Genomic DNA, 72,089 nt, shown 5'->3' on the forward strand with positions numbered 1-72,089 from the left:
GAAATAGATAAAGATGGAATCTATCTCAATGGTACTGAAGAGCATCACTAAGGGTGGAACAGCCTGATTGGTGACCACACCAGGACCAGAGGCACTGGACTGGCAGGAAGTCATCAGTGAGAACTCTGGCTCCTGAGTCAGACAGCTCTTGCACCGCTCAGTCCTTGCACCAGAACTTTAATGAGGCCAGTTCTTTAGTAAATCTGAAGACTCCCATAGGGAGAAAAATCCGATGTTGGTCTGCCAGCCCATAGATCTCAGCGGGCTGATGTCATGGATCCAACAAACAACAAAAAGTCTCCAGTTATCTCAAACAGGAGTTCACATACTTAACTATTAGAACCTAGGAACTTGACTATTAATTATTAATAATCTACTATAGTTTCGAAATTAATTGTCCAGTCAATACAGAGCAAAAATATCTGTGCTCTCAAGTAACATGATCAAATGGTTGGAGCTGAATGAACCAAGAAATTCAACTCAGAAATATCTCAAGGGATCATGCAAAAGATTTCATGTGTACCAGGTGCTTCAGAGAATGCTAAGAGGTATAAAAGTCACCTCTTCATTTGAAGCTCAACTTTCAGTCCAAGTGAAAAGGTGAAACATATCTTCACTGTCATCTCTGGCACCTAAAAATTATAGGATTGAGTTGTTCTTGCCTACTCCCTTACATTTTCTTACACTAATATTTCATTTCAATCCCAAGAGGATGTAGAGTGCTGGTAATGAATTAAGAGACTGAGTTCAATTACGCTCACTTGCCTGGACAAGTCACTTACTTAGGTTCTGGCATGGACATGACCAATAAAAATTTTTAATGAAGAAATGAATAAACCCTTCTGAACTCTTGGCTTCCTCTGTAAAATGAAAAATATCTACCTCATCTACTGAGAATTGTTTTCTAATGAGATAATGTACATGAAAGCTCTGCATAAATGGGAGAGCATAAACAATTAACAGTATAAAGACTTCATGAGTAGCCTCTGCTCATTAGTGAGTAACATAAGGAATGTCTGCCTCTCACTAGGGTCTTCAGACTCAACCCACAGAGTCACCCAGTAAGGAAGAAGTCAGAGCTCATTGCTGACTGCATTGCAATCAAGACCTATGCAATGAGAATGTCTTTGCCTTATCACTTTTTTGCCTGGGTACATGAACATGTGTGACCCACTTCTCTACTCCATCTTCCTAATTGTGTCTGCAATATGTAGAGTGTAACATACTTCACTCAGCACAAACTTAAAAAGTATCTCAATGTCACTCCATATACCAAACTAAATTACATGAATCACATTATTAGTTATTATAGGATTTATGTCCATTTACATTTTAATTACACAGAAATATTTTAGAACAATAGCACACTCATTGAGTTGCAACTTTGCCAAGAGAATTTCTTAATAAAGGAAGAGTGTCCTTTTAAAAATACTTTAATAGAATTAAGAGAATGTGCACTCATTCAATTTATAAAATTATGTCGCTGAAAATCTGCCATGTGCAAGGCACTTTCTTGGGTGCTGAGAACTGATGCAGGGTGCCTGTGCTGGGTACTTGGTACTGAGTGCTGAAACTGGTGTTGGATGCCAGTGCTGATGTGAATGCTGATACAAATGTTGGTACTTATGTGAGGTGCTGAATAATAGTGCCAGATACTGGCACTGGTGCTGGAAGAGGGAATGATATTTCTATTTCTCAGAGATATTTTACTGTAAAAACACTCAAGTAAATTATCATTATAATAAATGGCTTGATGGTCTTAGTATTTTGGGATAAAATACTACTGCTAATGATAATCAAGATAAACAGCTTCTAGATTGAACCCAGAAGAACAAGAATGAATTTTAAAGATAGAAAAAAAGTCAAAATCAAATGAATAGCAAATGTGTTGGAGTGGGATATAAAATTTCAAGTATGTAGTGGATAGTGGAGTGTGTAATTAAAATAGAGTCTGCATTAGGCACATGTCGGAGATAAGGGTAGGACATGAGTCCCAGAGTGAGTGACATGCTAAGAATAGAGTTGTCATACTGACAACAGAGGCTTGAAGAGTTTCAGGAGTGGAGAGATCCAAATAACTTGAGAGCCCCCAATAGCAGGTAGGGATTAGGGAGGACTACAGCAGAGTCTCCTTGCCAATTCCTCTCTCACCATATAATACCATCTCTTCTGTTTCAATTTAAATGTCACTGTCTAAACAAAAAGTCACTGCCTTTGGACACTTCCCTTGAACCCCACAACTGGGTCTCTGCCTACAACCCACTTTAAGAGCACTCTGACCCTCCCTTTTTTACAACTTTTGATTCATACTATGACTCATCATACTTGAGATTGTGCTTGGTGCTTCCATTCTCTGTTGGGCCCCATGGCCAGTCCATGGCAAGTGTCTCAGCCTGTCATACACATTTAAAGATATTCAAGAAATATTTTCTGAGTATGTGAAATGAATGAAAGAGTGGTCTGATGAAAAGATAATGTGAATCTTAATAAAGTCATTTTTAAAAGAATGGAGAATAGAGATACAAGATAAATCACAGGAAAAACCCCAAGTGGAGTGAATGCTGAGTGTAGAGAGAAGAGCAAGGAAGTGTCATGAAATTTGAGCAAGTGACTGGGAGAAACCCTTGACACAGAACTTGAAAGGATAGGGAAATGCTCGACTTTTTTTTTACAGCATTTACTTATCATTATGCTTCACCTTTCTCCATTTCCTCCCCTTGCTTCATTTAGCTTGGTAAATTAAAAACTCTGAAGTTTTTACTCTCTTCCTGTTCTCCAGCTCTGTTAGAAAACCAATAGACAAGGATCACAGTAAGTTAAACTCTGCTGCCCATTTGTTACAAGGTACAATTTGTGCTATTCCAGTAGGCAAATGATCACTGCCAAATTTGTATGTAATGACTTGTTGGAAGAGAATTGCAATTTGATGCCACCAAATACATGAGTATTAGTTATGGAGTAATTGATGTTAAGCTGATTTTCTGACACCAGCTGAAACAGAAACAGGTCAAATACGTGATCCATGTCATCAACTTTAAGACAATTGTTGATCTTTCTTGTTGCTGTAAGATTAAACAGCTGATTCTCCTCATAGCTGTGCAAAAAAAATTGTTAAAGATTGTTTTTGAAATGGTATGATACTATCTTTTTTCATCAGTTGAGAGAGACGTGTTCAGCATTCTTGAGTATCTTAGCCAGAGCTTTGTTCCAAAAGCTTAAGAAGACAAAATAGTTTTGGCTTTAGGTCAAAGTCTTACTGTTGAATCCAGACGGTCCTGTCTACTAAAATTGTATCAGATTCAGCAAATAACCCAGCTTAACTCTCAGGTCTTTTTTTGAATGAGGATATAACCATTTAGTAGATGAATAACTGGGTCCAAATTCTCCGGATAGCGGATTGAAACACCCATACCTGCAGTGTAGGATATAAAGCTAACAGAGAAGTTGCAACATGAATGATCTTGGAGTCTTGCTTGATTGCTTTCTGTTCTTTACTGATTTATTATTAAAATTAATAAGCCTGAAACCCCTTATCTGGCCATAAAAATATAAATGATAAATGAATCAATATGTTGGTATATTCCAGAGAAAACTTTGCCATAAAAGTAGGAATGACAGGCAATAAAGGAGGCTAAAATCCAAATGCAACCTAGAGATTTGGCTTAGCAGTACAGCACATGCCTTGCAGTGTAAGGTTGCATTTGATCCAGGCACAGACTCCACTTATGGAGTAAGATCCCATGAGCACTGCTGTCTGTGATCACTGGTGCCAACACGTAGTATGCTATCTTCAGCATACCAGTATCACATGCACAACCCTAGTCATGACAAGGGGGGGAGTAAAGGGGGGAGTCAACAAAAAATTAAATGAATGAATAATATTCAAAAGGCTGGAGGCTAATGTTTTTTCAGGAGGGCCATTCTCACCCATTCACTCACTTACTCATTCAACACAGGAGGGGCCTGAAACATAATGAGTGTTAATCTATTTTTTAATGAATCAATGAGAAACTCATTATAGGGTGCCATGCAATGAAGATCATATTTATTAAGAGGACAAACAGATTAAATATTTTAATTTGTTTGTAAGTAAATTATAATGTTAATTATATTATACTAAGTTAATTAATGCATAACACTAAGCTAAAGGACCAAAGGGCTTTTTCTTTTTTAATTAAAATTGAGGTAACATGGTTACAATAGTGTTACATTATTACTCTTGTGTATAAAGTCACTGCACCTTTCCTTTGCCATCTCCATCTCCTCCTGCCCCCAGTACTATCACTCTAACACTAACACTGATGATCTCCGTTCTGAAGACAAAGCTATTGTTATCATTAGATGCTGATCAGTCCCCTGCTTTGTTTTCCTATACATCACAACTGAATGCAATCATCTATCATTTGTCCTCCCTCTGACTTATTTTGCTGAACTTGAAGTGCAAGATTCACTTCCTAATAGGTAAGTAGTATTCCATACTGCATGTACCACAATTTCCTTAGCCACTATCCAGTGAAATTTTAAAACTTACTACTATTTTGGCCCCAGCCATAGTACAGTGAGTTGGCACTTGCCTTGCAAACAACCAACCCAGGTTTGATCCCAGCACCACATATGGTCCTTGAGCCCACCTGAGTGATACCTGAGTGCCAAGCCAGGAGCAAGCCCTGAGAACCACCAGGTGTGGCAAAAAAGATTACTACAAATTTCCTTTTTAAAGTAAATCCCTCAATAACATATTGAGGGATTATGACTTATAACACTTTTAACAGTAGTTTCAAGCATACATCATTCCAACACCACACCTACCACCAAGGTACCCACTTCCCTCCCTCCAAGTTCCTAAAGTCCCCTCCCATTCCACCACAACCTCTGCTCTTCAACCCTTTACTATGAACTTAGTCTTGTGGATCAACTCTCCAGTTCTCTTGTCTTTTTTTTAAGAAATATTTTATTGAATCACCGTGAAAAAAAGAAAGAAAGAAAAATTACAAAGCTTTCAGGTTTAAGTCACAGTCAAATACTGATTAACTACACTGCTGGTGGGAATGCTGACTGGTTCAGCCTTTTTGGAAAACAGTATGGGCAATTCTCAAAAAATGAGAAATTGAGCTCCCATTTGACCCAGCTATACCAGTTTTGGGAATATATCCTGGAGAGGCAAAAGAGTAAAGTAGAAATGACATCTGCTCTTGTATGTTCATTGCTGCACTGTTTACAATAGCCAAAATCTGGAAAAAAAAACTCGAGTGCCCAAGAACAGATGACTGGTTAAAGAAACTTTGGTACATCTACACAATGGAATACTATGAAGCTGTTAGAAAAGATGAAGTCATGAAATTTGCATATAAGTGGATCAACATGGAAAGTATCATGTTAAGTGAAATGAGTCAGAAAAAGAGGGAAGACATAGAAAGATTGCACTCATCTGTGGAATATAAAGTAACAGAATAGGAGAGTAACACCCAAGAATAGTAGAGATAAGGACCAGTAGGTTTACTCCATGGCTTGAAAGCTGGCTTCAAATGCTGGAGGAAAAGGCAGCTCAGATAGAGAAGGGAACACGAAGTAAAGACTTTGGAGGATTAGCTCGAGTTAGGAGATGAAAACCTAATGTAGACTATAGATCGAACACAATGGCCACTCAATGTCTCTAGTGCAAACTACAACACCCAAAAGGAAAGAGAGAACAAAAAGGAATGCCCTACCACGGAGGCGGTGTGTGTCTGGGGGGGAGAAAATGGGGGTGCTGGGAGGGTACTTGGATCATTGGTGGTGGAGAATGGGCACTGGTGGAGGGATGGGTACTTGATCATTGTATGACTGAAATGCAAGCATGAAAGTTTATAAATCTGTAACTGTACCCCATGGTGATCCACTAATAAATTTTTTTAACTTTAAAAAAAATTGAAAGATATTTATTTACAATAGAGTGAATGATAAGTTTTCATGTATACAACATTCAAATACCACACTCTCCATCAGAGTGCCTGCTTTCCTCATCACTATCCCCAGGTCCCCCTACAGCACCCTGACTCCCTACCCTTGGTCAGGTCAGTTCTGGAAAATAGTTCTTATGGTCTGTTTCTTTTGATCATTTATTTCCATACCATGCTTTTCATAATGCACATAGGAGAGAGGTCATTCTGTATCTGTCCCTCTCCTTCCAGCTGATTTTAGACCTGTGTTGACCAACTTTTTGAATCATGTTTCTTGAATGTGAGTGCAAAATAAATCTCTTGTTAAATTTAAAACAAAAAAAAATACTGATTAAACCCCCATCCCTTTCACCAGTGCACATGTTCCACCATCAAGAACCCCAATACACCCCCCTCCCATCCCACCCCCCATCTAAGTAGCTAATGATATTCCCTTTATTCTCTATAAACTTTGAGTACATTCCATATTTCCATACAGAACTCACTATTATTGATTGGAAATTTTTCCCCAACAATCAGGCCTGCTGAATAGGCATCATCTAATAATTTCTCTTAATTGCTGAGAGTGAAGACTTTGAGTCTGCGGCCGCAATAGCGGCCACGTGGTTTTGGGTTTCTAATATTTTAGCTCAGTTCACAGTCAAAATGGATGGCTGCAAGAATCCGCTCTGGTGCCAAAATGGGTTAGGAGACCTCAGGATCACAGTCTTTAGGCGCGGAGTGTCTGTTTCTTGTGCCGAGGCTCCGGGTCATCTCTGGGCGAAAGGCCTCTCTTGTCTTTTGATACTACAATTTCACTTTAGAACTGCTTGAGGTTTACAGAAAGAATGAACAGAAAATATAAAGAGTTCTCATATATCTGCTTTCCTATATAGTATTCCTTATTTTAATATTCTGTACTTGAGTGATATATTTATTATATATCTTAATGAACCAACATTGACACACTATCACTTAAAATCCTTATATTAGGCTTAGTTTCTGATGATATGCGTTCTATAGATCTGAGAAGTGTATAATGAAAATAACACACCAGACATAATAGTTTCACAGCTCTAAAAGTCCCATGTGGAAAAAAATAATAAAATGAAAGGAAAGCCCCTATGCTTCATTTATTCATTCCTTCTACACCCAAAATTCTAGCAATCACTGATCTTTACTGTGTCCACTGTTCTCCCTTTCCAGCATATCCAAGTTGGAATCATGGAGTATGTAGCTTTTCCAGATTGTCTTCTTTCTTTATGCATTTTCATTTAATATTCTTCCAGAACTTCTAATTATCTGTAATTTATTTCCTTTTAGTGCTGAATAATATTTTGTGGCCTAGATTTACCAGAATTCCATCAGTTCTTCAGCTGAAGGATATATTGACAGCGACCCATTTTTCTGGGGGCATAAACTTTCGACTTCTTTGGATAAGTACCAAGGAGTATAATTGTGGGGTCTCTAGTAAGGTTGTTTGGTTATGTAAACAATTGTTGTGTGTTGCATCTCTGCCAACATTGAGGGTTCCCCTGACACCACACCTTTGCCACTATTGGTATTGTCAGTGTTCCAGATATTTGATCAGTCAATATGTTGTCCCTTGAAAAATATTTGAGCGGGGAGGAGGCACACCCAGTGATGCTCAGGGTTTACTCCTGGCTCTGGATCAAGGATCACTGCCAGTGGTGCTTAGGGGATATATGTGGTGCTGAGGATCAAACCCAGGTCAGCCACATGCAAGGCAAACACCTTACCCATGTACTACTACTGACCTCAATATATTGTGATACCTTATTAACATTTTTAATTTTAATTTTTCTGGTGTCACACAATGTGTACCATCTTCATATTTTCTCTTTCATGCATATTCATTGTCTAATTTCTCTATGGAATGTCAAACCCACTGGTTCTCAGGGCTTACTCAGCCTCAATCTTCTTTGGTAAGGTGTCTTGTTCAGATATTTTGCCTGTTTTTTGAACTATTTTTTTTCTTTTGAGTTTTAAGTTCTTTGCATATTTATGGTATAAGTCCTTATCATAAAGTGTTGTGCACACATTTTTTCCCAATCTCTGATGTCTTTTAACTCTTAGCTGTCTCTCAAAGAACATATGCCTTTGATTTAATAAAGTTCAACTTGTCCATTTTTCTATTTATAGATTATGCTTTTGACTCTGCATCTAAAAAGTCATTGTAAGATCTAGGGCTACCAAAACCTGTCATGTGAAAGTGCTAAAGGTTTGGATTTTACATTTAGTTTTATTATGCGCTTTCATGATAATTTTTAAGAATATTGTATGGTTTGCATTTAGATTGTCTGCATATATATATATGTCCACTTGTTTAGCACAAATGACTGAATTTCCTGTATTTTCTCAGTGAATTACCTATGTTTCATTATCAAAAACCTGTTTACTATATTTGTCTGAGTTTGCTTCTGGCCTCTCTATTCTATCATCAATACTTGTTGTGGAACAGTTTTACCCCAACATGCACGGACACATTGCGCACTGGGTTGGGATAGACGTGGAGCAAAGGATAATGGGCGCTCAGAGAAACACCCTCTGGGAGCAGCCAATGACTCCTCACCTTATCATTAAATGCACACATACTTTATAGAGGGTCTTGGCTTACGAGAAGGTACAATCACGTGAAATTCAGCATTATTGGCTTATCACCTTTCCTACTCTGCTTTGCTCCAGTCAAATCCCACTCAAGGCTAGATGTTGCAGTTAGGATGACCAGCTAAGCATACGTGACAGTTTCTGTGTCTTGGGCTCATGTGACTGGGAGGTCGAGTGAAGCTCAAGACCGAACACCTGGTGCTGACACCCTGTTCTTGCCATCTTTGCCCAGATACTCCCTTCTGCAAGGCCTCCCTTCTGGGCCACCTTGCAAGGTCAGGCATTATCTGCTCCAGTGCCCATCGCCATACTCCACAAATATTGTACTGTCCATAATAATTCTTGAAGTTAGACAGTGTCAGACTTCCAACCATACTATTTTCAAGCATTGTAATATCTATTCTAATTTTTGCCTTTATCTTTATTCTAAAATATAAGCTGATATGAGCTTTAGAAGTAGCTTGTTTATACCTCCACAAAATAATTTGCTGAGATTTTGACAGATCTTCTTAAATCTTAAGAATAAGTTGCAAAAAAACTGACAACAATGTTTTAACTGAATATTTTATATTTGTCATGCCTCTTACAATTTATTTTGAACCCTTTTTTAAGGCAAGAGAGATAGTACAGGGATTCAGTTACTTGTCTTTCTTGTGGCTAAGCCCAGTTTAATCCCCAACACTGCACAGTGACCCCTGAGCAGAGTCAGGAGTAAGCCCTGAACAATACAGAGTGTGATCCCAAAGCCAATCAGACAAACAAACAAAAGCCCCAGACAAAAATGGCCAAGACCATCTTGAAGATATCCATGAACATTCTCTTTGGAAAAGAAAAAAAACCTACAGATCAGATGTCAAATTAACCACAAATATGCCCTTTTGACATAATAGACTTCTTATACTGAGTTTTTCCCTGACCATTTCCCAAGATCTAAATTCATGATATGACATTTTTAGCATAAAGTATTATTACTGATTAGAATTTTCTGAACCAGGATTTAAAATTATTACAGAACTCTATCACAATTTTATGTTAAGTTGAGGGCATAAAGTTAGATGTTAAGGAATATTACATACTTAATTTATAATGTGGCATGAGTAAAATTGACATTATGAAAATAAACTTAAATTATATTCAAAACATAATCACTTCCAACTCTCCCTGAGCTTTCCCCAGGGAGAATTTCCTTTCTTTCTCTCTTTCTTTTTTTTTATATTTATTATTATTATATTTTTTATTGAATCACTATGTTGAAAGTTACAAAGCTTTCAGGCTTAAGTCTCAGTTACACAATGCTCGAACACCCATCCCTCCACCAGTGCATGTATTCCACCACCAAGAACCACAGAAAACCTCCCACCCACCCACCCTGCCCCCCACTTCTTTGTTGTTGTTGTTGTTGTTGTTGTTTGGTTTTTTTTTTGGTCACACCCGGCAATGCACAGGGGTTACTCCTGACTCTTCACTCAGGAATTATCCCTGGCGGTGCTCAGGGGACCATATGGGATGCTGGGATTAGAACCCGGGTCGGCCGCGTGCAAGGCAAACGCCCTACCGCTGTGCTATCGCTCCAGCCCCTGTTGTTTTAAATTCTTTAGTCTATTCTATTCTATTCTATTCTATTCTATTCTATTCTATTCTATTCTATTCTATTCTATTCTATTCTATTCTATTCTATTCTATTGAGGAAATTCTCACTGAGAGCCAGAAGAAAATCAAGCAACAAACTCTGAAGCTTGGGAGGTCTTGGGTTTGTTATGCTGGTGGACCCAGCAAAGCTGAGCTTCAAAGACTGGGTCCATTTTATAGAATATCTAATGGGGGTGGGGCATTTTCAGGCAGCTGACCAGAGCAGAAATTTCCAAACATGTTATTTTGCAAAGTTCTGAACACATTCTGTGGTCATGAAGAAAGGAGAATTATCTCAAAGACATCTCAAGCACATTCCATGGTTAAGTCATGTTGCTCCTTGGTAGTTCCTGTTCTCTGGTGTGGATAGGGGTCTAATTTCCTCATCAGTCACAGTGTCTCTGAGCACATCAGGGGAGGGAGTCTTCATTTAGTCCCCCCTATGCTCCAGCACCCCCAGGGCCCCTGCACAGCTGCTTCTGCTGCTCCTCATTCAGGAGCTGTAGCTAAGGCTATTCATTTGTGGGAAATGTAGGAAAGAGGTGAACATAGCATCTTTGCACACCTACCACCATGTTTTCTGGAATCCCTTACCAAGCTTCTTTCAAGGGCTCTGAGGATTACTATGGCAGGGGGTGGTGGTGATGTTACACCAACTCAACCTGAGCTGCTCCTCACTAAGTGGCCAGATAGGATTCATACCAGTGTCAAGTCTGCTTCTACTCATTTCACTCCCACAAACCCTCCCTACCTCCTCATATCCTCCAAATGTCCAGAACTGAAGAGCCACTTAGGGTGTGGATTATGATTATGGAAACATAATCCAGGTACTCATGGGGCAGCATCTGCTTTGTGCAGATACTATGCCTGGTTCCGTGAAAATGCAAAACAAATTCAAAGTTCAAACTGTTGAGAATGGCTTTCATAATTTGCAATCTGCCCGTTTAATGTTACAAAAATGCCAATTTTTTTTTCTGTATACAAAGCAATAAAATTTTAAAAATCAACCACAGAGAAGAAAGCTAGAGAAACTTTAATGTATGCAAATTAATGTAATACTATATTGGTAAAAAGAAAAATTAAAATCATGATAATGGACTCACAAATAACTCTTGGAAGCCACAGTGACGTCTTCAGATCCACATCAGGCTGAACCTCATTTCTGGGGCACCAGGATGGGGGCAGTGAGCCCAGCACCGGCCCCAATAGAGTCCTGACAGCCGAAAACCTCCAGAAACCAATCTCCACCATGCTCATCACAGATCTCCACAGGCTCAGAATAAGCCCCTCATGCATGAGAATGAATCTGCTGAAAAACTCAGATATGCATCTTTTGTGATTAAAATCTCCAGGCTCTCTTGGAGTTGGGAATGGGCAACCTCCACCCATTTCCCTGTCTTTCAGGGAGCCTGGTGGTCACACCCATGAACTGTCTCCAGCACAATATAGGTTCATTAATATAAGTTCATGATCCAGAGACTCACAAGTAAATCTCGGAAGAGAGAAACAAGCTGCAGTCATCTCCAGTTGTATCACTCTATTAAAAGTTTAGAATCCCTGGAGCAACATCTCAAACTCTGCTCCATTGATGTACCAAGAGTAGCACACCACATTTGATGGGGTTAAAGTAGAAGGCAATCATAACCATGCTTCCAACCTTGCAACAGACTATTTCACTTGGGGTGTCCCAGAGGTGGGCAGGTGAGATCCCCTCCCAGACCCAAGGAACCCAGCCCTGGAAGCCAAAATCTTCCAGAACTCAACCGCCACCATGCTCACAGCTGCTCTCTACAAGCTCCAGCTGAGCCTCATCCACAAGTGAATCTTTTCTTGGACTGCTCGGCTGCAAATGCACATTTGATGGAATTCAAAGTAGGAGGCAACCAACCTTAGAGGAAAATATTATATTATTTCAGTTTTTCTTTGAGGCAGAGATTGGGGTTCAAGATAGAAACACCCAAAATATGCTGGGAGGAGGGTGTAATGGTGGTGGGATTGGTGCTTGAATATTAAATATAATCAAATATTGTGAACTACTTTATAAATTTTTTTTAAATTTAAAAAGGTAGAAAGCAATTGATCTTGATCCAAAAATAAGTAAGTATTAGCACACAAGGCTCAACATGTAATGACCTGTTAGTAATCTCTTATATAAGGGCTTAGTGACTCTAGTGTGAAATACAATCTTCACATATTTTCCTCTAAGAAAAATTTTGGGATCATTTTTAATGCATTATTCATAACAAGCCATACAGAACAAATTATTTAGGATCTGCATTTTGGTCAGACTTGGGTGATGTCCACCATTCAAAATAATGGTGGTGGGAAGGTGTTATGGTGGTGGGATTGGTGTTGGAATATTGAATATAATGAATTATTGTGAATAACTTTATAAAAATAAAATAAAATTTGGGAAAAAATAAATTTAAAAAACATGTCACTAATATAATAGATATTGATGCTTAAAAAGTACTTGACAAGATCAGGGATGCATTTGTAATTTTTAATTCAATTATTTTGGGGTTTTGCAACCATGCTTGGTGGTGCTTAGGGTTTACTTCTGCTCTCTCTGGGTAGGGCTCCAGGGACCATATGTGGTGCTGGGGACCAAATCCGGTGGGTCACATGCAAGATAATTGACTACCAGCTATACTATCTTCTTGTCTGAACTTTTAAATTCAATTATTATGGTGATAGAAGATAATATACCTGCATAATTAAAACCATTTTCTATACAACTGCTGATATCACACTCAATGGTGAAAATCTAAATAGTTTTTTTTTAAAAAAAAAAAAACAGAGATCATACAGGGCCCTGTTTCTACTGCTATTGAATTTAGTATTAAAAGTTTTACCATGGGCCTTGCAAGTGAGTCATTTTACCCTGCAAAGAGATGCACCTAGCTCACGAATTTGCTTTGGGGCGGACTGAGAGAAGCTAGGTCCCATGCCTTGAGCCCAAAGCAGAGGGCAGGAGAAGGCTCACATCCAAGGCTAGTAGAGGCGTGCACACAGTAGGGCAGCAAGTCTACCCAAAAGGCTTCCGCAGACCGCCCATTCAAGACCAGCCCAGCACTTGGGTTGTTTCCATATTTTGGCTATTGTGAACAGTGCTGCAATGAATATATAGGTACAGATGTCATTTCTACTGTGCTTTTTTGCATCCTCTGGATATATTCCCAGAAGTGGTATTGTGGGGTTATATGGAAGCTCAATGTCTTATATTGAAGGACTGTCCATATTGTTTTCCAGAAAGGCTGGACCAGTAACCATTCCCACCAACACTGAAGGAGCATCCATTTTTCCCCACATCCACGCCAGCACTGTTTGGTTTTGTTTTTTTGAATGTGTGCCAGTCTCTGTAGTGTGAGATGATATCTCATTGTTGTTTTGATTTACATCTCCCTGATGGCTAGCGATGTGGAGCATTTTTTCATGTGCCTTTTGGCCAGTTGTATTTCTTTTTTGAGGAAACTTCTGTTTATTTCTTCTCCCCATTTTTTGATGGGGGTGGAGGTTTTTTTCTTATACAATTCTACAAGTATCTTGTGTATCCTAGATATTAATCCCTTATCAGATGGGTATTGGGTAAATATTCTTTCCCATTCTGTGGGATCTTTCTGTATTTTGGTCACTTTCTTTTGAAGTGCAAGTACCCTAAAACAGGTGACTGGTTAAAGAAACTTTGGTACATCTACACAATGGAATACTATGCAGCTGTTAGGAGAGATGAAGTCATGAAATTTGCTTATAAATGGATAAACATGGAGAGTATTATGCTAAGTGAAATAAGTCAGAAAGAGAGGGACAGACATAGAGGGACTGCACTCATTTGTGGAGTATAAAATAACACATGAGGCTGACACCCATGGACAGTAGATACAAGGGCCAGGGGGATTGCCCCATAGCTGGAAGCGTGCTTCATGAGCAGACGGGAGAAGGCAGATGGAATAGAGAAGGGATCACTAAGAAAATGATGGCTGGAGGAACCAGTTGGGATGGGAGATGTATGCCGAAAGTAGATAATGGACCAAACATGATAATCTCTCAGTGTCTGTGTTGCAAGCCATAATCCCCAGAAGTAGAGAGAGAGTATGGGGAATATTGTCTGCCATAGAGGCAGGGGGAGGGTGGGAAAGGGGGGGTGGTATACCCGGGATATTGGTGGTGGGGAATGTGCACTGGTGGAGGGATGGGTGTTTGATCATTGTGAGATTGTAACACAAACATGAAAGCTTGTAACTAGCTCACGATGATTCAATTAAAAAATAAATAAATTTAAAAAAAAAAAAGATCAGCCCAGCCCCGAGAGTGACTGGAGCGCCTGTGCAAGGCCGATGTTGTAGTCTAGGGTACTCTGTCCAGCCACCTAAGAGAGAAGGCGCCACTCCTGACGCCAGTGCAGTGGGAGGGTGTGTGTCCCACCCTGTGTGGGCTGTTCGGAGCCGCTGCCACACACCTGCTCCCGCAGCAGGGCAAAGATGAGCTGTGGAGCTGGGCCCAGCTGCTGCTGGACTTGCGCCCCGCCAGTCCTGCCCGCTTTCTCCGCGCCCAGTGGGCAGGGGGCGCGACCTGGACAGGGGCTGGACGGGGCCTAGACGGCGCCGCGGGCAGCCGAGAGGCCACACCGCGTCCGAGAACTCTGACCAGTAACACCACACCCGCCTCGCCTCGGTCACTAATTAATCGGGTCCAGGTCGCTCTTGCGGGAGCCAGGGCCGGACGGGAGGGGCCGTACCCTCAGAGCGCGGGCACCTTGCGGGGCTCGGCGGGGGGCGAGGCCGGGTGCGCGCCCCCCTCAGCCGGCCGTGCGCTCTGACCGTGCGCCCTGGACAAAGCGGGTCCCGCATTCCACGGGAGGTGGCCCCGCGCCCTGGGACTCGCGCGGCCCGCTGCGGGGGGCGTCAGGCAGGGGCTGGGAAGGGCGGTTAGAAGCATCCAGCCCACCCGGCGCGGAGGCAGCGGCGTCCGACCTCGCCGAGATCCCGACCCCGCACCTCACTGTGCTCCCTGGCCGCGCCTCGAGCCCGGAGCCCAAACTTGGACCCCAGCCCCCAGCCGCAGCGAAGGCCAGTAGGTGAGTGGTCCCCGCGCCCCGAATTCCCCGAGGCCCGGGCGCCTCCCTTCCTCGCGTTGCCCCTGCCGGCCCGATTGGTCCTCTGAGGGCCCGGGGGCGGGGCGGGGCGGGTGTCCCCCTGCGGAGCTCCCTCTGAGGAGAGTGGGACGGGGCCCGAGTGCCCCAGACGGTCCCCTAGACGGCAGGTCCTCCGCGGGCTCCTACGTGCGAGGGCGGCGGGACCCGGGCTGGGTCCTGTCGCGACACGGGGGCTTCTCTCTCTTGTGTCCGCGCGGATTTGGGAGCGCGGGGAGCCAGTCAAGAAAGGGTGTGTAGGCTCGGGCCAGCCCAGCCTCTCGGCTCACGTCCCGGGTAGGAACTTGTGACACGCAGGTGGTAACCGAGTGGACAATAGTAATTAGTTGTCATCGGCGACACGCCTCACTTAAAAGGTGGAAGCACCAGAAGGCGGCTCCTCTGCGGTGAAGACCTGCTCAGCTGTCACTGCAGCCTGCGCTTGGGCAGCGCTGGCCTCGCTCCCTCCCTCCTCCCTCCCTCCCACCCAGAGACTAGGACCACCCGAGGTGAGTGTGAGCCCGGGGCTGAGCGGGACTCCCGAGGGGCTCAGGGTCTGCGGCTCACCAGAAAATCCTGCCCCAGGCCTTAAGGAGGATCCTTGCCGGTTAGAGCCTGTACGAGTTTGACCAAGAAGCTCTGAGCTCTCCCACTACGTAAGTAGATGATGTGGTGCTTGTGTTTTCTTGCCCAGTTAGAATCTAACCCGTGTTCTAGAAGAAAATGTCCTGCCTCCATGCAGTTTCCTTAGAGTTGCAGAATGTGATTCAAAACTGCTCCTGGTCAGAGCTTTGTCTGTTCTTTGGAGCAGGCATTGCTCTAGGGGGCAGTGGGGGGTGGGAGGACTGCTGTCAAATCTGCCAAGGAAGGGAGAAGAGGTGATGGAGAGCGGACACAAAAACTCTGTGACAGAACCCAAGGAAGGAGCTTGCAAAGGCTATCTGTGGCCAAACCCAGAAAGACTCAGCCCAGCTGTATCATCGATAATTAGACTAAAAACTAATCATGACATATGGTTGCTTCATCCTATTTTTCTTTCTTTTCCTCTGAATTATGAATGTTAAGAATAAATTACTATAGACAAATCACTTGCTATACATAGAAAGGAAATTCTGCAAATCCTAGCTCTGCATCTTTCAATCCAATTATTCCAGGTGCTGTGAAGATTTGTGTAGTTAAATGGAAGAAAAGTGGGGGATGATTATCTCCATCCAGGCTCTCATTCTCTGAAGGCATAGTCTGTCAGTGCTTGACTACCATGTGTCAAGGCTTCGATATACTTGAGAATGGAACTGGTCCCAGAGGACCTTTTCTCTTTTTATTCTCCAGTCATTGAGGAAAAACACAGGTTTGCTTGAATCAATAAAAATAGCTTAATGGAAATGTTTTAACTCTGGGTACTTAAAGTAAGAAATGCATGCAATTCTGCACATTATTTTTTTTATATTTAAACTTTATGAAAATTTTCTAAAGTATAGAAATCCTCAATCCAGTTTCATTTGTCAGTTTTTTGAAAGTAAAAAAGTCATTAGGTTTTTCAATGCTCTAGCAAACAAAGCAAGGGAATGGGCAGCATCAATGAAACAGACCCTCGGACTTTGACTACAGAACTGAGGTTACCAAGCCATGGGGAGTAAGGCAGTGTACTAGGAGTGAAGCCATTTGATAGTGGAAGTGCATAATTTTGTACAACAAAAGTTACCATGATTGCAATTTTCAAAAATTAACATTATTGTACCTTAAAAACTATTGTGTAGCTTAACACTATTGTAATTTATAAGTTAACATTACATGTAACTTATAAAAGTTAACAGCATTTTGTGCATTATATTACCACTATTGTAATTTACCTATGTTAACACTATTGTAACTTCCAAAGGTTAACAGTGTTATATGTTATCACTATTGCAATTTACATAAATTAACATTATTGTAATTTATAAAGGTTAACAGCATTGTGTAAGTTACTGTGTAAGTTACACTATTAAAATTTACATAGTTAACACAGTTGTAACTTAGTGAACAGTGCTATAACTTACAAAGGTTAACATCATTTTATGTTACCACCATTATAATTTACATGAGTTAACACTATTGTAACTTCCAAAGGTTAACAGTATTGTGTAAGTTACACTATAGCAACTTACATAGTGTTATATAAGTTACCAGAATTGTAATTTACAAAAGTTAATGCTATTGTAACTTATATAAGCTAACACTATTGTACCTTGATTTCTAGGGACAAAAAACTTAGATTCTTGATTAAAGGGAAAGTTTTACCTCTTTTTTTTTAACTTAACTCCCTATACTTCCCAGCCCCCCCCCCTTTTTTTAAAAACTTAGAGAATGGTCTTGGGATTTGAGGTCTAATATTGTCCACATATAAAGAATCCACATATAAGGATTTTGATTTGATTTCATTGTATTTAAGTTGGCAGTATCAGAAAATGTCAGTATCCAAATTTCCCTGTGAAATGAAACTACACAAACATCATTAAATACTTCCATGGGGAAAAGAAACATGCTGCTTCTGCTATTTTTTTTTCTGAACAGGTAGTTTTCTGTCCAGAAGCTGGCAAAGATTTATTCATGTCATGTTGTACAACACTGACCTCAGACATTCAAATGATGTCCCTGAAGAAACTCTGAGAGGCCTGGAGGAGTACCTTTGCCCTGTACTCAGTGCTAAGCTATGAGTAGTGTGACTCCTCAGCAGGGGTGTGAAGTTCCTTTTGACATTGTTGCCTTTTATCAAGATTAATCTCCTATCTCTGCTTGTGTGGAAATTGTTAGGAGTTCTATCAAGTTTTCATTGATTGGCTAAAAGACTGTTTGAAGGTCTATCAACTATTCACTGATTGACTAAAAGACCAACAATAATGGACTAAAACTATCTAAAAAGATATTTTCCACCTCTTGGTGTATATTAAAGAAATAACCATATAGTTATTAGGGCCTTCATTTTAGTTCTGAAATCAGAAAAATGAAAGTAGCGGTGTTAAGGGAAAGTTATGACTAAATTCTTAAGTAGGAAGTATTACTTTAATCAGAAAAATTATGTTGCAATTTTTAGATAGACCTAATTTACTGGGATTGCAAATTAAAATAACAGTATCTTCATACATTGTGTCTGTCATCACAGGTAGAGCCATTTTTTTGGTTTTTTTTTTGAGCTAATATTCAGATTGGACCATCTGTACAACATTGAAGTTATTCACTGTGATTAAATATGCCACAAATCCAACACAATAACCACATTCAATGTTCTGAAGAAGACAGAAACTGAACCTTTCCTCCTTAACTTAAAACTGTTTTTGACTTAGAAGGATGATAATCATATACTTTAAACCTCTCTGTGTCATATTACTATTTGAATGTTACTATTTGAACTTTTTATTGAAAAAGTGGCTCACTTTAGCTGAAACCTGCTTCAGGACTAAAAAAGACACTTTATTTACTAATTATTCAAGCCTATTACATTTGTTATGATTATGAAAGGTTATCAAATCAATTTTTGAATAGCTAAAATAGTATTTATTTCTGTAAGTTACTAATTATTCACTTAAGTAAGTTATAAGAATAGTAAGGGTACATAATACTGTTAACCTTTGTAATTTACTTGTAACTTACAATAATGTTAACCTGTTAACCTATGTAAGTTATAGTTGTGGTAACACAATGCTATCAACCTTTGTAAGTTATAAGAATTAATTTACATGAGTATCTAGTGGTAACCTGTAAATTTCAACAGTGGGAACTTCTATGATACTGTTAACCTTTGTAAGTTACAACAATGTTCACTGTATCGCTGTCATCCAGTTGTTCATGGGATTTACTGATTGGGCACCAGTAACAATGTTAACTTATGTAAATTACAATAATGGCCTTTTTGCAGGACTGAAGTCTTTTTTCCCCCCCACAAAGGCAGGCAGTCCTGCTGAAGGTAATGGTCAGGAGAAGCAAATGGCTCATTCATAAAACTCTGTATGCCGGTCAGCTTCCACTTGCTGGAGCCAGGCTTGTACTCTGTGCCAGGGAGTGTGAGGCCTCCTACCTCTGTCCTCTCTCCTAACTCTTCAGAACTAAGCACTCCTCTGCCTTTCACCCTCAAAAGCATAAGGGGCAGGACAGAGAACAAAGTCCTGGTCAGCCCCTCTGGAGTCAGACACTAGCAGCAGAAGGAAGGAGACTCTTACTTGGGGACATTAGTTCATGCCCCTGAGCACCTGGCACAGTCAAGGCCAGGGCTGGACAGAGGACTTGAAACCATCCTGCCATTCTAGTCTCTGCTGTGACAACTAGCAGAGCCTTTCGACTCTTGCAGGAATAAACTGGCAAGCAAGTGCTTTGGTTTACCTTTTTTAACCTGATAAATTACCCTGAGTGACTAGCATGATGGACATATGTGTCCACAGGTTATATCACGGGTTTTTCATAGTGAACAAGTCATCTCATTTCTCTTTCTTAAAGGCACAAGTAAATTGCTAGGTTTGAATCCCATAATTCTAAAATTGATTATTTTCTCTTCAGCTTTGGTATTAATTTGGAGACCTAGAAAAGTCAAAATCAATAAGTAAACCAACTATGTACACGTAGAGCACACATGCCAACATTCTTGTGAACATTTCACCTCAGCTACAATAAGTTAAAATAATAGAGCAAAATACTAAATAAAGAAAAGAAAAATATAAATTAACTGCCATCATAATTGTCCTGTTTTTCAAGGCCCACAAGCCTTAAGATGTATGGGTCCTGCTTCTAGGAAGCTGAAATCAGAGTCAAGTGCAGAAATTGAGGTTCCCAACTTTTTCCTGTGATCTCAGTCCTGTAGATCCACTCATCTTGGATCTTCCTTTGGCACTGGGGCTGTTTCTGCATCCTAGATGGCAGGATTGCAAAGTTGCGATCAGCCAGGCAGGTGCTAAGGATCTCCAAAAGGGAACTTACTTCACGTCTAGTCCATCTTTTCATCCCCTCTCTTCACCTCACCCATTGCTTGTAAACTGGGTTTTGTAATCTAAGGCCAAGATTTCTTGTCATCATTCAATACTGTCTATTGTCTTGTCTCTCAGTAGATAACAAGTGAATGAGATCATGTTATATTTGCCCTTCTCCCTCTGCTTTATTTTGTTTAACATGATCCCTTCCAGTTCCATCTATTTTTCAGCAAACCACATGATTGTATCTTCTCTTACAGCTGAAGAGTATACCACTGTGTACACAAACCACTTCTTCTTTATCTGTTCATCTGTCCTTGGACATTTTACTTTCCATATCCTGGTTATTGTACTATATGCTTAGATGAACATAAATGTACTTGTCACCTGTCACTTGTCATCCCATTGATCCTCGATTTGCTCGAGCAGGTGCCAGTATTGTCTCCATTTGTCCCTGTCTCGTGCTAGTGTAGCCCAATGATAGAGTACCCCACCCGCATGGCAGAGCCTGGCAAGCTACCCGTGGCGTATTCAATATCCCAACAACAGGTGTACATGTCTCTTTAAATTAATGTTTTTGTGTTTTGGGGTAGATGAGTGGAATAATTAGGTCATGTGGAGTTTTATTCCTATGTTTTTGAGAAATCTCCATATTGTTTCCCATAGAGGCTGAACAAGATGGCATTCCCACCAATCATGGAGGATTCTTTTCTCACCACATCTCTGCCAAAACTGGTGGTTTCCAATTTTTTTTTTTATCGGCTATTCTCACTGGTGTGAGATGATATCCCAATGTTGTTTTGATTTGCAATGAACACTTGTTCATAATGTCTGCCTCTCATCCGTGCATCTTATTCAGGAAAGTGTCTGTTCAATTTCCTCCCCCCATTCTTTTGATGCGTTTGGTGTTTTGTTGGTGTTTTGTTGAGCTCTGTGTGTGCTTTATATACCTTGGATATTAACTCTTTAACTGATGTCATCACTTTGAAAGAATTAATTTATTATTGTTTTTCCATATGATGGAATTTCAGAGTGTTAATTTATATCTCTGTAAGTGTAAAATATCACTCCCACCACCCAAAGGGCCCTCTGTTTATTTTTCCCACCCTGTTCTTCCTTCCATGTGGTGACCTACATGGTTTCCATGTATGTAAGTTATTCTGTTTCTGCCAGTTGTTCATATCCACACAAGAAGGAAATCATCCAAGAGTTACTTTTCACTTCCTTATTTATTTTAGTTGGCATAATCATCTCAAGTTCCATTTGGTCTCCAAAAACACAATTTCATTATTTTTTAAAGGAAATCAATAATCCACTGAATTGACAGCTTCATTGAGTATATTGAGCTTCTTTGTTGTGTCACGTATCCATCTTCTTTATCCAGTCAACTATCGTTGGGCATTTAGGTGGATACCATATTTTTGCTATTATGAACAATGCTGCTGAGAATATAGGGATGCAGATATTCCTTATAATTTGCCATGTTTTTCACCTCTTGTATAAATGTCCATGATCAGTATCACTAGATCTTATGAATTTCCATTTTAAGTTTTCCATAGGAGCTAAACCCAGGGACACTGGAGGCAGGAGGGGCATGGCCACTCCTTGCCAGTTCTGGCTTGAGAGTACAGGTTTGGCTCAGGTCCAGTGTGCCAGACACCAAAGTTATGGATTAGTCCTACCATTGGATACCAGTCCTTAGGCAATACGAGAATCACATCCTTTCTTCTTCCACAAACACTGATGCCCCAAGTCTCCCAACCATCTCCAACTAAAATCACAGCTGCTCCTCTGAGCACCTTTCCAGGCTCTACTCCTACTCACGACTCCAGACAGATCCCTCTTGATTAGCCCCATCTTTTCTTCAGAGAGGAATGAACACAGCACTTCAGCTGCATATTTTATTCAGGGGGCAGCATCTCTTTTCTCCATAATGCCTGATCTTGGGTTGGTTTTCAGCAGGCTCATTGAGTGACATGAACATCTTCATATACACATTCTTTTCACAGCGTACTGAAATTCCTTAAGCCAAATGTTAAGCTATATGTGCTAAATGAACTGTGAAAATACAAATAAATTGCTGTGTATATAAGACATCAATAAATAGATTTTGAGATTAAGATAGCCCCTGAGGGACACTGATAGTGAACCTCCATACTACCATACAGCAACATGAAGAAACAGTGCAAATCTCCACCATGAGGAGTTGATGAAGAAAAGAGCCGAGAAGCCTCCACAGGGAATACCCACAAATACAATCTCTCCGATAAAGAATTCAGAGATGAAATGCTGAGGATGTTCAATAAACTCAAAGAAATGGTGGAACAGGCATCCAGTAAATTAAAGGAGGACATAAAAGAAATAGTGGGACGAATAGCCAATAAAATACAGGAAGAAATGAGAGCAGAATAAGAAAGTAACAAACAGAAATGCAACTAATAAAGGATTTGGTAGATGAAATTAAAAACTCTGTGGATGCTCTCAACAGTAGAATGACAACAGCCAAAGACAGAATCAGTGAGATTAAAGATGAGCTGCAGAAAGCATACTGGTAACAACATACAATGGGGAAAAATCTCAAAATAACTCTAGCATGAATCAGAGACCTAGGGGATGAACTCAAGAGGAATAACATAAGAATCATCAGTACCAGAATAACAGGGAAGCAACCCTAATGCAGTAGCAAATCATTAAAGATATCATTGCTGAGAAGTTCCAAGGAGCCCAAAGGACACCAACTAAAAGTCCCCAATAAAAAGACTCCAAGACACATAATAATCAGAATGAAAAATACACAGATAGAGACACAATACTGCAAGCAGCAAAGCCAAAAAAGGAAATCACATACAAAGGAGCATCTCTTAGATTTACAGCAGACTTATCAGAGGAAACCGTCATGTTTGAAGACAATGGTGAGATACAGTGAAAAAAAATCAATGAAATGAATGCCTCACCAAGAATACTTTATCTGGCTAAATTCTCACTCAAACTTGAAAGACTGATACACTATTTTATGGATAAACAACAGCTCAGGAAATTCATGGACTCAAAACCAATCTTAAAGAAGGATTAAAGGGGTACTGTAAGACAAGACAAACCTCTACAAGCACAACAAACCTCTACAGAAAGATGGCACAAAACCCCATGACAATAATCTCTCTCAATGTTAATGGTCTAAATGCACCAATTAGGAGACACAGAATGGCAAAATGGATTGAAAAACTGAACCCAACATTCTACTTCCTAAAAGAAACACATCTGAACAGTCAGAGCAAACACTGACTCAAAGTCAAAGGATGGAAAATAATTCTTCAAGCAAACAACTCTCTCAAAAAAATCTGGGGTGGCCATACTAGTATCCAACAACATAAATTTCAGGCTGAAAAAAATTAGAAGGGACAGCGAAGGTCATTTTCTAAAAAGAAAGGGATATGTACAGCAGGAAGAAATCACACTCCTAAACATATACGCACAAAATGAGCTAAATACTTAAAATAACTGCTAATAGACTTCAAAGAGGACATTGGAAGCAACACAATAGTAGCTGGAGACTTCAACACTGCTTTATCATTTCTGGACAGAGCAACAAGACTAAAACTCACCCAGGAAGTACTGGCTTTGAAGGAAGAAATAGTAGAGAGAGAGCTAATAGATGTATATAGGGCTTTCCATCCCCCCAAAATTTGAATACACATTCCTCTCCAGTGCACACAGAACATTTTCCAAAATAGACCACATGCTGAGCCACAAAACATACCTCAACAGAATCAGGAAGGTAGAAATTGTATCAACTATTTTTTCAGACCATGATGCACTGAAGATAGAAGTTAATCACACATAGATGCAGAGAATCAAAACAAACACCTGGAAATTAAACAACTCGATGTTGAACAATGAGTGGGTCAGATAGGAAATCAAGGAAAAAATCAAAAGATACCTAGAAAAAAATGAGAATGAAGATACAAGCTACCAGAACTTGTGGGACAGAGATAAAGCAGTGTTAAGGAGAAAATTTATAACTCTGCTCAGAAAAGAAGAAAGGGCCCAAATAAATAACTTTACTTCACAGCTTAAAATCTTAGGAAAAGACCAATAAAAGGAGCCCAAACCAGGCAGGAGAAAAGAAATAATAAAACTTAGAGCAGAAATTAATGACATGGAAACCCATCAAACAATCTGAAAGATCAATGAAACTGACAGCTGGTTCCTGAAAAAAATAACAAGATTGATAAGCCACTAGCAAGACTCACAAAGAAATAGAAAGAAACCTAATAAACCAAATCAGAAATGAAAAGGGGAACATCACAAAAGAAATCAATGAAGTTCAGAAGATCATCAGATATTACTTTGAAAGACTATATGCCATGAAAAAAAAGAACCTAGAAGAAATGGATAAATTCCTGGATTCCTATAACCTCTCAAGGCTGAGCCAAGAAGATTTGAATAAACCTATTACTGTCAAAGAAATTGAAATGGTAATCAAAAGTCCTCCCTAAAACAAAAGCCCAGGTTCAGATGGATTCACTAGTGAATTCTTCCAAACATTTAAAGAGGACCTATTGCTAGTTCTTTTCAAGCTTTTCCAGGAAACTGAAGAAGCAGAAACACTCGCAAACAGTTTCTAATGAGGCACATAACACCCTAATACCAAAAGCAAACAGAGACACTACAAAAAAAGAAAATTACAGGCCGATATCCCTGATGAATATGGATGCAAAGATCCTCAACAAAATATTAGCAAATAGAATCCAACAACTCTTCAAAAGGATCATACACCACGACCAGGTGAGATTCATCCGGGGATACAAAGATGGTTTAACATTAGCAAGTCAATCAACATAATCCATCATATTAATAAAAGAAAAGATAAAATGATGTGATCATATCAATAGATGCAGAGAAAGCATTTGACAAGATCCAGCACCCATTTATGATGAAAACTCTCACCAAAATGGAAATTGAAGGAACTTTCATCAATATAGTCAAAGCCATCTACCACAAGCCCACAGCTAGCATTATCCTCAATGGGGAAAAAACTAAGAGCCTTCTCTCTAAGTTCAGAGATAAAACAAGGATGCTCACTCTCACTACTTGTATTCAATATAGTACTGGAAGTACTTGCCATAGGAGTTAGGAAAAAAAAAGATATTAAAGGCATCCAGATAGGAAAGGAAGAAATCAAGCTCTCACTATTTGCAGATCACTGTAACTGTATCACTGTATCACTGTCATCCTGTTGTTCGTTGTTCATAGATTTACTCGAGCAGACACCCAGTAATGTCTCTATTCCTCCCAGCCCTGAGATCTTAGCAGCCCCTCCTTACTCATCATTCCCAATGATTGGAGGCTCTTTCAGGGTATGAGAATGAGACCCTATCTCAGGGGAATGAGACCTATCGTTACTGTTTTCGGCATATCGAAAATGCCATGGGTAGCTTGCCAAGCTCTGCCCGTGCAGGTGGAATACTCTCGGGAGCTTGCCAGGCTCTCCAAAAGAGATAGATAGATAGATAGATAGATAGATAGATAGATAGATAGATAGATAGATAGATAGATAGATATTACTAGATAGATATTACTAGATAGATTACTATATAGATATATATTATATATTACTATGATTTGTTGCCTACTGTCTGAACTCCATCAAATATGGCGTGGAAAATGGGTAGGAATTGTCTTATAATGCGTTGCGCAGCCACAAAGCATCTGGAAAGAGGCCTTGAGCATGGCAGCAGTTGGGTAGTGGAGGTCAGCTACCGGGGCTGGGTCCCTTGGGGCAGAAAGGATTCTCACCCACCCCCTTTGGGGTGCCCCGAGTGAAAACAGCCTGGCTCAGAGTCCCAGATCACATGATCTATTTAGAGAACCCTAAAGCCTCTACCACGAAGCTCCTAGAAACAATAGACTTGTATAGTAAAGCCACAGGCTGTAAAATCAATACCCAAAAGCCCATGGCTTTCCTACATATATGTAAATAATGAGAGAAGAGAAAGTTATATGGAAAAAAGCATTCCCATTCACAATCATGCCTCAGAAAATCAAGTACCTTGGAATCAGCTTAACTGAGGCGGTATAGGACCTGTACAAAGAAAACTACAAAACGCTACCTCAAGAAATTAAAGAGGACATGAGGAAATGAAAACACATCCCCTGATCATGGGTTGGGAGAATTAACATTGTCAAAATGTCAATACTCCTCGAAGCATTAAATCTATAAACAGCATCTATAAACAGATTCAATGCAATCCCTATAAAGGTACCCATGACATTCTTCAAAGAAATTGATCAAACACTCCTGAATTCATGTGGAACAACAAGCCCCACGAATAGCTAAAGCAATTCTTGCGGGGAGGGGGGAAAAGATGGGAAACATCACCTTCCCCAGCCTCAAACTGTGCTACAAAGCGGTAATAATTAAAACAGCATGGTATTGGAACAGAGACAGATCAGCAGACCAATGAAACAGGGTTGACTATCCTTACACACACCTTCAAATATATGATCATCTAATCTTTGATAAGGGAGCAAGAAATATAAAGTGGAGTAAGGAAAGCCTCTTCAACAAATAGGCTGACAAAACTGGACAGCTACATGCAAAAAAAAATGGGCTCACACCTCTACCTAACACCATGCACAAAAGTCAGATCAAAATGGATTAAAGACCTCAACATCAGACCAGAATCCATTAGGTACACTGAAGACAAGGTCTGCAAAACCCTCCATGACATTGAAGCTAAAGGTATCTTCAAAGATGAAATGCCACTGACCAAGCAAGTGGAAACAGAGATAACAAATGGTACTGTCTTACACTAAAGAAGCTTCTGCACCTCAAATGAAACAGTGACCTGAATATAAAGACAGTTTACCAAATAGGAAAGAATATTCACCCAATACCCTTATGATAAGGGGTTGATATCAAGGATATACAAGACACTGGTTAAACTCTGCAAGAAGAAAACATCTAATCCCATCAGAAAATGGGGCAATTGAATGAACAGAAACTTTCTCAAAGAAGAGATTCAAATGGCCAAAAGGTACATGAAAAAAATGCTCTTCATCACTAGTCATCAAGGAGATGCAGATCAAAACAACAATGAGATATCATCTCACACTACAGAGACTGGCAGACATCCAAAAGAACAAAAGAAACAGGTGTTGGCAAGAATTTGAGAAGAAGGGGACTCCTTCACTGCTGGTTGGAGTGCCAACTGGTTCAGCCTTTTTGGAAAACAATATGGACGTTTCTCAAAAAACTAGAAATTGAGCTTCCATTTGACCTAGCAATACCACTTATGGGAATATATCCTGGAGATGCAAAAAAGCACAGTAGAAATAACATCTGCATTTGTATGTTTATTGCAGCACTATATTTACAATATCCAGAATCTGGAAGAAAACCAAGTGCCCAAAACAGATGACTGGTTAAAGAAACTTTGGTATGTCTACACAATGGAATACTATGCAGCTATTAGAAAAGATGAAATCATGAAATTCGCATATAAATGGATGGACATGGAGAGTATCATGCTAAGTGAAATGAGTCAGAGAGAGAGGGACAGACATAGAATTATTTCACTCATTTGTGGAATATAAAATTACATAATGGGAGACTAACACCCAAGGATAATAGAGATAAGGGCCAGGAGGATCGCTCCACAGCTTGGAAGCTGGACTCACATGCTGGAGGATAAAGCAGCTGGGCTAGAGAAGGGAGTGCTATTTAAATAATGCTTAGATGGCTTACTCAGGATGGGACATGCATGCTGAAAGTAAACTATAGACCAAACATGATGACCACTTACTACCTGCATTGCAAACCATAACACCCAACAGGAGAGAGAGAGAGAGTAAAAAGGAAAGTGCTTGCCACAGAGGAAGGTGGGGAAGACTGTGTATGGGTGGCGGGAGGGATATTGGGAACATTGGTGGTGGAGAATGGGCACTGGCGGAGAGATGGGTACTCAGTCATTTTATGACTGAAATGTAATCACGAAAGTTTGTAAGTCTCTAACTGACGGTGATTCTTTACAATAAATAAATAAATAATAGTTAAAAAAGAAAAAAAAAGCCCCTGAGCCATTGCCGTAGTAATAGCTACTGTTGGTGAATGAAAAGCAGCTTTTTCGGGCTGGAGTGATAGCACAGCGAGTAGGACATTTGCCTTGCACACGGCCGACCTGGGTTCGATTCCCAGCATCCCATATGGTTCCCCAAGCAGCACCAGGGGTAATTCCTAAGTACAGAGCCAGGAGTGACCCTGTGCATTGCCAGGTGTGACCCAAAAAGGAAAAGCACCTTTTTCTTTTTTTGGTTTTGGGCTTCACCCGATGGTGCTCAGAAGTTACTTCTGACTCTGCACTCTGAGACCATTCCTGGCAGTGCTCAGGAGTCCATATGGAATGCCAGGGATAGAATCCTAGTCAGCCATATGTAATCCCAACACTCTAACCACTGTACTATCTCTCCAACCCAGAAAAACAATTTTTGAAAAGAGATTTAGTGATGCTCTGTTAGAATGTTACTGAAAGCATGACAGCTACTTCCCTAGTCCATATACTTAAACTTCCTGGGAATTTGTCCAGCCATTGAAACTCTCATTCTGAATAATCAAATTTCTTATCCTGTCTGGGACTATTTCACTACTTTGATTTTAGATCTTTTACATGTGGAGACTAGAGCTCTTTTTTAGAACACAGGAGCAAGAGTTTCTGTCTTTTCATTTGTTATCAATCAAAACTCTGCCATTATGTCTATCTCAAAACATTATACTTATCTCTATTTTCTTCTTCTGACTCAATTATCTTACTATTTTCTTTTTCATATTCCTGTCTTTTAAAATCCCCCTTGTTGATGTCTTTAAATTGCAGGATGTAAAGCCTGATGCCTTGGTGTGGAGGACCTGATTTTTCTCCCATCTTTTTTGTAGTTTTAAAATCTTAACTCCCGGGTGCCAGAAGCCCTTCTGTCCATCACTGCCTCACAGAGCTTGGCTACATGTTTAGGAATCCTTGTCCCCACTTTGCAAATCTTTGCCAGTTAAACTCGCCCTCGCTTTTTCATTTAAAATTAAAGATTCCATAAAGTCTAGGCTAAGTTAAAAGTATAAGTTGAATTTTCTCATTTAACTAAATTTTAGTTGAGATTTTAAAGTCCATATATTCTTATATTTTGTTATAAGACTTTTTGTTCTCCATATTATTTAAATAAGTTTGAAAATCTAGGGACTAGAGGGATGGCTTACTTGGAGCATGGTGGGAGTAGCCCCCAGACAGGCAGCCAGGAGTCAGCCCTGAGCACGACTGGATGGGCTGAAAGGCAGGAAGGCGGACTGGTAAAGACAGTGCAAGGAGTTGACTCCTTATGGACTGCTCAAAAAGAAACAGTGGGAAATTGGCCAATCCTGGCACCACTTTAGTTTTTATGTCTCTGAGCATCACTAATCACAGAAAGTCAACACTGTAGGCAATCGCTTCCCCTTCTCACCCCAGCACCACTGTGTCTCATTCAACGTTATGTGCTTCCAATTGGCAAAGTTGAGCATCTCAGTACAGAATGGCTCCACAGTGCCTGAATCTTACTTCTTCACCTGCTGTTCTGCTGTGTATCTACTCAGTGCTGTAACTAGACTCCACATTTGGGCTATCGACAGGAATTCATTGGCATCCATCTACAAGAGGCGCTTAATGAATTCTTATGGAAGACTTGGAGGCCATTATCCAGTTGACTTTGGCAATGTGGTGAAAGAAAGGGATCTTTCTATTGGGCTCTTTATGTTGGAAGATAAAAAGAAGGATAAAGATTTGTTGTGTGAGTCCCCAGCCCTACCCCTGCTTTCACTGTGCAAGTCCCTGCCTCCCTGGCCTCCTTTACATAGAGCAAGAGGCCACATTTGAATGTTAGGTCATGGAGGCACTGCTTCATGAGGCTTCATATCTTTCTGATAAAAATATGGCATCCAAACACAAAACTCTCAGAAAAGGCAAATAGACAGGGAATCAGGCATCTGCCTTGCATGCAGCCAAATCTGGTTCAATCCTCAGCCTCATGGGAAGGGAAGAAAGGGAGGGAGTGAGGAAGGAAGGAAGGAAGGAAGGAAGGAAGGAAGGAAGGAAGGAAGGAAGGAAGGAAGGAAGGAAGGAAGGAAGGAAGGAAGGAAGGAGAGAGGGAGGGAGGGAGGGAGGGAGGGAGGGAGGGAGGGAGGGAGGGAGGGAAGAAAGGAAGGAAGGAAGGAAGGAAGGAAGGAAGGAAGGAAGGAAGGAAGGAAGGAAGGAAGGAAGGAAGGAAGGAAGGAAGGAAGGAAGGGGAGGGAGGGAAGAGAAAAGAGGTAAGAGGAGAAAAGAGGAAGGGAAGGGAGGGGGAAAGAAAAAAGGAGGGAAGGAAAGAAGGAAGTAAGAAAGGAAGTAAGTAAAGAAGGAAGGAAAGAGTGGGAGAAATGTAGGAATGGAAGGAGAAAAGAAGGGAGGAACGGAGGGATGGAGGGAGGGTGGGAGGGAGGGAGGGAGGGGGAGGGAAGGAGAGAGGGAGGGAGGGAAGGAGTGAGGATAAGAGAGGAGAGGGGAGGAAAGAGGAGGGTAAGGAAGGGAAAGAAAAGAAAGAAGGAAGGAACAAGAGAGGAGAAGGGTGGAGAGGGGACTGGAAGGAAGGAGAGGAAGGAAGGAAGAAGGAAGGAAGGAAGGAAGGAAGGAAGGAAGGAAGGAAGGAAGGAAGGAAGGAAGGAAGGAAGGAAGGAAGGAAGGAAGGAAGGAAGGAAGGAAGGAAGGAAGGAAGGAAGGAAGGAAGGATGGATTGAGAAAAGATTACTTCTGAACACACACAGGGCCTTGGTTTCCCAAACTCCCCAGAGCCTGAATGCAGTGTAGAAGCTAACTCTGTTTATCTAACTGCTTTACAGAGTACTGTGATACAGAGGAGGGCACATCTTTGGGGGATCCAGAGTGATGGGGAAGGGATGTTCAGCTGGAGCAGGAGACTCCTCACATAGTCAGAAACAAGAAATCTCTCTAGACTTAGTGGCACTCATCCCTAAAACGGTGTGGGAAATTTATGAGTGCGTTTTTCTGAAGAGTTTTTGCTTTGAATATATTATCGAAGGAGTCATTACACATTTTTTAAAGAAAACCACTAAGTTTTCAGGGTTTTGTTGTAGTTCAGGATAAGGCATCTGTTTGTGTTGCAGAACAAGTTTCTGGGAAGTACAGAGAGCTCTCCTCAAAGAGATGAAATGTGTCAGTTTTAGAAGGGAGATTCTGTGTGGCAGGACATTGGCTCTTTGGCCTTAGCCCTACTGTAAATGAAGCATCCATGGAGGGAAGACCATGGTCATACTGTTGAACTTGTGGGATCTGTACAGTACATGATTTTCTTTAAGCACTTAGTAGTTTACACTATTCATTTATGATATTCTCTAAAACCACATGATTACCACAAATTATGCTATTCAAGTTTCAAGTCAATACATAAAATCTTTGCATTTTCCTCCTCAATCAGTTGTGTAAAGTTTATTGTGTCATTCCAATAAATTATTTATTCTCTTGGATAATCCATTTATTTTTTTAAATAATGTAGGAGTACTGCTATTTGTTCAGCCACTGATTAAGCTGATTGAATTCGGCATGAACTCCACCTTACTTTTTTTTTAATTGTATCACTGTGAGAGTTACAAAGCTTCCATGTTTGAGATTCAGCCACACAACGATGGAACACCCATCCCTCCACCAGTGCACATTTTCCACCACCCACATCCCAGTTCTCACCCTGACACTATGTGGCAGATAATTTCCCCAATGCTCTTTCTTTAATTTGGAGCATTATGGTTTGCTCAAAATTTCCCACCACCATTAAGCCTACCTGCCAGGGGCAGATGCTAGATAATTTATTTTCCATTGCTCATTTTGAATATCATGAGAGCTCGCACGGCCGCGATTGTAAATTTTTAGATTACAAATGGTTGGGTTCCGGAGACATCTCTGTAGGGCACTAATCCATTTTGGGATTCAATTGGGAGTCTCTGGGCCAGGGCTGTTGGTGCACTAAAATGGTACCCGGAGGCAAACTGTGGGCATGACAGGGATAATCCATTTAAAGGATAAAACCTACTGTGGAACCTCTGAGATCCCTAGCACAAAATGAAACTGATGTCATATATGTTTATATAATGATTAGAAGAAACTTGGAAATAAATTTGTTTACCTTGATTCCTGGGTTAATGTCAAACAGCAACCTATAATCTGAGTTTGGTTCACTCAATATGATTGTAAACTCACTGAAAGTTTCATTCTGGTCAAAAAACATTAGCGTGTAATTAAATGTCCAGGAATGTGGCTGGTTGGTAGAGAGCACTTGCTTTGTATGTATGAGGTCCTGGGTTCAATTCTTAGCACCACATGGTCCTCCCAGCACCAAGCTGGGAATAGAACCCAAGCACTGCAGGATATGGTCCCAAAACAAAACAACAAAACCAAAAGGTATTTAAAGTGGCCGTTTCTTATCAAAGAAATACTCACAGTTTAGGCATTAAAGTTATAATTCCCGATATGGCACTTTATACTTTTCAAACAATTTGATTCAGGCCACCAGATAACCAAACCATTTTTCCCAAACTTGAAGAAACTTTCCAGTAATGAACCTTTGTTATTTTCATTTGTTTAGGAATAAGCCAGCACCATGGACTGGGGCACGCTGCACACTTTCATCGGGGGTGTGAACAAACACTCCACCAGCATTGGCAAAGTGTGGGTCACTGTCATCTTCATCTTCCGGGTCATGATCCTGGTCGTAGCAGCCCAGGAAGTGTGGGGTGATGAACAGGAAGACTTTGTCTGCAACACTTTGCAACCGGGATGCAAGAATGTGTGCTATGACCACTTTTTCCCCGTGTCCCACATCAGACTGTGGGCACTACAGCTCATCTTCGTGTCCACACCAGCCCTGCTGGTGGGAATGCACGTCACCTACTACAGACATGAGGCAGCCCGAAAATTCCGGCGTGGGGAGAAAAGGAATGAGTTCAAGGACTTAGAAGACATCAAGAGACAGAAGGTTCGGATAGAGGGCGCCTTGTGGTGGACATACACCAGCAGCATATTCTTCCGAATCCTCTTTGAAGCCTGTTTTATGTATATGTTCCACTTCCTTTACAATGGGTACCATCTGCCCTGGGTGTTGAAATGTGGGATCGATCCTTGCCCCAACCTTGTAGACTGCTTTATTTCTAGACCCACTGAAAAAACGGTGTTCACCATTTTCATGATTTCTGCATCTGTGATTTGTGTGCTGCTTAATGTGGCTGAGCTGTGCTACCTGCTCCTGAAAGTGTGTGTTAGGAGATCCAAAAGAGCTAAGGCACAGCGAAATCCCCCCAGTCATGCCATGAAAGAAAATAAACAGAATGAGACCAACGAGCTGATTTCAGACAGCGGGCTGAATGTGATCACAGGCTTTCCGAGTTAAACATTTCCAAAAGAAAGCTGCCAACTTGACAAGGCTGGAGTCTTCCCTGAACATAAGGCTGACCTAAACTTCTCCTCTAGGCTAACGACTTTGCCTTTATAAATAACTTTTACATTACTTGAGTTAACTTTTTGTAGGATAGCTGTAATATGCGACAGAATCCCATAAGTAGTTCAGCTCTGAAAACTAAGATTGCCAGCTGTGCCTTAGAGTAACTCGAATGGTCTGTTTTAAGCAGATCTGACCAAAAGTATGAAACTATTATTGTTGATAAAATTTGCCTAGAAGTGGTAAACACTTTTACTAGTAGAAGATATTTTTTATAGGATTGAATGTTTTAGTTCTGACTTTGAATTTATATAAAATATTTTTATAATGCTTGGTTCTTACTTGGAAAAGAATGTAATATTGGCTTTGGAATTGTACTCTAAATAGCTATTGAACTTACATAAATTCTCCTTTGCTGTAAATATTGTTTTGCATGTCTGTTTGCATTGACATACTCAGAAGCCATCTGATACTCTCAAGGGACAAGTGTTTGTTGCACAACATCTTTTACTACTTTCTGAATGGTGACAGCTCTGTGGAAGTGTAATCTTTAAATTAGCTTCTTTGCAATCCTTGTAAGCAGCTGACACCTGAACATGTTTGCCTCAATTAAAACCAGTCCATTGTCCACGCCTTCAGCTGCAGTGTGAGTTTCTGTGCAGTAGAGCGAGTGTGTCATCATGTGCGGGAGGATGAGTCACTTGGTAATTTTTGCTGGGGAATCTGTCGACTGTCATGAGAAGCCTCCAGGAAGATGGAGTGGGGGATGGGGGCGGAGGTGACTCATTTTTTCACATCCAATGATCAAGGATAGGGGTTAGCATCCCATCCCCCACCCAACATTCCTTTGCAGAGGGGTTACCATGCTTTAGGACATGGAAAACAACACTTGGCTCCATCCAGCCTTAATGGAAAGGTCAAGAAGCTGTCAGTAATTCTGAGACTCTGACTCTGAGGACTCACTTTATACTCCTCAGTCTCTATGGCACTGGGAAGCACACTCACATTTTCACGCCTTCCTTCCGGGATGTCCAGATTGTACGCAGATGCCTTTAGCGTATTTGTGAGCAGAACCATACCTCTGGAGTAGAATCTATGGCAATGCACGGGCCTCTCTGCATGGAGAAACCTCATCAACAGTGAATACAGATATGGGCTTGATCTGGCATGGTGACTCCAGAGTCTTTCTCAAAACAACAACAAAGAGTGATTTTCCTTTTCTTCAGAGCCCAGAAAAAAATTCCAGTTTTTACCTCTAACTATATTCATTTCACTCTGTAAGAACCAATAGCTTTTAACAACAAAATCCAAATTTTCTATCCTCACACTAAAAAACTGTAGTAAGCATTAGTAATCCAATTGTTCTATACTGTTGGGAGGGGCGGGGTTTACCAATCAAATGGTGCTCAGGGAGTCTGAGAGTCCCACCAGTGATTGTCAGCCAAAAGGACCAGGGATCCGTGCAAGGGCCTGAGGTCATGGTGCTGCTCAGGCCCTTGGTGCAACATACCCACACCCACTGCCCACTGTGACATAACCAGAACCACTGCAGCAACTCTGAGCTTTAGCTCCTGACCACTCACACCAAATCAAACCACTTCTGAGTTTTCTTCTTAAAATTCTTTCTGTGATTGTTTTCTGTGATCTGAGATAGTCACTTCAGTCCTCCAGATAAGAGCTGAACTCAAAACTAGTAAACTCCTCTGGATGTGGAAGTTGAGCAAGCGCAGGCTGGCCTGGGTAAAATGTAAGGAATGTTTCATTTCCCTTATCTTGTCCTTCCCTGAAAAGCCTATGCCAGGAAAACAGCATGTAAGCAGCTCCCTTAAACAATTTTTTTTTCTTTTTGGGTCACAGCCGGCGATGCACAGGGGTCACTCCTGACTCTGCACTCAGGAATTACCCCTGGTGGTGCTCAGGGGACCATATGGGGTGCTGGGAATCAAACCTGGGCCAGCCCCATGCAAGGCAAATGCCCTACCCGCTGTCCTATCACTTCAGCCCCAGTAACAAATCTTTTAAAGTGAAAAAAATTATTGCACTGCAAAAGACCCTTACAAGATTAAAGAAGAGAAAAGCTAGAATGGAAAAAATATTTCCAAAATCTAGTATCTGTGAAAGGATTCACTTCTAGACTACATAAAGAATTCTCAAAACTCCACAATAGAAAACAAAACTGCGATTTGTGTTGGAATATTGAACACCCAAAACAACTATTATGAACAATTTTGTAAATTACAGTGTTTAAAAAAAAACTTTCAAGCCAAAGAAAAGAAAGAAAGTAAAAACGATTTCAGATTAATCTGTCATTCAAATATGAAGGAAGATCTTTCTAACTGAGCATCAGGGATGGGAGCCCCGGGGCCGTGTGCCTTGAACTCCCCTGAGAGGAGGCAGAGGTGGATCTGAGTACCCACAGTCCAGTAATGGGAGAGCTGTTGTCCACTGCAGCACCAAGGTTGAATCCAGGCTGCCCACCTGCTTTCTACATACAACACCAAGAGTGGGCACCTTGAGACCCTCCAAATGAAGCACTAGGCCCTTTCTTGCCCAGCTCTCTGTGCCCTTACACCAAAGAGGTTCCAAAGCCTCCACAGGCGCCTGTGAGGTGGGGCCACCTCTGCACTTCCCAGTCTGCTGTCAGAGCAGGGCTCAGCCTGTGATACCAACTGGAGCAGAGTTGTCAGAAAAAGCTAGATCATGAGTCTTGCCCTTCCCCTACACTCACCAAGCTCTGGAGTACTGCAAGGTGCATGCTTTATTGGGGGAACAAACAGTGGACCAGCCACCTCACCTGACTCCATGGTCCCAACTGGTCTGTGCTCTCCTGGCCACCTTTCAGTCGCCTGCTGTTTGATTTTATGATGGTTCCAGGTTCTGGTTCTACTTATTTACATGATTAGGTAGTGTATAAACTGCATCTTCCTGGCAGCAAAAGTTTCCTTCCTAGTCAATAATAGCTTGAATAGGAATGAATGAAATCCACAGAGTTGGAATCACCTTAATATGTTAATATGTTTGGGGTTTCGGGGTTTTGTTTTTTGGTTTGGTTTGGTTTGGGGGTTCTTGTTTGTTTGCTTACTTGCTTTTGGATGATGGGTGTTGGGGCCATACCCAGAGGTGCTCAGGGTGTATTCCTGGCTCTGCACTCAGGAATCACTCCTGGCAGGGCTTGGGGTATCATATGTGGCACTGGGGATTGAATCTGCATCAGATGTGTGCAAGGCTTACCCAGTGTACTATAGTTTTGGCCCTGATATGTCTCTTTAATATTTGATTTCCCTTTTCTTTTTATGATCTTGTAACTTTTTATTTCTCAGAAATTGGGTCATTTATCTTTTGGAGTTTCTCAGAGCCTGGCATTTGGTGGTTGTACATTCCTTAACATATTCTTCCATCCTTCATATTTTTGGTAAGCTTATAGATGCACAAGCTCTCTTTTCTGCCTTCTAGGTCTGACTTTCTGGGGTTCTGTTCATTATCATTGCATAACTCCTCCTTCATTATCAGCTGAAGAACAGTGTTCAGATTAATTTTTTGTTGCTTCTTTTGGGGCACACCTGGCGATGCACAGGGGTTACTCCTGGATTTGCACTCAGGAATTACTCCTGGCAGTGCTCAGGGGACTATATGGGATGCTGGGAATTGAACCCGGGTCAGCCTCGTGCAAGGCAAACGCCCTACCCACTGTGCTATCACTCCAGCCCCTAGACTAATTTTTTAATGTTTCCCAGACATGCCAGTGAAGACTCTGAATATGTCAAATTCACCATTACCCCTAGATTACAAAACAAAAATGCCAAGTAAGGATAGAACAGTAAGGGGAGGGGATGGAACCATAGCACAGCAGCTAGGGTGTTTGCCTTGCACGCAGCCGACCCAGGTTCGATTCCCAGCATCCCATATGGTCCCCTGAGCATCACCAGGAGTAATTCCTGAGTGCAGAGCCAGGAGTAACACCTGTGCAATGCCGGTGTTACCCAAAAAGCAAAAACAAAAGAAAGAAAGAAGTAGCATGGGAGCAAGAGGGGGAGGATTTGGGTCTGTGATGTAGAGGTGAGGTATCTGTGTTATCTACACCACTACACCCAGCCCTATGCAATCATGGGACCCAGAGTACAATAATTAAACATGTGTCTGTCGAGGAGTCAGGTTGGGTGGTGGAAGGGCACCTGGGTCACTGATGCAAGGATGAGGTCATAGGCTGGTGGGACAGGAGATGGGAACATTGTACACCTGAAACCTATGGTTAACAATAGTAGCACTTGCCTTGACACACAGCCAACACGGGTTTGATCCCCAGCATCCCATACAGTCCCCCCTGAGCACTGCCAGGAGTGATTCCTGAGCACATAGTAAATAAAAGGCAAAGCAGTCCTGCATGTGCTCCATCCTCCCCTCAGTCCCCTGGGGAAAAAAAAAGAATTGGCAATTTCTGCAGCCCAGTTTTCTGCCAAGTCCAGCTTGTCCCATCAGTGCTAGGAACTTAGATTTCTGTGTAAGTCTTCTTTTGCTGTAAAATACCTGTGTCAAAGTTTCCCAGGCTGTTACAGGCTTTGCCTGCCAGGCACCAGGCTCAGTCCCTGCACTGAACAGTCTCTAGAACCTCACTAGGAGCAAGCCCCAAGCATGTAGCTCCTGAGAAAAAAATAATTCTAATTAAAAGATAAACTTTTCTGGACCAAAGCAACAGTATAGCCAGTAAGACGCTTGCCTTACATGTCCAGGCTTTACATACCCAGGATTGCTTCACACCCCATATGATCCTCCAAGCCCTCTCCTGAGTGCAGAGCTAGGAGAAAGCCCTGAACACAGTCAGGTGTGATCCAAAGCACCAAAATATTTTTAAATAAATGGATAAATATAATGAAAAATTTTTTTCTGGTGCAGAGAAGCAGAGGAGGGCAGAGACACCTGAGGAAACCACGTGATGCCTGTCAGCTCCAATCTTCTCCTCCTCGTATTGCCAGCCTTCCCAGAGCCTTTTTCTGCAGCCCATGGTGGCCTAGAACCTGCTCTCACCACCAAGCATATGTCTAGGACCTCACCAAGCTCCTAACTGGCCTCTCACCTCACCAGCCAGGGCCATTTCACAAAGACCTGGGTCACGGCTAGGTCATGTTTCACTCCACATGCATGTGAGGTCAGCTACTCCTGAGTCAGACCCCTGACATGTGTCAGGAACACTGGAGGATGGAGACACAGGGGTTGGCCAAGATCTAGCCCAGGAATGGACTCAGCAGTGAAGTAAAATCAAACAAGGGGGAAACACAGAGGCAGTGTAAGGGGCCCTACAGGGCCTGTGTGAAGTTACCATCCCATGGGCAAACACCCTGGGGAAGCTAGTTGGCTGCAGCAGAGAGGGTGGGCATCCTGGAAGAGAAACTGGAGGAACTGCACAGGAAATGGTTTAGGATGGGCAGGTCTCAAAGGATAGGGTAGAGAACTGTGGCAGCTGATCCCAAGAGGATACAGAGAGCTCTCTCGCTGTCTCTCTCTCTCTCTCCTTCTCCCTCTTTCTCTCTATCTCTCCATTTTTCTCTGTCTTTATCTCTGTCTCCCCCTCCCTGCCCCAGCTACATCCACTCTTCCTGTAGGAATGTGCTCTCCACCTATCCCTATCTGACTAAGCTAGTTCAGAGTCCTCACTCCCCAGATTCCCCCTAACTGCACTCCAGGCTGACCACTGACTCTTCCTCCTCCCTGACCCCTTCAGCCCTCGTTCTCCACCCTCTGTGTCACTCTGGGTGCAGACCCCTAGACCAGTAAGAGTTGATCCATTCACTGCCCCAGAGATGCCCCTTCAACATCAATAAAAGCGTGTTTAATAAAATGGATCCTAGACACTAATCCCTTTTCTTCTCCAGCAGAGCTGGCAGAACGGAATGCTCTAGCTTGCCATGCTGACGGGGGAACGTGCTGGTAGTTCTCGAGGGCCTAGGAACAGCTCCTTGTTTGCCAGAACTGCTGTTGTCATGGTTTCTCCACCACTAGGAGTGGGTAGGTGAATACTGATTAAAGAACAGAGCTTGGCTGGCCAAGGCCTTTTCAGGTCACTTTAAGAGGGAAAAGAAGTTGGTGAAATGACAGAATCCCTTGAAACCATTGAGATGTCAGAACCCAGTGGGAGAAAACTCACCAAGATGATAGATTGAATTTATTTTGAAACATCAGTCAAGTATTTTACTAATAACAACACTACAGACTTCAGAGGTATATCTATAATCAACCTAAAAAATGTGAAGGTACCTGTTAACCTAAATTCTTTCTTTTTTAATTTAATTTTATTTTTATAAAGTAGTTCACAGCCTTGGACTCTGTGCTCAACTGGACCAGGAAGCGGAGATCCTCTGCCTGCTTCCCCCAGCCTCCGGTGACCCAGGGGGTCATGCCAATAAGCCACCGCTTGCCAGCGCCAGATGATCTCGTCATCGGTCACCCTCCAGATCACATGGCTGCTTCTCCCAGAAAGGAGCATAACATGAGGCCCCCAGAACCATGCCACCGAACTCCACGGTAGGCTGTTCTCACTCGGGGTACCCCAGAGAGGGCTAGTGAGAGCTCTCCATGCCCCAAGGGACCCAGCCCCAGGAGTGACCTCCACAACCCAACTGCTGCCATGCTCCAGGCAGCTCCCCACCCACTCAGGCCGAGCCTCACATATGAGTGAACATATTCCTGGACTGCGTGGCTGCGAAAGACATCATAAGACACTCCCTACCCATTCTCCATAATTACCATACCATGTTTAATGGGGTTCAGGCAGTAGGCAACAAATCATAGAGGGATATATATACATATGCATATATACATATTTTCAAATATATATACCAAAGCTCACATCACCCAAACTTTAACAATATGTTAGTGACATCCTATAGAATGTCTTAATGGCTCCTGCCAAAATAGAACAATCTTCACACTGTTTCCTATATGAATACTTTTTTGTAAGCATGTTCAGCAGTTCTTCATAACAGACAATACAAAATATATTCTTTTGGTTGTGTTTTGGGACGTGGATTGGGGTTTGGGATGGAAACCTCCCAAATTTGGTGGTGGGAGGGTATAATGGTGGTAGGATTGGTGTTTGAATATTAAATGTAATCAAATATTGTGAACTTATAAAATTTTTTTAATTTAATAATAAAAAAATTCTAATGAATCAATGCTCATGGCCAAGTTCATGTTGACAAGGACACCGACACCACAGATGCCTCTGTTGTCACATGTTCCGAGGAACAGTTCTTCTCCAGTGTCGAAAATGGTGTGATGTGATTGATGCCTTCTCGTTTCAGTCAGACCAATAACGTTGTACTTGATCTTCTGTGCTTGCACCATCAGGTCCTCAGTGGATGCTTCTGATGCCAGCCTATGTGCGTTGAAACTACAGTCATTTTAGTCTGTCTTCGTTTTGGCAGTCTAGTGCGTCCCTGAGATTTTATCAGTCTCTTCTTGCTTATCCTTCTTAACGCTGCCATATTGGGGGTTCTTTCGGTGTCAGGCAAATGAGGCCCATTGCTGTTACTGTTGTTGGCATTTCAAATATGCCATGGGTAGCTTGCCAGGCTCTGCCGTGAGTGCAGGCGGGGTAGTCTTGATAGCTTGTTGGGCTCTCTGAGAGGGATGGAGGCTTTTAGGGTGGCATCCAATTGCCCTTACTAGTGTTCCCATGGTTCAGACCATATTTAAAGCCCATCAAATATGTTGTGAAAATTATGGAAAATGGGTATTAAGTGTTCTATGCTGTGTGGTGGCTGGGTAGTGGAGGTAGTGGAGGTCTGCCGGTGAGGTATTTATCTGGTTCCGGTAGGGTGGGTCGTCTGGGTCTAAACCCTGGGCAGGGCGTCAGAGATTGTAGGAGTTTCCCTGTCCCATTGAGCCTGGAGTACAAGGTCGCAAAGTTCTGCTTTACCTGGTTCTGTGGGCTTCACTCATGCATGAGGTTCAGCCGTGCAGTCCAGAAGGCGTCCAGGAGTGTGGTGGTGACTGGGTAGTGGAGGTAGTGGAGGATTAACGGGATGACAAGTGAAAAGAATTAAAAAATTAAGTAGTTCATAGTATTTGATTACATTTAATATTCAAGCACCAATCTCACCATCATTACACCATCCCGCCATCATATTTAGGATGTTTTCACCCCAAACACCAACCGCTGCCTCAAAGCAGAACCGAAATAATTTATTTTATATTGTCTGTTATGAATAAATCACTGAAAATGATTCAAAAGAGTTTCCTTAGAAAAAAATGTATAAAGATTGATGTATTACACCCAGGGACCATTAAGACCTCCTATAAGAGATTACTAACATGTTGTTAAAGGTTGAACCTTGTGTTCTTATATATAGACATAGATATAAATATAAATATAGATATAGAGAGATAAATGTCTGTAAAAATATATTTCCCTCTAAGATTAGTTGCCTTCTACTTTAAAACCCTTCAAATGTGGTGCACTATTTTTGGAATATTAGTGGTGTGAGGTATGAGATGTCAATACAGGAATAGTTTACTCGTGGGTGAGACTCAGCCTGAGCAAGTAGAGAGTAGCCATGAGCATGGTGGCAGTTGAGTTCTGGAGCTTTTCGGCTGCCGGGTCTGGTCCTTAGGGAGGGCTGAAATTCATCAGCCCCCCTTCGGGTTGCCCTGAATGAAACAGCCTGGTGTGGGGTCCAGCTATGGCGAGTCATTTTATGCTCCTTTGAGAGATTTATAATTAGTCTTTGGATCATGGCGCTAGCCAGCTAAATTATTTCAGATTATGATTTATTACATATGCACTAAAATGATTGATTTCCAGCTCTTTTGTTTTCATGACCTTTAAATTTATGGATTCAGGGCAGGAGAGATAGTATAGTGATTAGGGCATAATCCCTGATACTGCATATAGTCCCCCAAAGCAATCCCAGAAGTGATCCCTAAGCATAGGAGTATGCACTGGGTACCACCAGATGTGGCCCAAAAACCAAAAATTCTGGGCTCTTTCTTCTACTTGGTAATCATTACCCAAATTTTTAATATTCAGAAAATACAGAATATAAGTTGAGGAGAAGATTGTTTCTGGTTAAATTTCAGTACCAATAGAGGACTGTAAACAATCTTCTAGGTTCTCTTCATAGAAGGAATATCTGAACCCTCATCAAAAACTAATACAAAGTTTTAGCACTACTATCAAAAGATTGTCTTTGTTGAAAATGTGCCACAATCTCTAAGTTACTTACCAGATATATCAGATTTAAAATTATATATTAAATTTCTTCCCTGTGTACCATAGTTCTACTCTAGATAAAAGATAGATAATTCTCAGTTAGAGGTAACTTTAGTAAGGTCAAGCTTCTCCTGAAGTACATCTAAGTCCAATGAACCAAATTCACAGACCCTGTAATCTATGGATCAGAGCCCCTGGTCCCACAGCCAGCTCAGAAACACTGTAACTCTAACAAATGTCTGTTGATCTTCCATGAGTCAGGTTTCTTCCAGGTTCACATGGAGCAGGTAACTTTTGGTCTCGGTGTGCCTTAGGGCATGCCTGAGGGCTGGTGGGTGCTAGTCTCAACTCCACTCCAGAGCCTAGTCAGGGAGTCACCTCACATAGGTGGATTTGAGCACGTTCCTGAAAAAAGTTATGGCTCTGGATTGTTTTCCCTCTAGAAACACAGTTGTAGAAATTGTTCCGTGTTCTGCCAGGGGTTATTTTTAATTTTTTTTTAAAGAATTGTGATTTAAAAACAGAAATATGGGGCCGGAGTGATAGTACACCAGGGAAAGAATTGCGTGCGGCAAAACTGGGTTCGATCCCCAGCATCTGCCAGGAGTAATTCCTGTGTGCAGAGCCAGGAATAACCCCTGAGCACCACCAGGTGTGACCCAAAAAGCAAAATAATAATAATAATAATAATTAATTAATTAAAATAAATTAAAAAACATAAATATGGAGGTGAGGGAGTTTCAAACAATTGGACAGTCATAATAAGTATTTTTAGAGTCTAAATAAATAATGGAAATAACTGAAAATTTTTAAGAGGATTTTCTGAGTCCATAATAATCACTTGTATCACTTGTAGTCCCGTTGATCTTCGATTTGCTCGAGCGGGCACCAGTAACATCTCCATTTGTCCCTGTCTCGAGCTAGTGTAGCCCAATGATTCCTGCTCGCTCCAGGAACAGAAAGAGCCTCAAATCGTTCACTCAGAGATTTGACGAAGAAATCTGACCATCTAGTTGGTGGGTGGCCACGAGGTCTTCTGACGTCCCATGGAATCCAGTCTGTAACAGCTCTAGTCCAACGGTCATCTCTGAATAACATTACATGACCGGCCCATCTGATTTTTGATGACTTGGCAAACGAGACAGCATCCCTGATTTTTGACCGTCAACGGAGGTCAGAACTCCAGATTCCTTCTCTCACTTGAGTGAGACATGATATTCCCAGCATAGCTCTTTCGATTTCTCTTTGGGATACCCTAATAGCATTCTCATCCTGCTTACGTAAGGCCCAGGTCTCTGAGGCATATGTTAGTACAGGAAGAACAATGGAATCGAAAAGATGTGCCCAGAGTCGGAGGTTCTTCGTTCTCTTAACCACCTCTTCAACGCTCTTGAAGGCATTCCACGCTGCTCTCTTCCTCCTGCGCAGTTCTGGCACCAAGTCATTCCTCATTTTGATTTCTCGAACCAGGTACACATAGCTGCCGCATTTGGAGATGTTCATTCCATTGAGAGCAAATGGAGCATCAGGGACCAGTTCGTTTTTCATGAACATCGTCTTGTTGAGATTCAGCTGCAATCCAACCTTTCCACACTCGTGGTCAAAGTCGGCCAGCATTTGTGCCACTTGGCTAATGTTTGGCGTTATGAGAACGATGTCATCAGCGACACGGAGGTGGTGTAATTGCCGACCAACCGTCTATCTTCACTCCCATTCCTTCCCATTCCAGTCGTCGCATGATGTTCTCAAGGGCGGCACTGAAGAGTTTTGGTGAAATGGTATCACCTTGCCACACCCCTCTCTTTACATCAATGATCACTTCCTTGTAGAATGGTGAGATCCTGGTGGTGAATCCACAATACAGCTCTCGGAGGATTTTGATATACTGAGTTTGAAAGCCCTGTTTGACCAAGGCTTCGATGACCGCCTCAGTCTCAACAGAATCGAAGGCCTTCTTTAAGTCCATATTAATAATGGAAACAATAAATAAATAAGAATTTTCTGAGTAGACCATTAAAAAGCAGAATCTCACATAACTCCTGAATCTCTGCTCGCTGACATGCCCTATCAGGTAACATTAATCTCCAGCCTCCAAACCTGACCTATTTCAACAGGCCCACGTCCACAGCTCTTAAACCATGCATCCATGGAACTCTTTCTCAAATTTCACACTGTTCACAGTTGTACTTTCTATTACTGGGTGAAGAAAGGTAGGAAAGGAAAAGAGCAATCCCCAGACTAATTTCTCAGAGTCCAGTGGGGGGAAACTATAATTATCCACTGTTAACACAGCAGAGGAATACACAGAGACGCCAAATAAGATCAGAGAGCAAAAACAATGTCACAGAAAGCTCAACCAGCACCAACCAGCTCAGTAAATTCCTAGACAAAAACTTAATGACATCGAGATAAGGATGTTTAAAGAGGTAGTCAGCAAACAACAAGAAACTATGAGAGTTGAAATGAGAAAATTACAAGCAAAAATGAAGAGTATCATAGATGACATAAAAAACAAACACGCCAAAGGCAATCTACAGAATGGGAAAGGATATTCACCCAATACTTATCTGGTAAAGGGTTGATATGAAGGGTATATAAAGCACTGGTTGAACTCTACAAGAGGAAAACATCCAACCCCATCAGAAAATGGGCCGAAGAAATGAACAGAAACTTTTACAAGGAAGAGATATGAATGGCTAAAAAGTACATAAAAACATGCTCTGCATCACTAATCATCAGGGAGATGCAGATCAAAACAACCATGAGATACCACCTCACACCACAGAGACTGGCACACATCCAAAAGAACAAAAACAACGACTGTTGGGGAGGATGTGGGGAAAAGGGGACCTTTCTACACTGCTGGTGGGAATGCTGACTGGTCCAGCCCCTTTGGAAAACAATACGGACACTTCTCAAAAAATTAGAAATTGAGCTTCCATTTGATCCAGCAATACCACTTCTGGGAATATATCCTGGAGAGGCAAAAAAGTAAGTCGAAATGACATCTGCACTTATATGTTCATCGCGGCACTGTTTACAATAGCCAGAATCTGGAAAAAAACCCAAGTGCCCAAGAACAGATGACTGGTTAAAGAAACTTTGGTACATCAAATGGATTAAAGACCTCAACATCAGACCAGAATCCCTAAGATACATTGAAAGCAAGGTCGGCAAAACCCTCCACGACATTGGAGCAACAGTATCTTCAAAGCTGACACGCCACTGGCCAATCAAGTGAAAACAAAGATAAATAAATGGGACTATCTCAAACTAAGAAGCTTCTGCACCTCAAAAGAAACAATGACCAAAATACAAAGACAATCTATAGAATGGGAAAGGATATTTACGCAGTACCCATCTGACAAAGGGTTGATAACAAGGATATACAATGCACTGGTTGAACTCCACAAGAAGAAAACTGCCAACCCAGTAAAAAAATGGGGTGATGAAATGAACAGAAATTTTCCCAAAGAAGAAATCCAAATGGCTCAGAGGCACATGAGAAAATGTTCAACATCACTAATCATCAGGGAGATGCAGATCAAAACAACAATGAGATATCATCTTACACCACAGAGACTGGCCCACAGCCCAAAAAACAAAAGCAACTGGTGTTGGCGTGGATGTGGGGAGAAAGGGACTCTCCTTCACTGCTGGTGGGAATGCCGACTCATTCAGCCCTTTTGGAAAACAATATGGACGATTCTCAAAAAGTTAGAAATTGAGCTCCCATTTGACCCAGCCATACCACTCCTGGGAATATATCCCGGAGAGGCAAAAAGGTATAGTAGAGATGACATCTGCATTTCCATGTTCATTGCCACACTGTTTACAATAGCCACAATATGGAAAAAACCAGAGTGCCCGAAAACAGATGATTGGCTAAAGAAACTCTGGTATATCTACACAATGGAATACTACGTAGCTGTCAGAGAACATGAAGTCATGAAATTTGCATATAAGTGGATCAACATGGAAAGTATAATGCTGAGTGAAATGAGTCAGAAAGAAAGAGACAGACATAGAAAGATTGCACTCATGTGGAATATAAAGTTAGCGGAGAGGTACAAGCTTACAATGTTGTGATTTCTGGCAGATATTTCTCTGGACTTAGTTACTAAAATACAGAAATCCAACCCCGCGGCTGCTAGTGCGGCCTCTCGACCTCTTATCTCTTCATTCTCAGCAATGGAAAACAAATTATCAAGTGCTTTCTTTTCAGCAGGTCGACTTTAGGGGGGATAAACTCCAAATCAATAATAGTGAATTTTTTGTTGAAATATTGAATGTAATCAAAGTAAAGTGAAAGTAAAGTGAAATTTACCAGTTACACATGCGAGGTGGGGGGCTGGGGAGGTGGGGGGGAGGGGGGAGGTATACTGTGATTCTTGGTGGTGGAATATGTGCACTGGTGAAGGGATGGGTGTTCGAATATTGTATAACAGACTTAAACCTGAAAGCTTTGTAACTTTCCACATGGTGATTCTATAAAAGAATAAAAAATAGCCCTGCGCTGCGCGGACCAGCGAGAAACTGTCCCCCAAGTCGGCTTTCTGCCGGCTTGGGCTTCTCTGCATCCTCCCCCACTTTGCCGCCGAGGCCAATCAAGCCCAGCGTCGCCCCATCTCACGCATCTTGAACAGGTGAGGACCAACCGGGAAACGCTTCCCTGCGCTGCGCGGACCTGCGAGAAACTGCGACCCCGCCAGGAAGATGCTAGGGGCGTGGCCTGTATCTCAGTGGGCGTGTCTCAAAGTGGGCGTGGCCTCCTGTCGGAGTGGCCAACGCTAACACGGCCACAGATATTATCTCCACAGATATTATCTCTGACCTTAGCACAATGTATTGTCTATTTCTTTGAAAATCACTTTAATCATCTCAAACACCTATGCAAAATACCCATTAGCTTAGTCTAACTTTATACAATCTATCAGTGAATAAGGGAAGCTTAGCACAAACAGACCCCCTCCTTCCCACAACAAGAGGGAACAGGAATAAAGAACCACAGAGCTCAGACCCTACACTTCCATATCAAGATGAAGAAGCAGCGAAAATCCCCTCCACCAAGAGAGGGAAATGAAAAGATTCCAGAAACATCATCAGGGGCTACTCACATCTACGACCTCTCAGATAAACAATTCAGAGAGGAAATCTGGAGGAGAGTCGACCTATTACAAGCAACCATGGAACAGACATCCAATAAGTTAAGGGAGGAGATGAATGAAGCACTGCAACGGTCTACCAAGAAAATGCAGGAAGAAATGAGAGCAGAAATTTCAAACCTACGAATGGAAGTCACACAAATAAAGGAATCGGTAGATGAACTAAAAATCTCATTAGATGGCCTCAACAGTAGAATGACTACAGCTGAAGACAGAATCAGCGACCTAGAAGATGAGCTACAGAAAGCTTATAGACAACAACAAATCATGGCCAAAGACCTCAAAATGGCTATAGAATGAATCAGAGCCCTGGCATCCAGATACAAGGAGTCCGAAGAGTACCAGCAAAAAGAGACCCAAATAAAAAGACTCCAAGGCATATCATAGTCAGAATGACGGATGCTATGGATAGAGACACAATTCTGCAAGCAGCAAGGTCAAAGAAGGAAATCACATACAAAGGAACACCCCTCAGATTTACAGCAGATCTGTCAGAGGAAACCCTCAGAGCCTGAAGACAATGGTGGGACATAGTGAAAAAAATCAATGAAATGAATGCCTCACCAAGAATACTTTATCTGGCTAAACTCTCACTCAAACTCGAAGGAAACATACACTACTTCTCGGACAAACAACAGCTCAGGAACTTCAAAGACTCAAAACCAAACTTGAAAGAAGGTCTAAAGGGGCTACTGTGAGACAAGTAGGAGCCCCATAAGAACAACAAATCCCACAGAAAGATGACACAAAACCCCATCACAATAATCTCTCTCAATGTCAACAGCCTAAATGCACCTATCAAGAGACACAGAGTGGCAAAATGGATCCGGAAATTAAACCCAACATTCTGTTGCCTGCAAGAAACTCACCTGAACAAACAGAGTAAACATAGACTCAAAGTCAAAGGATGGAAAACAATCCTGCAAGCAAATAAACCCCTTAAGAAAGCTGGAGTGGCCATCCTAATATCCGACAACATAGATTTCAGGTTGAAAAAGATTAAAAAGGACAGCGAAGGTCATTTTCTTTTATCAAGGGATATGTACAACAGGAAGAAATCACACTCTTAAACATATATGCACCTAATGAGCGACCAACTAAATATTTAAAACAACTCCTAACAGACTTCAAAGAGGACATCACTAACAGCACAATAGTAGTCGGAGACTTCAATACGGCCTTATCACCTCTAGATAGATTGACAAGAACAAAACTCAACAAGGAAACACTGACTCTGAAAGAAGAAATTGAAGAGAGAGGCCTAATAGACCTATACAGGGCCTTACACCCCAAAAAGAAAGAATACACATTCTTTTCCAGTGTACACGGAACATTTTCTAAAATAGACCATGTACTGGGCCCCAGAACATACCTCAATAGAATCGGAAAAATAGAAATTGTATCAACCATCTTTTCAGACCATGATGCGCTGAAGATAGAAGCTAACCACTCACCGACACGGAGAATCAAATCAAACACTTGGAAATTAAACAATTCAATGTTGAACAATGAGTGGGTCAGGAAGGAAATCAAGGAAGAAATCAAAAAATACTTAGAAACAAATGAGAATGAAGACACGAGCTGCCAAAACCTGTGGGACGCAGCTAAAGCTGTGATAAGGGGAAAATTTATAGCTCTACAAGCATTCCTCAGGAAGGAAGAAAGGGCCCACATAGACAGCTTGACTTCACGACTCAAGACCTTAGAAAAGGACCAGAAAAAGGAACCCAAACCAGATTGAAGGAAAGAATAATAAAAATTAGAGCAGAAATAATGACATGGAAACCAAAAAGACAATCCGAAAGATCAATGAAACAAAGAGCTGGTTCTTCGAGAAAATAAATAAGATTGATAAACTGCTAGCAAGACTCACAAAGAAAGAAAGAGAACCCTAATAAATCGAATCAGAAATGAAAAGGGGGACATCATAACAGAAACCAGTGAGATTCAAAAGATCATTAGAGACTACTTCGAAAGTCTATATGCCACAAAACAGGAGAACCTAAAAGAAATGGATGGATTCCTCAATTCCTACAATCTCCCAAGACTGACAAAGAAGACTTGGAATACCTGAATAGACCCATCAATGTTAAGGAAATTGAAACTGTAATCAAAAACCTCCCCAAAGACAAAAGCCCAGGCCCAGATGGTTTCACTGGCGAATTCTTCCAAACATTTAAAGAAGACCTGTTGCCTGTTTTCCTCAAACTTTTCCAGGAAATTGAAAAAACAGGAACTCTCCCAAACAGTTTCTATGAAGCACACATCTCCCTAATACCAAAAGCAAACAAAGACACCACTAAGAAAGAAAATTACAGACCAATATCCCTGATGAACACCGATGCGAAGATCCTCAACAAAATACTAGCAAATAGGATCCAACAACTCATCAAAAAGATCATACATCACGACCAAGTGGGATACATCCCGGGGATGCAAGGATGGTTTAACATTCGGAAATCAATCAACATAATCCACCATATCAACAAAAGTAAGGATAAAAACCATATGATCATATCAATAGATGCAGAGAAAGCATTTGACAAGATCCAACATCCTTTCATAATGAAAACCCTCACCAAAATGGGGTTTGGAGGAACTTTCCTCAAGATAGTCGAAGCCATCTACCACAAGCCTACGGCAAGCATTATCCGCAATGGGGAAAAACTAAGGGCCTTTCCTCTGAGATCAGGCACAAGACAAGGATGCCCACTCTCACCACTCCTCTTCAATATAGTACTGGAAGTACTTGCGATAGCTATTAGACAAGAAAAAGAGATTAAGGGCATCCAGATAGGAAAGGAAGAAATCAAACTCTCACTATTTGCAGACAATATGATACTATATCTAGAGAAGCCTAAAGTCTCTACTAAGAAACTCTTAGAAACAATAGACTATACAGTAAAGTTGCAGGCTACAAAGTCAATACCCAAAAATCCATGGCCTTCATATATGCAAACAATGAGGCAGAGGAAAGGGACATGAAAAAAGCAATCCCATTCACAATCGTGCCCCAGAAAATCAAGTACCTTGGAATCAGCTTAACCAAGGAAGTAAAAGACCTCTACAAAGAAAACTACAAAACGCTACTCCATGAAATCAAAGAGGACATGAGGAAATGGAAACATATACCCTGCTCGTGGATAGGGAGAATCAATATTGTCAAAATGACAATACTCCCCAAAGCATTATACAGATTCAACGCGATCCCTATAAGTATACCCATGACATTCTTCAAAGAAATGGATCAAGCAATCCTAAAATTCATATGGAACAACAAACGCCCACGGATAGCTAAAACAATTCTTGGGAAAAAGACGATGGGAGGCATCACCCTCCCCAACCTCAAACTTTACTACAAAGCAGTAACTATTAAAACAGCATGGTACTGGACCAAAGGCAGAGCCGTAGACCAATGGAACAGGGTGGAATATCCCTACACACAACCCCAAATGTATGATCATCTAATCTTTGATAAGGGAGCAAGAGATGTGAAGTGGAGCAAGGAAAGTCTCTTCAACAAATGATGCTGGCACAACTGGACAACCACATGCAAAAAAATGGGCTTAGACATTGACCTGACACCATGCACAAAAGTCAGATCAAAATGGATTAAAGACCTCAACATTCGACCACAAACCATAAGGTACATTGAAGACAAGGTTGGCAAAACCCTCCACGATATTGAAGATAAAGGTATCTTCAAAGGTGACACGGAACTAAGCAATCTAGTAAAAACAGAGATCAACAAATGGGACTACATTAAACTAAAAAGCTTCTGCACCGCAAAAGATACAGTGACCAGAACCCAAAGACTATCTACAGAATGGGAAAGGATATTTACACAATACCCATCAGATAAGGGGTTATCAATGGTATATAAAGCACTGGTTGAACTCTACAAGAAGAAAACATCCAACCCCATCAAAAAATGGGGCGAAGAAATGAACAGAAACTTTACCAAGGAAGAAATACGAATGGCCAAAAGGCACATGAAAAAGTGCTCTACATCACTAATCATCAGAGAGATGCAGATCTAAACAACCACGAGATACCACCTCACACCACAGAGACTAGCACACAGCCCAAAGAACAAAAGCAACCGCTGTTGGAGAGGATGTGGGGAGAAAGGGACCCTTCTACACTGCTGGTGGGAATGCCGACTGGTTCAGCCCTTCTGGAAAACAATATGGACGATTCTCAAAAAGCTAGAGGTTGAGCTCCCATTTGACCCAGCAATACCACTGCTGGGAATATATCCCAGAGATGCAAAAAAGTATAATCGAAACAACATCTGCACATGTATGTTCATTGCAGCACTGTTTACAATAGCCAGAATCTGGAAAAAACCCGAATGCCCTAGAACGGATGACTGGTTGAGGAAACTTTGGTACATCTATACAATGGAATACTATGCAGCTGTTAGAAAAAAGGAGGTCATGAATTTTGTATTCAAGTGGATCGGCATGAAAAGTTTCATGCTAAGTGAAATGAGTCAGAGAGAGAGAGACAGACATAGAAAGATTGCACTCATCTATGGCATATAGAATAACAGAGTGGGAGACTAACACCCAAGAATCGTAGAAATAAGTACCAGGAGGTTGACTCCATGGCTTGGAGACTGACCTCACATTCTGGGGAAAGGGCAACTCAGAGAAGGGATCACCAACTATAATGTAGTTGAAGGCCATGCGGGGGAAGGGAGTTTTGGGCTGAATGAGGGCTAGAGACTGAGCACAGTGGCCACTCAACACCTTTATTGCAAACCTCAACAGCTAATTAGAGAGAGAGAACAGAAGGGGATGCCCTGCCACAGTGGCAGGGTGGGGTGGGGGAAGATGGGTTGGGGAGGGTGGGAGGGATGCTGGGTTTACTGGTGGTGGAAAATGGGCACTGGTGAAGGATGGGGTCCCGAACTTTGTATGAGGGAAGCATAAGCACAAAAGTGTATAAATCTGTAACTGTACCTCACGGTGATTCACTAATTAAAAATAAATAAATTTAAAAAAATTTAAAAAGAATAAAAAATATATAAAAAATAATAAAAATTTTTTTAAAACAAGTAAAAAATAAATAAATAAAAAATTTTAAAAAAGAAACTTTGGTACATCTATACAATGGAATACTATGCAGCTGTTAGAAAAAATGAAGTCATGAACTTTGTATATAAGTGGATCAACATGGAAAGTATCATGCTAAGTGAAATGAGCCAGAAAGAGAGGGACAGACATAGAAATATTGCACTCATCTGTGGAATATAAAATAACAGAGTAGGAGACTAATACCCAAGAATACTAGTATGTAATACCAGGATGTTGGCTCCATAGCTTGGAAGCTGGCCTCACACGCTGGGGGAAAGTCATCCCAGATAGAGAAGGGAATACCAAGTAAAATGTGATTGGAAATCCCGAGAGGGGAGGGAGATGCGTGCTGAAAGTAGACTAGAGACTGAACATGATGGCCACTCAATACCCCTATTGCAAACCACAACACCCAAAAGGAGAGAGAGAGAGAACAAATTGGAATGCCCTGCCACAGAGGTGGAGTGATGTGGGGGGATGGGATTGGGGGGTGGGAGGGATACTGGGTTCATTGGCGGTGGAGAATGGACACTGGTGGGGGGATAAGCTCTCGAACATTGCATGAGGGAAAAACAAGCACAAAAATGTGTAAATCTGTAATTGTACCCTCACTATGACTCACTAATTAAAAAAATAAATAAATTTTTTTAAAAAAGAAATTTATTTCACACTATGATCCAATATATACTTCTGTTTACATAAAAGTAAATTTTTTATAAAACTTACTGTGTTCATTACTAGTTCATTATAATCTATTTCATTTTTTATGTAAGAAATACTGTTTGCTGATTAAACTGATTTGATACGTTGAAAAAAAAAACACTCCATACAGGAGCCAGAGGTACAGTACAGCCTGTAGGGAACTTCCTCGCATATGGTGACTTCAGATTCTATCTCTGAAATTCCATATGGTTTCCTGAGTCCACCACAAGTGGCTCAAGCTCAGAGCCAGGAGTAATCCCTGAGCACAGCTGAGTGTGAACCCAAAACAAAACAAAAATTTAAAAATATCTCAGTAAAACCTTTGAGCAGCAGAATAACCACAGTTTAAGAGAAGATTAAAGCACTCTAAGAGGAAGGAAACTGCTAAGAAACATCAGAAAGTGTGGGAATTCTGAGAAGAAATTAACAGAACACCAAAGAACTAAGAGATGAATTCAAGAGAAACATTATCAGAATCATAGGAGTCTTTAGAGAACAAGAAGGCAAATTTGATTAAGAAATCTCAATAAGAATTTTCCAGAATTGAAAAATACAGATATTTTGTTCCCAGACATCTCAAGGGTCCCAGTTAAAAATAGAGTCAACTAGGAAAACTCCAAGATATGTTGTACTCCAAATGACAAAAGCCAAATATAGAGATAGAATATTGAAAGCAGCAATTTCAAAAAAAGAAATTACATAGAAAGAAAAGTAGATACATAAGATTACACTAGATTCATCAGATGAGACTCTGTGAGCTCGAAGAAAATGAGGTGCCAAGAACAAAAACTCAATGAAAATGAAATTAACATGTCACCAAGAATACTGTCTCCTGCTAGATTATCAATCAGATATAAAAGAGCAATACATAGCATCAGAGACAGGCAACAGCTTAGGGTATTCACGGTCTTGATACCAGTCTTGCAAGAAGTATTAAAGGGGCCTCTTAAATGCAAGACAAACTCTTCAGCACTTGGCTCTGAGCATGGAATTCAATCATGGCACTTACGATTAGCCTCTACTAAATTAATAAAGGCTTTTTTACTTCAACCTGCTAAGGTAATGTATACATTTGCAATAACTAATTAACATTTCATTTGTATTGAATGTTGTATATTTTACCAGGTGACTTTTTTATATCCACAGAGATGTTTATTGCAATCTTTATTAATGTAAACGCTAAAGCAGTGTCTATATTTCCTAACACAAATCCAATAATCCCTTTCTTAGGATAAAACATACTTTTTTTTATTTCTATAGTCCTATTTGGATTCATTCCCCTTATAGTTTCCTTAACTCTCTTCACTATTACTCAATTTTTTATTTGTGGGGTTTACCTCTAACAACAAGTCTCACAATGGGGACATTACTGGTGCCTGCTCGAGCAAATCAATGAACAATGGGACAACAGAGCTACAGTGCTACCTATTTCATGTAAATATTAAATTATATTAGCACGTGGGGCTAGAGCGAGCAGAGCATTAAGCTTGCACGTGGTCAACCCAGGTTCTGTCCTTGGCACCCAAGTGGTTCCCCCAGGCCCTGCCAGGAGTGATCCCTGAGTGCAGAGCTGGAAGTAAGCCCTGAGCACTACCAAGTGTGGCCCCCAAAAAAAACCCAAAAATTTTAATAAAAAAATATATTAGCCCAAAATTATTTATGATATTAATTTTTTTTTGCTTCTTGGGTCACATCTGGCGATGCACAGGGGTTACTCCTGGCTCTGCACTCAGGAACCATTCCTGGCGGTGCTCAGTGGACCATATGGGATACTGGAATCAAACCCAGGTCTGCCGCATGCAAGGCAAATGCCCTACCTTCTGTGCTATCACTCCAGCCCCAATGATATCAATTTTTAAGTTAATATACCTGTGAAATAAAGATTTAATTTTTTAAAAGTTACTTTATCAATTTATTTCCAATGTTGTGAAATTTCAGGAGATTAGCTCTATTCACTTATATGTTTAGGTGTCGTACCTCTACAATAAAGTGAGAGCAAGAAAGAGAGACATACCCCTATCCCAAATATGAGATGGAAAAGAAACATAGTACAGTTACAAAAAATGGTCAAAGTCATCAGTTGGTAGAACTGAGCTTACATTGGGCTGGGAGGGTGGCGGTGTTCTCGGGACATGCTGAAGGGAAGGAGGTTCTCTGGGGATGGATGGTGTTGGGATGATGTATACTTGAAAAGTATGATTAACAGCATTGTACATCCCAGTACCTCAATTTTAAAAAAATTGTTAATAGAATTTCTGAAAAAAATACAACTAGAATACACAGTAGGGGAGCAACTGTATACTTGGAGAGAACTAAGCTTACCTGGGGGGCGGAGCGGGGGTGGGGATGGTCTCTAGGTCTGTGGTGGCAGGAATTGGACAGGCTGGTGACTGGTGTGGTGCTGGAAAGGCTTATGCATAAAACCCCATCATGAAAGAGGAAGTTACGGTACCTCAATAAAATTGGAGGAGGTGGGGGTGGAAGGGTTGGGGAGGGGGGCATGTGCACATCATGATTTGAACACCACAGGCTGATTTGACTTCTTGTCTCAACCCTGTGGACTCCACCGAATCTGTACTTGTCCCACACAGGCCAGTCCTTAGAGCCTGCTTTCTGATCAGTGAGTGACTCGCCCCACCCTCATCCCCCGAAGTCAGCTTACCACTCTCCTCACAGAGCTGGCTTTCTCGAACATGCTTAACTTGCTGTTTCTGCTTCCTTTGATACCACAGGCCTGGCTTTCCCCTGCTGCTCCATGGCTTCGCTTTCCTGTGACTCTTATTTCTCCTTTCTTTCAAAAAGTATTCTTATCTTCTTTGCTGCAGACACGGTTAGTCAGGAGCCAGCCCCAGGACAAGAAATACTGTTGTCCTAGTTTGCTCTGACTGTGTTTGGGGCACTTCCTGGATTGGCATTTAATGCAAACAGGTACTTCTCTCTCTCTCTCTCTCTCTCTCTCTCTCTCTCTCTCTCTCTCTCTCTCTCTCTCTCTCTCTTACTTTATTTGAAGACTGTGATTTACAAAGTTGCTTATAATACAGTTGTTTTGGAAATTCAATGCTCCAACAATCAATCCCACCACCAGTGTGTGACCTTCCCTCCACCATTGTCCCCTGTTTCCTACCCATTCCCAAAGCTTACCCCCTTGACAGGTACAAAAAAATTATTTTATATTGCTTGGTACAACAACATGTTAAGTGGAACATAACAGTAAGTAGAATTATCAAAAACTAGTTCAGTAAAAGAAAGTGTGAACATTGTTATATCTCACAATGGGCCTTTTTAAAGGTTTATCTGAGGATTTACTGAACTCTATTGCTAGTTGAACCTTCTGTACTATTGTTTAGTTGGCTTCTATTCTACTTTCCCATTTAATTTGCAGTAATTCTACTCTCTGTCAGTATTGTAGAATTTTGAAGTATTGCTGGCTGCATATGTGGCCACACTCTCCAGGAGCCCCAGGATCTGTAGAACTAAGAGAATTCTTGGCCTATCCCATCTCCCAAGGGGGCCCCTGAGTTCTCAGGCCAAAGACCAGTGCATCCATGGGTTTTATCTGTTTGTCTTGGCATCTCTTCGAGATTAGTCATGATACTGTGAAGCTGTGACATTACTGTGGCAGTGGCTGTGAGATGAGATGTGGGGAGTACTGGACCATAAAGGTGCAGCTGCTGGTGCCTCCAGCAGTGCAGAGGGGGCAGGGTGCAGGGAGACTGCCCACCCCCACTCCAGATTTTTCAGCCCATAAACCAGTGTATCTGGGAGTTTGTTGTCTTGGCATCTCTTCAGAGATTAGTTATGAAGCAGTGAAGTTAGGCCCCAGAGTTTTCAGTCAAAAAAGGGGATAAACATGATTTTCCTCAGTTTGGCATCTAATCTGATATTAGTCTGTATTTGTGGTACTTATAAATACATCTGGTGACCCACAGTTTTTTCAAGTCTTGGCTGAATTTTTCTCCACACCACAAAGCCTCTTCATCTCTAAGAATCCTGCCTTTCCCTACCTTCCCATAAACAAGGCATTCCCCAGTCACAGAAGCAGCTATAATTTTCTACTCATCCCCTGAATTTCAACTCATCAGAACTTACTCAGTCCATTCTTCTTTAACAACTGCCACTTAAAAAAACTATGGTTTTCGGGGTTAGAGCGATAGCACAGCGGGTAGGGCGTTTGCCTTGCACGAGGCCGGCCCGGGTTCGATTCCCAGCATCCCATATGGTTCCCTGAGCACCGCCAGGGATAATTCCTGAGCGCAGAGCCAGGAGTAACCCCTGTGCATAGCCAGGTGTGACCCAAAAAAGGGAAAAAAAAAACTATGGTTTTCATTATAGCAGAATCTTTTACTGCTGCCATAGGAATACTAGCTTCTTTATTTTATATGACAGTGGAAAGCAGAAATCACAGTACTATTTGTAAAAGCAAATACTCAGTGACCAGAAATGCTGGCTTGTAAGCATGAGGCCATGGGCTGATCCTCAGTACTGTCCCACATTGCCAAGCACTGGTGCAGCAGCTAATACCTGTGGTCCTGCGACCAGGATAGCAGTGGACCATCTTGGACAAGAGCAGCAAGTGTCATAGACAAAGTATGTGAGCAACCAAATGTGTGCTACCTCCAGTCCCTGCAGTAACCAGAAACAGGAAAGAGAGCAAGGGGAGAAAGAAGTGGGAAATCATCCAAATGGTTGTAATTATGGATACTTCAATTATTGTATGATCATATAAGGGAATTTTATAAAGTTTTGTGAAAAATTAAATAGCTCCTATTCACTTAGAGATTTTTCAATATATATATATAGAGAGAGAAAACAAAGATTTTTTTATAATAGCATTATTATTTTTTTAGGTTTTTTTTATTTAATTAATTTATTTATTTTTAATTCGTGAATCACCCTGAGGGCACATTTACAGATTTATACACTTTTGTGCTTATGCTTCCCTCATACAAAGTTCGGGAACCCATCCCTTCACCAGTGCCCATTCTCCACCACCAGTAAACCCAGCATCCCTCCCACCCTCCCCGATCCCATCTCCCCCCACCCCACCCTGCCACTGTGGCAGGGCATTCCCTTCTGTTCTCTCTCTCTAATTAGCTGTTGTGGTTTGCAATAAAGGTGTTGAGTGGCCACTGTGCTCAGTCTCTAGCCCTCATTCAGCCCGCAACTCCCTTCCCCCATATGGCCTTCGACTACATTATAGTTGGTGATCCCTTCTCTGAGTTGCCCTTTCCCCAGAATGTGAGGCCAGCCTCCAAGCCATGGAGTCAACCTCCTAGTACTTATTTCTACAATTCTTGGGTGTTAGTCTCCCACTCTGTTATTCTATATACCCTAGATGAGTGCAATCTTTCTATGTCTGTCTCTCTCTTTCTGACTCATTTCACTCAGCATTAAACTTTTCATGCCCATCCACTTAAATACAAAATTCGTGACCTCCTTTTTTCTGACAGCTGCATAGTATTCCATTGTATAGATGTACCAAAGTTTCCTCAGCCAGTCATCCGTTATAGGGCATTCGGGTTTTTTCCAGATTCTGGCTATTGTAAATAATGCTGCGATGAACATACATGTGCAGATGTTGTTTCGATTATACTTTTTTGCATCTCTGGGATATATTCCCAGCAGTGGTATTACTGGGTCAAATGGGAGCTCAACCTCTAGCTTTTTGAGAATCGTCCATATTGTTTTCCAGAAGGGCTGAACCAGTCGGCATTCCCACCAGCAGTGTAGAAGGGTCCCTTTCTCCCCACATCCTCTCCAACAGCGGTTGCTTTTGTTCTTTGGGCTGTGTGCTAGTCTCTGTGGTGTGAGGTGGTATCTCGTGGTTGTTTTGATCTGCATCTCTCTGATGATTAGTGATGTAGAGCACTTTTTCATGTGCCTTTTGGCCATTCGTATTTCTTCCTTGGTAAAGTTTCTGTTCATTTCTTTGCCCCATTTTTTGATGGGGTTGGATGTTTTCTTCTTGTAGAGTTCAACCAATGCTTTATATACCATTGATATCAACCCCTTATCTGATGGGTATTGTGTAAATATCCTTTCCCATTCTGTGGCTAGTCTTTGGATTCTGGCCACTGTATCTTTTGCGGTGCAGAAGCTTTTTAGTTTAATGTAGTCCCATTTGTTGATCTCTGTTTTTACTAGATTGCTTAGTTCTGTGTCACCTTTGAAGATACCTTTATCTTCAATATCGTGGAGGGTTTTGCCGACCTTGTCTTCAATGTACCTTATGGTTTGTGGTCGAATGTTGAGGTCTTTAATCCATTTTGATCTGACTTTTGTGCATGGTGTCAGGTCAATGTCTAAGCCCATTTTTTTGCATGTGGTTGTCCAGTTGTTCCAGCACCATTTGTTGAAGAGACTTTCCTTGTTCCACTTCACATCTCTTTCTCCCTTATCAAAGATTAGATGATCATACATTTGGGGTTGTGTGTAGGGATATTCCACCCTGTTCCATTGGTCTACGGCTCTGCCTTTGTTCCAGTACCATGCTGTTTTAATTGTTACTGCTTTGTAGTAGAGTTTGAGGTTGGGGAGGGTTATGCCTCCCATCATCTTTTTCCCAAGAATTGTTTTAGCTATCCGTGGGCGTTTGTTGTTCCATATGAATTTTAGGATTGCTTGATCCATTTCTTTGAAGAATGTCATGGGTATACTTATAGGGATCGCGTTGAATCTGTATAATGCTTTGGGGAGTATTGTCATTTTGACAATATTGATTCTCCCTATCCATGAGCAAGGTATATGTTTCCATTTCTCATGTCTTCTTTTATTTCATGGAGTAGCATTTTATAGTTTTCTTTGTAGAGGTCTTTTACATCCTTGGTTAAGCTGATTCCGAGGTACTTGATTTTCTGGGGCACGATTGTGAATGGGATTGCTTTTTTCGTGTCCCTTTCCTCTGCCTCATGAGAAAACAAAGATTTTTAAAGCATGTAAACAATGCTCTGCCTTTTATGTAAAAGGGAAGAAAAACATCTATAGTCATTTAGATTAAATCATACAGATTCATATATTCATAGACATGAATTAAGAAAACCTCAAATGAAATCAGTTAAAATGTGGTTACTTCGTGGGTGTGAGCTTGCAATGATGCGATTTCTGGCAGAACTTTCCCTAGACTTAATTACTAAAATACTAAAATACAGAAATCCAAAATCACATGGCCGCTATCGTGGCTGTGCGGCCTCATATCTCTTCATTCTCAGCAATGGAAAACAAATTGTCGAATGCTTCCTTTTCAGCAGTTCTGATTTTGGAGGGGGGAACTCCAAACAATAATAGTGAGGGTTTTTTGTGGAAATATTGAATGTAATCAAAGTAAAGAAAAAGTAAAGTGAAAATTATCAGCTACACAGGTGAGGGATAGGGGTGGGAGGGGAGCTATACTGGGGTTCCTGGTGGTAGAATATGTGCACTGATGAAGGGATGGGTGTTCGACCATTGTATTAACTGAGACTTAAGCCTGAATGCTTTGTAACTTTCCACATGGTGATTTATTTATTTATTTATTTATTTATTTATTTTTAACAGAGCTTTTATTTTATTTCTGAGGAGGGGGTGGGAGGATGCTGGTGTCGGTTAGGGGTGCCTGCAGAAAGCGGAAAGCCAGCGCGGCTCCAGGCCCCCGGCACGACCCATGCCGCATGGGGGCCGCCATCTTCCCCCCCCCCCGGAGCATCCACATGGTGATTTAATAAAAAATTTAAAAAAATTTTTTTAATATGGTTACTTCGTGGTTGAAGAGACAGTACAGTGGGTAAGGTGCTTACCTTGCATGCGACAGACCCAGGTTTGATCCGAAGCACCTGATATGGTCCCCTGAGCCCCAGCACAAGTGATCCCTGAGTGTAGAACTAGGAATAAGCCCTAAGTACTCATATCTCTTCATTCTCAGCAATGGAAAACAAATCTCAGAGTCCCATTGGGGTGGGGAGAAGGAGAAGGGTCCACTCTTCCCCTGTCCCCCGAGACTTGGGATTTGCCACCACCGCCACTCGTGCCTGGAGCTTGTTACTGACTTCTAGAAAATGGTGGCCACCGGGATTCCAAGAGGGCAGGTGGAGGGACAACACCAGCCCATCTGGAGTAGCCCAGCGAAAACAACCCATTGCAAAGTCCAGGACCATCTTTGGAGCAAGTTGCTCGGGTCAGAGATTTGTTTGTGTGTCTCTTAAATTTTCTTATTAATGGTGGTTACCTCATTGTCCCTTTAAATTTTCTTTATTCTTAAGACTCAGATCACCTATAGAATGCGATTAAAGTTTCCTCAGGGAAAGAGAAAGAGAGAGCAGAAAAGTACCTGCCAAAAAGGCAGGCTTGGGGGTGAGGGTGCATGTGGCGATGAGAGGGAACCTTGGGACACTGGTGGTGGGAAATGTACACTGGCGGAGGGACGGGTGTCAGAACACTGTATGACTGGAACCTAATCATGAACAGCTTTGTAAGGGTCTATCTCACAGTGATTCGAGTAAAAACGTTTTTCCTCTGGGGGTTATGTGTTAAACAAGCAAATTATGTGGCATTCTTTAGTTAACCAGGATTGGGTAAATGACCAACACCATAACTGCTGCCTTTGATTCCTTTTTTTAATGTTTTTCTGTGACCAAATTCTAATTTGGTCATACATATCTGCAATAATTTTCCTTTGGCAAATTGTGTCTTTCCGAAACCTATCACTGAAAAACCTATAGATAATATCACACCCCACCTATTTTAATCTGCATATTTTGGTCACCAGCAGATGGTGATCAAAATGGTAATACCGAGATGCTCCAGACTGACTAGTGTCAGTCTGTACTGTCTCCACAATGGTTGTGTGTTATGTACAGGATCCTTCAGATCACAAAAAAGATTTCACCAGCGAGATGATGACCTTTATCTCACCTACACCACTGACTCATTTCAAAGCCAACAGAAACAATGAGACACTGTGTTCATTGCCTGCTCTGTCCCAAAGCACAATGTTCCACTGCTTTTTTTTTTCTCTTCTTCTTTTTAGGTCACACCCAGCAATGCACATGGGTCACTCCTGGCTCTGCACTCAGGAATTACTCCTGGCGACGCTCAGGGAACCAGATGAGATGGTGGGAATCAAACCCAGGTCGGCCTCATGCAAGGCAAACGCCCTACCTGCTGTGCGATTGCTCCAGCCCCATTCACTGCATTTTTTGACATTAAAAAGTTTCCATCAAGTTCTTTAAATTAAAAAATCCATTAAAATTGCTTTTCTAATCATACTTATCCTTCATGTATTATCCTTTGTTTTAGGGCCATCCTCATCAGTGCTCAGAGCTTACTCCTGGCTTTTTGCTCAGGTATCACTACTGGTCATATCAGGAATGGAGGTTGCAGGGGATCACTACACGTGTGGTGGAGGGGATCAAATCCAGGTTGACCACATGCAAAACCAGCACTTTTCTCACTGTGCTATCTTCCCCCATATTATCTGTTTTTTAGACCATTTTGTTTGTATTTGTTTGGGGTCTACAGCTACCAGTGGTTAGTACTCATGGTTCAGAACTCAGGAATCACTCCTTGTGGTGTTCAGGGGACCATAAAAGATGCTGGGTATGTAACCTAGGTCAACCACATGCAAGACAAGAGCTCTACCAGCTGTACTATTGTTCCATTCCCTAGACAAGTAATTTTATTAAGATAGAAGAGGCCTAATCAAATGTTATTTTTGCTTCTCATCCACCCACCAACCTACATGGTTAGATCAGAGAGGGCTGCTCAGTGAGCTTGTGCAGATTAGAAAGAAGATCTCAAGGGGAGAAAATCTCTGAATAGCACAGTCTTTTCCAGGTTTGCTCGGGATCTCAGAGAGCCTATATACAGCTTTTAGAACCTCGGAGTGTCTGGGGTCAATGGATTGCAGAGCTGAGTAGGGCACGGCAGGGGTAGGGGTGAGGCTGAGGACTCGGGTATCTGTGGTCTCATCACATTCCATTTCCTATGAAGATACAGGAATGTATTGCTGCTCTGGAAGTGGAATAGAACAGTGGCTTTTCACCACTTTATGTGACAGATATCTACAGCAAGATATGCATGTTACATCATCCAACTCCCAGTATACATGTGAATATGAACACACACACACACATACAAAACATTTCCCCAAACATGGACAGGAGGCAGTCCAACACTGTGTACCTTGTGCCCCATTCCCAGGCCCTGACATCAACCCAGAATCTCCATGTGGCCCCTGGGATCCCTGAGAACCCCTTGGAAGTGCTCCACCCACCCCCAATAACATTACTTGCAAGAGCATTGCATGCTGATAGCTTCTATTTTGTTTCATTTAAATACAAAAAGAAAGAAACTCATTCCCTGCCCACTGAGGTTAGGCTTCAGAAACCTAGGAGAAAAGCTGGCCTATTTCTATACCCTTCTCTTTGGCAAGTCTCCCTACTACCATCTACTGTGTCCTCTGGGTACTGCAATTACCATTTTCCTCTCTCAAGAGAATTTTTTAATTATGGATGAGATTTAGTTGGAAATACCACACACTGATATGTGCTTCCCCTCCAAACCTCCAATTAGAATGATACTGAGAGAGTTTAAGGAGAATTTTAGATAACTAGCTAGCACACAACCCCACAAATCTGAACCCTTAAACTACAGAGATATTCCAAGTAACAAATATCCACCTGCTTGGGCCCTTAGGACCAAAATGAAGCAGTGATTTCCAAGATCAACAAATTCACTCTCAGGACTTATTGACTATCACTTCATGAAAAGTAGCTGTATTTTATAAAACACAGTGTAATTGGGGAATCTTTTTTTCTTTTTGTAGTTCCTGTCAAAGCTATTTCTATGATTTGTTGTGTTAAAGACACTCGTAAGGATTCCAAAACCTCTTCAAGAAGGTATATAATCAAGTATTACAATATAAAGCTAATATCAAAAGCTCTCAATTTCCGTTTTGTCACCAAATTTAATTTTTGTATTCAAAAGAGGTTTAAAAAATCCCCCCCAAATTACTGAAAGTATTATTGCTCTGAATTCACCTCCGACCAACATGTGCTTTTGATACAAATACTTTTGGAACTAACTATCTTTGTAGTTTTTCCACGGTCTGCTGGGACAGAAGGCTCAGCTTATGATCTGTAAGTAAGATCACATGCTCATTCACAAAGCCAGGAAATGAACCAATCTTACAACTCAACTTGGCAACTGATACAGAACAGGAATTTTATTTCCTCCTCCCAGAAAATTTTATCTTTAAAATAATTATAGAACAAAGAAAATAACATTTTCATTAATAATTTTCATATGATAATTTTTGAAATGACCCTAAGGGTCATTTAGAGTGTCAGAGATCCATATGGTTAGTGCATCCATCCTTAGTAGCAAGCAGATAAATACCAAGTGTGTATAATCACTGTGATTATAATTCAAAATTTGGTCATTTTATGACATGCCTTTAATTTGAAACTGAAGCATACATCCGTCAAAGTCAGAAGTGCTTTTGCTCTTCTGACTGATTTGACATGAACAATTTTCTCACAACTTAGGTAAGGGCAATAATACCGATAAACATAATATAATCGTGTTCTCTTGTAATACTTTTTGCTCACAAAATTTTAAAATGGTCACACTTAAGTCAGTTCTGCTTTAGATTCTCAGTGTTATATCCGAGTCCTTGTTAATTAGGAGAAGCCAGAGTTCCTTATATCGTTAGTTTTCGATACTGCTTTGAGAAGAGTTAATGTTTCCCTTCCTTTTGCCAGTGAGTAATCAATAAATACTATTCCAACAGCAAAGCAAAGAAAGGGCTAAAGGGTTTAGCCACTAATAATTATTGAGGCGCCATCTATGCATCATGGCCTAGAAGACAGGCAGCAAGGAGCAAGTTGCTGGACTCCTTCTCACAAACCTCTTGAGAGCCATTTCTGTCATCACCTGGAGGCCGGGAGACATTGCGCATACCCAAGACGAGCCTAGGGGAAGCAAGGCACTGTCTCACTGAGCGACCTCAAGCTTTTGTTCATCAAAATACACTTAGAACTTTTTATTTCACCCTAGTCTTGTGCTGTGCCAATATCTTTTAAGTTGATTTCTAGAACAATTTTCGTGGTGAAATGCCAAGGAACTTTCAGCATTGGCGTCTTTGCCTCACAGGTGCCTTTCTGTGAATTGCTGCCTAAACATTCCGCTCAATTATATACAACTGGTATTTACCTGCTTGCTACTAAGGATGGACACACTTGCCATGTGGCTCTCTGACACCCTAAGTGACCAGGTGCATTACTCACCCGCAACTCCTTGATAAGTGCCTGCTTTGATGCTTTCATTCAGGACCCACCAGCAACTCAGGTCACAGCGGCCTATCAATGTGGACAGGTCAGACAGCAGGTTCACCAGGGTCTCCTGCCACCCGCCCCAGTTCCCATTTCTGTGCAGAGAGGGCAGAAATGGGCAGAATTTGTTCTAAAGTCTGATCTGTTGAGAGAAAAAGAGGACCACAAATTAAAGCTCATTTCCAATATTCACAGTTAACTAAGCAAAGCTTTTTTATTTTAATTTTTATGTTTTTAATAAATCATTTATTTTTAATTAGTGAATCAGCATGAGGGTACAGTTACAGATTTATACATTTTACTAAGCAATGCTTTTTTAAAAAAATTTTTTTATTAGTGAATCACGGTGAGGTACAGTTACAGACTTACAAACTTTCATGCTTGACAATGGTCAAGTGCCCATCCATCTACCAGTGCCCATTTTCCACCACCAATGGTCCCAGCATCCCTCCCACCACCCCCACCCCGTCCTCCCCCCACCCTACCCTGCCTCTGTGGCAGGGCATTCCCTTTTGCTCTCTCTCTCTCTCTCTCTCTCTCTCTCTCTCTCTCTCTCTCTCTCTCTCTCTCTCTCTCTCTCTCTCTCTCTCTCTCTCTCTCTCTCTCTCTCTCTCCTTTGGGGTGCTGTGATTTGCAGTAGAGCTATTAAGTGGACATCATGTTCGGTCTATAGTCTACTTTCAGCCCGCATCTCCCATCCCGAACAGGGCCCTCCTAGCACCCTTTACTTGGTGGTACCTTCTCTGAGTTGCCTTTTTCCCCAGCACACGAGGCCGGCTTCTAATGCTTTTGACTGAAAAAGAAAACAATAAATTATTGTGCTACTCACAAAATAGTTGCAGGCTTTATTTAAAAATTGAACTATGGGGGCCGGAGCGATAGCACAGCGGGTAGGGTGTTTGCCTTGCACGCGGCCGACCCGGGTTCAATCCCCGGCATCCCATATGGTCCCCCAAGCACCGCCAGGAGTAATTCCTGAGTGCAAAGCCAGGAGTAACCCCTGAGCATTGCTGGGTGTGACCCAAAAAGCAAAAAAAAAAAAATTGAACTATGGATGATATCATTTATTTATATGTTGAAGCTCATGTCAAATAGACAAAAGCGAATAAAGCCCTTGTCCCGCTTTACCTGTCTCTTTTTCCTTCCTTACTCTGGGGAAATAGGTGGTTTCCTGGCCCAGGGGGAGTCGGAATCTGATTAGGCAGAAAACACCTTAACAGAGAAAAACAGGACGATGCCAAGCGCCACAGACTACAAAGCGGCTGTGGGGGCAATCCACCAACACACGCTAGTGATGAGCAGACAGAAGGGAAAGATGAACCTGAACCGCCATATAATCACGCCACAGACAGAGGAGAGACATCGTGCTGTCCGCTTGCTGTAACGGCCCTAAATCCGTAACGCCCAGGCGTCTCCACCAAGTGGCCCCTGGGAAAATACCCCGGGCTGGGGAGCAGGTGCCCCCAGCGCCAGGAACCTCAGCGGACTGCTCAGGCACTGTCTGCCCCCCGCAGGGACCCAGCTTCTGGGGCCGTCATCTGCAAGCTTCCTGGACAGACACTGGACTTGCGAGGTGGGTTAGGAGAGCGGACCGAGTCCTGCTCTCCCCAAGAGCAGAGCTGCATCTGAGGCCCGCGCGCCCAGCCCACCCGAGGAGCCACCGCCCGTGCTTAATGCAAAACCGTCCAGGCCACACGAGCGCGCGAGGAAGCACGCCTGCACCCGCACCCACGGAGTCAAGGCCCAGGTGGGCCAGCCCCGGTTTCCCCTAGGCTGGAGACCACAAAGACCACTCTGCATTCCCACATCGCCAGGCATCAGAGACGCACCTCGACCCCCAACCCAAGGCGAGCAGTGAGCTCTGGGGTCCCAGATGGCACTTCCAGAAGAATGGGGCGCCCACTGATTCCCTGGAGCAGAGCTGTCGCAGGCCGGGTAGTCCTGCCTTACCCCTCGAACTATCCTAGCCCACCCGGCCCCAAATCGCGCCTCCTCTGCTCGGAGGAGGAGCAGCAGCCGCTCTACCCGGGGCCCCCCGCGGTTCGGCCGCGCGCTGACTGTGGGTGCCTGCGTCCCAGTCTCCGCGCGGCTACCAGGGGCTCGCCCCGCTCCCCGCCACCCCCCCCCCCGGCCCCGCCGCCCGTGGCTAGCGGGCTGGAGTGGACTCGGAGACTAGGCCGGCTGGTGCAGACCCTGTGGAGACGCGAGGGGCCGCGCCCACCCGCTGCCGCGCTACCCCAGGGGCCCCTCGCTGCGCCGCGCGACCTCCACCGCGCCCTAGTCCGGAGCGTCCGCCTCTCGGACCTTTGTCTTCACTGCTCGAGCAGAACACTCAGTCCACCCCCTCCCCGGCGGCCCAGAGAGAGACCCACAGCAGGAAGAGCCTCTCACCCCATACTGCCCAACAACCCCCCGGACCAGGACGCTCGGCTCCTTCCGGCTCGGACCCGGGCCAGCCGGGCTGGGGGCGAGTTGTGTAGGCGCGGCGGGACCCGGGGGACCGGGGGAGCAGGGAGCATAGGGCAATCGGGGATTCTCGGGCCGGCAAATGGGGTCCGGGGAAGCAGAGGCGCCGCGAGTCCGTGCGCCCCGCCCGCAGCGCCCTGGCCGGGCGGCGCGGGGCCTCCCCCTCCGGCACCTTCTGATCGCCGCGGGCAGGAGGCGGGGAGTCGGCGCCGCTTAAAAGGCGCGGTCCGGCCGCCAGGTGAAGCCACCGGCGCCCGCGTCCCTCCGCGCTGCAGCCCGCGGCGCCCGGCCCCAAAGAACCCCGCCGACAGGTGAGACCCGGAGCGCCCCGCGCGGCTCCTCGGGACCCCGGGGGTCGCCGGGCTGAGGGGCCGCGGGAAGGGCGGGGAGGGCTAGGCTCCGACGCGGGGTCCGGACCGCGGGCCCCGGGGTGCGCCGCCACGGGGGCTTGGGGGACGCGCACCTGCCGCGCGCGGGCCGGGACCCGGCGAGGGGGAAGCGGGGCTTGGGGCGGGGGTAGCCGTCCGCCCGCCTCGGCTTGGCGGGAGAAGCGCGGGGACGCGGGTCGGGCGCACAGCGGGCGCGAGCTCCCTGCGGGGCTGCCCAGCGCACGGCCCCGGGCGACCCCCGGCTGGGGACTGCCGGGACCCTCACGCGGAGCAACGTGCTCGCTGCAGATTGCGTCAGCCCGGGACGCTCCCGCACCGGGCGGAAGTGGCCGCCGTCGGGCCGCGTCCCTGTCCCTGCGGGCACACCGGCGGCGCCCGTCCCGCGGTCCTCCAGCACCCCTGGCGCCCGTCCCGCGGCCCTCCAGCAGCCCTGTCCCGCGCTGGCAGCACCGCGCGCACCACACCTGCGTGGTGTTACAGTCACACGCACTGGTGGCAGTAGGTTACAGCCAAAAGCGACCCTCGGAAGCCTAAGTATCGAAGATTTAAGGATTTAAAAAAAAAAAAAAATCCGAAATAACCTTTGCCTTTTTGGAAGTTGTTCATTCGCCCAGCAACTTCCCTGAAGGGCAGAACCCGCTCAGCTGGCCCCTAGCAAGGCTACCGGGCCGTGTCTGGGTGCGTCGCGGGGTCACAGGTCCCAGTGTTCGCGGCTTCCTGTCTGACTGGCCCGGGCCATTAGATTTAGCCACGGCTCCATCCAGGTGTCAAATTTAATCTGTTCATCTTTCTGGGAGGGTTTTTGACATGGGGTGTTGCCGCTCAGCCACGATCTTTGAAAAGAAAGTCAGTATGGGTTTTTCTGAAACTTCTGCAGTGGCTGTGAGCTGGGTCGCTGAGCCCCGTATGGGCAAGGACAGAGAAAGAAGGCCCAACGCGGGCTAGTGCCAACTGTAGCGATACAAATCACAGACCCTCACCTAAGTGAGGTGCCCATGTTTCACTAAGTTCCAGCAGAGAGCGCGAATGTCTCCTTTCAGGACACTGTTAGGTAAAATTGTGAATGTCTGGGCCGGGGTAGTAAGGATTAAGGGGCTTGCCTGGTGCAGTGGACCCACATCAAACCCATATGAGCTCTGAGCACCCCCAGTAGTGATCACTGAGCACAGAATCAGCAGTGGGCCCTGAGCACTAGTGGGTGTGGTCCAAACGCCCACCCCACAGTGACTTTTAGCTCTATTGGGTACAGGACTGGACTAAAGTTGGGGGGAGCTTGAGCCGAGCAGCCTCGGGTACCCCCAGAACCTCCTGCAGGCCCCTAGTGAAGGGATTCAGACTGACTCCCAGCTCTGGCACTGCCTTTGCAAATGTTCCTGATTGTCAGGTTGCAGGGCTCTGGGTTTCTCTGGTGTCCACCAGCCTTTGGGTCTCCTCTGAGACTTTGCTGCCACGATGGCTTCATGGTTAAGTGAGACATCCATCCCAAACCCAATAAGGAAGCCTCAGGAGACAGGACATGACTTGCTCCAGAGGAGAGCGTTCTGCTTCTCAGAGGAAGACTTCCCTACCAACTTAGAAGGTGTGGAAAATAGATTACTCATCATGATTGTGGAAAGGTGGAATCCTGTTTAAATGGGCTGATTGAGACAGACAGGGTGTAACTCTGCATAAATGGAGACCGTTTGTAACCCAGATTCAGGCAGGCGACTGGCTCCAGGAAGAGAACTACAGCCCTGTCCAGTAGGCACCACAGAAACCCTAAGACCTCCACTGTGCACTGCAGCACAGAGCCCTCACCAGGGCCACGCCCCAGGCACCACAGCTGTCCATTATGTCTCATAATGTCTGGAGGATCACTTCTGAATGAAACACAGCCTGCGACCAAAGCACCTGGCCAGGACAGTGCTGAGAACAGCTGTCTCTCAGTGCCACCATGCACCAGCAGGATGGTGATGACACCCCATGGTGCTGTGTGGCATGTCTCTGGGACAGACAGTGTGCAAGTGTCCCCATGCAGAGTGGTCTTCCTCACAGACAGCCTGTTTCTAACCTGCTTTGTGACATGGCAGGAATTCAGCTCCTTTCTGGAGTTTTCAATGGGAAGCTGGGGACAGGCTCCAACATAAGGATCACCGTTGATCCTGCTGATCTGAACTCTCCATCCAAGTCTCTGCACATTCAGTGAAATATTGGAAGGAAGTGACTCAGGGAAATTTAGCCTGCCTGAGCTTGCACAGAATTTGCCCCAGCAGGTGTCAGCCCCAGTGGTATGGGCAAGACCCAGTGCAAACAGGCAGAAGTAGTGTTGCATTGCCACTAGGATGCTGAGAATCTCAGGCAGGGTGGGAAACCCCAGGAGTGTCTTTAAAGAGTCCAGTCAGCATGCTGGCCCTCCCCTGCCCTCCCCTGCTTTCACTACTTCTTGAAAATTGGCCAGATTATTCGGTTGAATAAACTTCTCTTTATATACGAGCACACAGAAACATGTTCAGGATGGTTTGGGGATCATAAATTTAATCCTATGGCAAACTAAGTTGGTCTTGTTTTTTTCTTTTTTCGACGAGGGGAGGTTGGGGGGAGAGGTTGTGTAAAAATTGCTATTTGCTTTAGAAAAAAATTAAGAATATGTGCCCAAGACCCAGTGCATCATTTGTGAAATATAAAATATCATAATATGAGACTGACAGCCGCGGCCAATACAAACAAGGGACAGGAAGATTACTCCATGGTTGGAAGCCTGCCTCATGAGCTAGAGGAGAAGGCAGCTGGGATAGAGAAGAGATTACTGTCAGTGATGATTCGAGGGATTGCTCCGGATGAGAGATGTGTGCTGAAAGTAGATAAAGGACCAAACGTGATGGCCTCTCAGTATCTGTATTGCAAACCATAATACCCATAAGTAAAGAGAGAGTATGGGGGAAATTGTCCGCCACAGAGGCAGGTGGAAGGGTGGGAGGGAGGTGGTGGTGAAGGTTCTTAGGGAAATTGGTGATGGAAAATGTGCACTGATGGAGGGATAGGTGTTGATCATTG

The 72,089-nt window shown here is 42.7% G+C and overlaps 2 protein-coding genes across 5 annotated transcripts in view; both read left to right on the forward strand.

Moving 5' to 3' along the window:
• Nucleotides 1–14,780: 14,780 nt before the first annotated feature.
• Nucleotides 14,781–34,381, forward strand: GJB6 (gap junction protein beta 6). 4 transcript variants are annotated; one of them, XM_055132787.1, is made up of 3 exons: nucleotides 14,782–15,252; nucleotides 15,684–15,962; nucleotides 32,895–34,381. In XM_055132787.1, exon 3 carries the CDS (start codon nucleotides 32,910–32,912, stop codon nucleotides 33,693–33,695), a length of 786 nt encoding a protein of 261 aa, XP_054988762.1. In that variant the 5' UTR covers nucleotides 14,782–15,252; nucleotides 15,684–15,962; nucleotides 32,895–32,909; the 3' UTR covers nucleotides 33,696–34,381. The 4 variants fall into 4 exon arrangements, with proteins under 4 accessions (XP_054988780.1, XP_054988762.1, XP_054988767.1 ...); XM_055132792.1 differs by lacking the exon at nucleotides 14,782–15,252 and having other exon boundaries at nucleotides 15,392–15,815; nucleotides 15,892–15,962; XM_055132805.1 differs by lacking the exon at nucleotides 15,684–15,962 and having other exon boundaries at nucleotides 14,781–15,252.
• Nucleotides 34,382–68,624: 34,243 nt separating this feature from the next.
• GJB2 (gap junction protein beta 2) overlaps nucleotides 68,625–72,089 on the forward strand; it is a 5,915-nt gene continuing 2,450 nt past the window's right edge. The window contains exon 1 of the mRNA XM_055141082.1: nucleotides 68,625–68,978. The gene's annotated coding sequence lies outside the window, so the exon portion shown is untranslated. The remainder of the gene's footprint in view (nucleotides 68,979–72,089) is intronic.

Source organism: Sorex araneus, chromosome 1 (genome assembly GCF_027595985.1).
Source record: "Sorex araneus isolate mSorAra2 chromosome 1, mSorAra2.pri, whole genome shotgun sequence".
Classification (NCBI taxonomy): domain Eukaryota; kingdom Metazoa; phylum Chordata; class Mammalia; order Eulipotyphla; family Soricidae; genus Sorex; species Sorex araneus.

Bases quoted from the DNA above. Each gene is read 5' to 3' on its own strand.
- GJB6 (XM_055132805.1), top strand. From the start codon at position 32,910: ATGGACTGGGGCACGCTGCACACTTTCATCGGGGGTGTGAACAAACAC.